General features: G+C 37.9%; 5 protein-coding genes across 6 annotated transcripts; 2 read left to right on the plus strand and 3 right to left on the minus strand.

The window, feature by feature from the left end:
* Positions 1-11,769: 11,769 nt before the first annotated feature.
* On the plus strand, positions 11,770-14,651 carry LOC104089330 (31 kDa ribonucleoprotein, chloroplastic). The gene is made up of 4 exons (XM_009594193.4): positions 11,770-12,422; positions 12,684-12,785; positions 13,303-13,584; positions 14,383-14,651. The coding sequence occupies exons 1-4, from the start codon at positions 11,913-11,915 to the stop codon at positions 14,446-14,448; spliced, it is 960 nt and encodes a 319-aa protein (XP_009592488.1). The 5' UTR covers positions 11,770-11,912; the 3' UTR covers positions 14,449-14,651.
* Positions 14,652-16,430: 1,779 nt separating this feature from the next.
* Positions 16,431-20,464, minus strand: LOC104089331 (protein-L-isoaspartate O-methyltransferase 1-like). Of its 2 annotated transcripts, none has more exons than XM_009594196.4 (4): positions 20,259-20,464; positions 18,653-18,923; positions 17,150-17,314; positions 16,431-16,848 (listed from the first exon to the last, which is right to left on the minus strand). In XM_009594196.4, exons 1-4 carry the CDS (start codon positions 20,262-20,264, stop codon positions 16,598-16,600), a joined length of 693 nt encoding a protein of 230 aa, XP_009592491.1. In that variant the 5' UTR covers positions 20,265-20,464; the 3' UTR covers positions 16,431-16,597. The 2 variants fall into 2 exon arrangements, with proteins under 2 accessions (XP_009592491.1, XP_009592490.1); XM_009594195.4 differs by having other exon boundaries at positions 18,653-18,980; positions 20,259-20,377.
* Positions 20,465-33,219: 12,755 nt separating this feature from the next.
* LOC138899832 (uncharacterized) lies at positions 33,220-33,753 on the plus strand. Its single transcript, XM_070186529.1, has one exon. The coding sequence runs from the start codon at positions 33,220-33,222 to the stop codon at positions 33,751-33,753; it is 534 nt and encodes a 177-aa protein (XP_070042630.1).
* Positions 33,754-47,132: 13,379 nt separating this feature from the next.
* Positions 47,133-47,813, minus strand: LOC138899833 (uncharacterized). Its single transcript, XM_070186530.1, has 2 exons — positions 47,695-47,813; positions 47,133-47,574 (listed from the first exon to the last, which is right to left on the minus strand). The coding sequence occupies exons 1-2, from the start codon at positions 47,811-47,813 to the stop codon at positions 47,133-47,135; spliced, it is 561 nt and encodes a 186-aa protein (XP_070042631.1).
* Positions 47,814-60,676: 12,863 nt separating this feature from the next.
* LOC138899834 (vicilin-like seed storage protein At2g18540) lies at positions 60,677-61,682 on the minus strand. The gene is made up of 3 exons (XM_070186531.1): positions 61,626-61,682; positions 61,348-61,539; positions 60,677-60,919 (listed from the first exon to the last, which is right to left on the minus strand). Exons 1-3 carry the CDS (start codon positions 61,680-61,682, stop codon positions 60,677-60,679), a joined length of 492 nt encoding a protein of 163 aa, XP_070042632.1.
* Positions 61,683-72,089: the final 10,407 nt, after the last annotated feature.

Genomic DNA, 72,089 nt, shown 5'->3' on the forward strand with positions numbered 1-72,089 from the left:
CCGAGAGGCTCGGGTGAGTTTCAGATGTCTTTCAGATCATTTTGTCTCATGTTGGATTGCTGAAGAAAGCTTGGTTCTGGTGTTTCACATCTGCATATGTTGGAGCGCAGATGCGTGTCCACTTCTGTGATGGTGGAGTCACTTCTGCGAGGTCTTGGCATGGTCTGTTATTCCGCTTCTATGGGTGAGGGGACGCAGGTGCGAGGTCGCATCTGCAGAAGAATGATCGCAGATGCGGGATTGAGGCTCCAGGTGGGTGTCCGCTTCTGCTAACGTGTTCGCGCTTCTGCGATGCCGCAAATACAGTTTGTTTCGCGCAGATGCGGTTGATGGTCAGGTAAGTGAAAGTCGCAGATGCGAGCTTTTTCTCGCAAATGTGGATGCGCAGGTGCGTTATTTTGTCCGCAGATACGTAAATCCCTGGGCAGATTTTATATATATCGAGGGTTTGGTTTTCTCATCATATTTTGGGATCTAGAGCTCGGTTTTGGGCGACTTTCGAGAGCATATTCACCACATGGATTGGGGTAAGTATTTTTGACTCAGTTTTGATTATATTTAGAAGAGAAATTGGGAATTTTTGTCTTAACTTTTCTAAAGTGAATATTTGAGTTTTGAAAATCGATTCGGAGTCAGATTTGAGTAAAATTAGTATAGTTGGACTCGTAATTGAATGGGTTGTCATATTTTGTGAGTTTTGTCAGGTTCCAAGGTGCGAGCATGGGGTTGACGTTTTGGTTGACTTTGAGCAATTGATTAAAGATTCGACTTTTATCGTTTGGATTTGTTTCCTTTGACATTATTTGATATATTTGAGTTACTCTTGGCTAGTTTCTAGCGGTTCAGAGGTTGATTCGCGCAGGATGGCATTTTTAGAGTGTTGTTTGGCTTGCTTGGTATTGGATTTGGCCTGTTCGAGCTAAGTAACATTTTAAAACATGGAATTGAGTGTAACTATCCCTGGGAACCATGTTATTTGTGATGTGTTGAGGTGATGCACATGCTAGGTGACAGACATGTGGGCGTGCACCGGGGTAATCATGATTCAAGTTGACTTTTAAACTAGTAGCAGACATGTTCTACTATCATATCATGTCATATCCGTGTTTTTCCCTACTTGTTTGATTACGTGAGCTGTGATTCATGTTAGAAATTATGTTTAGACTATGTGCTTATAAGGTTGAGACCTAATGAGGCTAGTTCTGTTGTTTTGAGTTATCTGGAACAACAGAACTAGCCTCATTAGGTCTCAACCTTATTATTATTATTATTATTATTATTATTATTATTATTATTATTATTATTATTATTATTATTATTATTATTATTATTATTATTATTATTATTATTATTATTATTATTATTATTATTATTATTATTATTATTATTATTATTATTATTATTATTATTATTATTATTATTATTATTATTATTATTATTATTATTATTATTATTATTATTATTATTATTATTATTATTATTATTATTATTATTATTATTATTATTATTATTATTATTATTATTATTATTATTATTATTATTATTATTATTATTATTATTATTATTATTATTATTATTATTATTATTATTATTATTATTATTATTATTATTATTATTATTATTATTATTATTATTATTATTATTATTATTATTATTATTATTATTATTATTATTATTATTATTATTATTATTATTATTATTATTATTATTATTATTATTATTATTATTATTATTATTATTATTATTATTATTATTATTATTATTATTATTATTATTATTATTATTATTATTATTATTATTATTATTATTATTATTATTATTATTATTATTATTATTATTATTATTATTATTATTATTATTATTATTATTATTATTATTATTATTATTATTATTATTATTATTATTATTATTATTATTATTATTATTATTATTATTATTATTATTATTATTATTATTATTATTATTATTATTATTAGGATCGTGTTGCATGCTGCAGCATGCCTTATTAGCTTTATTATTATTGTGGATCGGGCTGCACGCCGCAGCATACCTTATTGACTTTTGATTAGCGTATGGGCATGATCCGCCCTTCCGGAATCTGACATATCAGTAGTGAGCGCGGGCACAATGATATACATATACGTGCTCTGGTAAGGGGCATTGATGTCAGGTACCCGTATAGTGCTGAGTGATTTTGTATGTGTGATAAAGTGGGTATTTGAGACAGACAATTTGAGTAGGTTGAGGGTGAGAGTACCTGGGGATATCACCGTGAGATCATTCATTTGACATTCATACTTGGCATGTAGGCATAGAGATGCATTTTCCTCATGCTAGACGGTAATGTGACATTTATGATTTGACATGTACATTTAACATGTAGGCATAGAGATGTATATTCCTCATGCTAGATGGTATATGATAATTGATGACTTGACATATATATTGACATGTAGGCATAAAGATGTACTTTCCTCGTGCTAATTGGTAAAAGGGAATTCTTATCTCGTGTTGTGAATTGGGAATATAGTTCTTTTGATAAACTCATATTTTGTTTTTTTTCAGTGGTGAGATTTAGAATTGACTGTTTTACTTGAAAAGTATGCCTACTTTCCCGTAACTGTGAACAAGTTGAGCATATATCTCTTGAGTTATTTATCTTTACTGTTCTCTTTATATTATTACGAGTTGTTGATGTTTGGCATATTTCGATATGTGTTGATGTTACTTTACCCATGTTTTAACCACTTCTTGATGTTATTTGATCCTTAAAATTCCCAACATGGTTTAATTATTGGTTTTATGACTAATTAAGTTATGTGTGACGATTTAAGGTGTTTGGAGTGCAAAATATGAAGAAAAGGTGGTCTAGCCAGAGGAAGAAGGGTTGGATGCGTCGCATCCAACCTAGAAAAACTACATCTTTCGTGCACCCTTAGCAGTGAAGTCGGCCCATAGCGTCCGCCATAGCATCCGAGACTGGGAAGTAGAAGAGAAGGGTGGATGCGTCGCGTCCACCCTCACATGCAAAGTTAAGAAATGGAGGAACAAAGGGTGGATGCGAAGCATCCACCGTAGCATCCGAAGCTGAGAAGTGGAGGACGAGGTGGATGCGACGCATCCACCCTAGCATCAATCCCTGAAGCTGATTTGGATTAGAAATAGGAGAACTTTGGCCCACGACTTTGGTACGCAATATATAAGCCAAAAACGCCTCTTTTAGGTCATCTAACATATTGGGAAGGGGAAAAAAAGCCACGACAAAGCTGTGGAGGCCGGAATTCATCAAGTTCCATCTTTCTCCCACCAAACTTAGTAATTTTTATGTTTCTTTATATGATTTGTTGTTTGGCTACCATGTCTATATGGAGCTAAACTTCACGTTCTAGGGTTGTGGTTCTTTCATGACTATTGTTATTCGGATATTGATTTTGACTTCTTGATTTATCATATTAGTTTATTTATTCAATCTTGCACTTAATTATTTAATTGCTTGATCACCAATTGAATATTATCTACGAATCTAGAATTGAACTCGAAAGTGGGAATTCTATATTGCATATAGGATTGAGTAGGGCAAGTTCTTGAACTCGGGCATCGGGGGACGGATTCGTAGTTAGGATAGACATATACCTAATTGCCTTGCTTGGTTGATTTACAGGAATTATAAATGCGTTCTTGTTGATTCTAACTCCATAGACATATAGGCGTTAGGTTAGCTTGAATAGGCGAGTAAGAACTCGACAGATTCTTATGAGCATTAACCCTGTCAACCAATAAGCTAGATAAATTAGTCGGTCAATTCAATTGAAGAATACAATAGGATTGTTAGATAGCCCATAACCCTAGATCGTTTTCATTACATTGATATCATAAAAAATCTGCTCTTTCTCTGTTCAAAGTTTATTATTTATATTTTTTTATTTAATTAGTTTAGAATAAAATATTTTTAGATTTAATTCTTGTTTAGATAATTGGGATAGTCTAATTTAGTTAATAGTTAATCATAAGTCCTCGTGGGTTCGACATCCGACTTTTAGTCACTTTATTACTTGACGACCGCGTATACTTGCGTGAGTGTGTTTGGTCGCAACAAGTTTTTGGCGCCGTTGCCGGGGACTTAGAAATTTGCTATTTTTCTAGATTAGACATTTTTTTTATCTATTCATGTTTTTTTTTATTATTTTATTTTAGTTAGTATTTTTTATTTATTTTAGCATGGCATCTTGGAATAAAAATTATTCGAATGATGGTTATTCTTATTTTGATGATCCTTGTCCATATTGTGGAGGACCCCACTGGTGGAAAAATTGTCAGAATGTTCCCAGGAGCGAGTTGTGCGCACAATCTCAATCCTTTGAGTGGAATATTTGTAATATGTGTGGTGGTCAAGATGGCCATTGGGATGGTTGTCCTAATTTTGTTCATCCTTCTCTGAGCCCTTATTATGATCTTTCTAATGATATTTCTGAGTTTGATAGGGGCAATGAAGTGCAGGATATGGAGCCTGATGCATATATTAGGGATATTCTGAGGCAAGTAGCAGAGCAACAGGATGAACTCAAAAAAGATATGAAAAGAATGAGGGCAGCAATCACAAGAATGAAGGCCAATATGAAAGAATTGAATGAAGAGAGCGAGTACCAGCAAGAGAAAATTTTTGAAAAAGAGGAGATTTTGAGCCAAACTTGGCTGGCAGAACAGGCTGAAAAGTTAGAAATATATGAAGCTCAACATGAGGAACTTACTGATGGGATGAGACACTTTATAGAGGGAAGATCTAAACTGGGACAAGGGATCTATAAATTTGTCACTACTATTCACGACTTGCAAGATAAATTAAATGCAAAGGTTGTTGCGTCTATCGCCCAACAAAATAGTAATGAGTTGTCAGAAGCTGAAAAGGAGCTTATACGCCAAATTGAGGAGCTAAAAGTGGAGAGCCAATCATTCGAGCATATTTCTGTTGATGATGCCCATGTTGAGAAAAGTACACTAGAGCCATGCGAGGTAGCAGATAATGTTATATTTGAAGACTCTAATGTGTGCACATATGAGGATATAAATAGTAATACAATTCTAAAGTTGGGGCGTGTTGGTCCTCATTCTAAACATTTTTCGACATTGTATTTGGATGATGACATGGAAATCGAGTCATCTAAGCCTTTGGAGGAGTCAATGGAAGAGGAACATGATGCCTATATTTTTGAATTTGTCATGCCAAAAAGCAAAAAATACATTCCTCATCTAAAGGCCGAGAAGTGTAGAGTGAAAAATTTATTACTTGGCCTGGTTATCTTTGTAGCCCCACCACTGGAGCATAGCCGCAAACTGGATGCCATGTTAGGGGCTCAATTCATAAGTTCGAGGTGGAGGCAAAAAGTGGTTCACGTCGTGCCGCTACGTTAAATCAGGCGCTTGTTGGGAGGCAACCCAGCGTTACTGCTTTCTTTTATTTTTGTTCACTTTTTATTTTATTTTATTTTTATTATTTTGTAGTATTTATTTTTGTTTTGTAGGATTATGAGCATAGGAAGCAAAGCCATTAGAAGAGTGCAAAAGCGAGCTAGATGGTGAGGACTAAGTGTGGGGTGCCCACACAAAGGACGATGTCTGGGGAAGTCTGAGTACCTCGTGAGCCGCTATTGCTTCGGCCTTTGGCCTACCAGGGAGTCTCGTTTACCCTCTTATTATTTATAATGTGCATTGAGGACATTGCAAAATTTTAAGTGTGGGGTGAGGAGATCGTTTGGATGAGTTTCTGTGCTATTTTAGCTTAGTTGTAGTACTCATTCTTAAGTGTAGTAGCTTTTGTGAAAGAAAAAAGAAAAAGAAAAAAAAAAAAAAACGAAAAAGTAGAAAAATTGGACTTTTCCCGACGATTGATCTCCTAGACAGTTTTCTTGAGGGATTAAAGTCTAAAAAAAAATTCAAAATATGTCTTTTAGCTTTCTTTAGGTAGTAATAATCCCCTGTGGTTTTTCTTTGTGCCTCGGTTCTTTTCCATGGGATGTAGTTTGAACCGGGTAGTTTTTTCTTTCCGAGTAGATTAGGAATTTAGGGAATAAAAGGAGCAAGAATGATGAACCTAGGCGCCCTTGACTTGTTTGATAGTAACATATTTATACTTTCGCATGTGTAGTATCTTCTGTATGATTTGAATTTATTGATGATGCCTTGTTAAATTGGATAGCATGTTTTGTGGCGCCTATGTCTCGTTTACATGACTTATGTTCACCTTGTGTTTAATACTTAATATCTCGTGGCTCCGTGAATACTTGCATTGCTTAAGAGTCGGAATGTGATCGTCCTTAGTGAGTCATGTGCCATGTGTGGTGAGTTTTTTGTGTTGTCCATGTATTGTACTTGTGTCTAGAACTTGCCCGGTATGTGAGTTGAAGCAAAATTTTAGGTGATGTTCGGTTTGAAAAATGATTTTAGGATTTCTGTGATCTTTTTGAGCTTATTGCTTATCACAAATAAAATCTATCCCTAGTTAACCCTTTTGAGCCTGTAGACCTTTTATTTGGTACCCACATTACAAGCCTATACCCTTTTTATTCTTAATTGACATTGTTTTGATCCTTTTACCTCTTAAAGCATTTTAATTGTTAGATGAGCGCTAAAAGAAGTAAGAAGGGACTAAGTGTGTGGTGACTTTTGAGTGGAACCAATGAAAGAAAGAAGGGTGCACTTATTTTGTAAAATAATACACCACTAGCGAAAATTGAAAGAAAAAAAAAAGAGAAAAATCTGGAAAAAAAAAGAAAGAAAAATATAAATGAATAAATTGTTATCTTGTTCTTGCTAGTGGGTATGAACTAAAGTAGTGCTTAAAGAAAAAGGGACTGTTTTGGGGGTGATATTGTTTGTGAAATTGAAGTGGGGTTGAAGAAAAAAAATGCTTAAAGTAATTTTGTGATGTATTAAAGTGCTTAGGAGGGTGAGTCACTATTCCTTAAATATATCCTACCCGTCCCTTAGCCCACATTACAACCATGAAAAAGTCCTAATTGATTTTAGATCGAGCGAGCTTACATTAGTAGAGATTTACATTAAGGGCAAGCCTATGGTACTAATTTCATGCATGTGACTTCTTTGTGAGAGTGAGCGATTTTCTTTGATATATGTGAGTCATTAAAATATATTTGATCATGAGATTCGAATGTGTGGATTGAACTCGCTCTCTTGTTCTTGTTGTGAGGGCACATGGTTTCACGAGGGATAGGTAACGTTATTAGACTTCTCTATGATGTTGGGTGTTCAAGCCATGAGTGCATAGTGACATTGAGTCGGTTTTTGAGGTTAGGATTGTTGTGAGCATGTTGTCTTTGTTCGAATATTTTTAAAGAATGGCATAAGTAAAGGGAAGGGTATGTGATGCATAGCCTAGAGCCTAATTGTTGCAAATAACCACGGTCATAGGTGCAGTGTGCTTTGAATGATAAGAGCTTAATTTTGTTTCGTCTACTATAGGATGGTTTGTTCGAGGACGAACAAAGGTTTAAGTGTGGGGTAGTGATGTTTGGCATATTTCGATATGTGTTGATGTTACTTTACCCATGTTTTAACCACTTCTTGATGTTATTTGATCTTTAAAATTCCCAACATGGTTTAATTATTGGTTTTATGACTAATTAAGTTATGTGTGACGATTTAAGGTGTTTGGAGTGCAAAATATGAAGAAAAGGTGGTCTAGCCAGAGGAAGAAGGGTTGGATGCGTCGCATCCAACCTAGAAAAACTACATCTTTCGTGCACCCTTAGCAGTGAAGTCGGCCCATAGCGTCCGCCATAGCATCCGAGACTGGGAAGTAGAAGAGAAGGGTGGATGCGTCGCGTCCACCCTCACATGCAAAGTTAAGAAATGGAGGAACAAAGGGTGGATGCGAAGCATCCACCGTAGCATGCGAAGCTGAGAAGTGGAGGACGAGGTGGATGCGACGCATCCACCCTAGCATCAATCCCTGAAGCTGATTTGGATTAGAAATAGGAGAACTTTGGCCCACGACTTTGGTACGCAATATATAAGCCAAAAACGCCTCTTTTAGGTCATCTAACATATTGGGAAGGGGAAAAAAGCCACGACAAAGCTGTGGAGGCCGGAATTCATCAAGTTCCATCTTTCTCCCACCAAACTTAGTAATTTTTATGTTTCTTTATATGATTTGTTGTTTGGCTACCATGTCTATATGGAGCTAAACTTCACGTTCTAGGGTTGTGGTTCTTTCATGACTATTGTTATTCGGATATTGATTTTGACTTCTTGATTTATCATATTAGTTTATTTATTCAATCTTGCACTTAATTATTTAATTGCTTGATCACCAATTGAATATTATCTACGAATCTAGAATTGAACTCGAAAGTGGGAATTCTATATTGCATATAGGATTGAGTAGGGCAAGTTCTTGAACTCGGGCATCGGGGAACGGATTCGTAGTTAGGATAGACATATACCTAATTGCCTTGCTTGGTTGATTTACAGGAATTATAAATGCGTTCTTGTTGATTCTAACTCCATAGACATATAGGCGTTAGGTTAGCTTGAATAGGCGAGTAAGAACTCGACAGATTCTTATGAGCATTAACCCTATCAACCAATAAGCTAGATAAATTAGTCGGTCAATTCAATTGAAGAATACAATAGGATTGTTAGATAGCCCATAACCCTAGATCGTTTTCATTACATTGATATCATAAAAAATCTGCTCTTTCTCTGTTCAAAGTTTATTATTTATATTTTTTTATTTAATTAGTTTAGAATAAAATATTTTTAGATTTAATTCTTGTTTAGATAATTGGGATAGTCTAATTTAGTTAATAGTTAATCATAAGTCCTCGTGGGTTCGACATCCGACTTTTAGTCACTTTATTACTTGACGACCGCGTATACTTGCGTGAGTGTGTTTGGTCGCAACAAGTTTTTGGCGCCGTTGCCGGGGACTTAGAAATTAGCTACGTGACTAAGTTAAGCTTTTATTAGATATTTGTTTTCAAGTTTTAATTTTCAGTTTGCCTGGTTTGTGTCAACGCAGGGTTTACTCTCGAATGCAGAGGAGTAGAAGTGCAAACAACCTCATTCCTCTTGATCCAGAAATCGAACGAACATTACATAGAGTGAGAAGGGAACACGTATAATTCGGTTAGATGGTGTATTTATTTCGTATCAGCTTTGTAAATTCTAAGTCTTGAAGCTCATGACTTGTACTACCAATTCTCGGGATTTTGTATAGAAAATTCAGTTATTTTATTTATTGACTCTTGTTATCTTATTTGAGTTGTGTTGACTGTCATTTGGCTTATCTAGCGGGTTGGGTTAGGTACCATCACGACTAGTTAGATTTTGGATCGTGACAACAATATACTAGTATTACTATTGAATCATGGTATACTGTGATTACTGTCGAACAATGATGTATTCAACAAAACACTTAATATATTATGTAGTATATTAAAATACCATTAAATTATGGTATAATGCGATTATTGGTATATTATATAGTATACTATGATTAATGTTGAATCATGATATATTTATTACTGGTATGTTAAATGATATTTAAAATATTTTTGATATATTGTGTACTATATCATGATTACAGTTAAATCATGGTATACTGTGATTATGATATACATTAAATGATATTCATAATATTCTTGATATATTATTGAATCATGATATAGGATAATTATTTTTAAAATGGTATACTATGAAGCGATATCCACAATATTCTTGATATACAATATACCATGATTATAGTTTAATCATTATATATATATAGTATTCACAAATATTCTTGGTACACTGAATCATATACTATGATTATAGTTGATTCATGTTATACTGTGATTACTGTTGAATGATACTATATTGTGATTATTGATATATTAAGCAGTATTCACAATATTCTTGGTATATAGTATACCATAATTACAATTGAATTATGACATACTGTGATTAATGGTATATAAATCGTATTTATTCTATGATTATAGTTGAATGATGGTATATTGTAATTGTTGTTGAATGATGATATATTATAATTATTGGTATGTTAAAGGATATTCACAATATTGCTGAAGATAGATTCATGTAATAATCATATATCTAAGTAAGTCTTACTTATCCTAGTGAACTAGATGAAACCCCCTAAAAAATATCACTTTAATCCGAGCTTCATAGCTCCCAAAATAGTAAAACAAACTCTAAGTATGAAATGTGACTTATTTAACAATAGGGCAAAAAAAAAATGGCTACTAGTGCAAATTGGCAGAAAATGGCCGGTGAACTACAAAAATAATCCTCAAAGTGGATGGTCTTAAATTTTTGTTTCCGCTTGCCCATCGATAGAACTTCAAGTTAACAAGTACTGCACATCGCTTGCCCCATGAGCAATACTTTTAATTTTTGACCTTAAACTTTTGCCCGTGGAGCAAGCAAGGGTCAAAAGTTAAAGACCACCCAAAAAAGTATCATATTTCAGTAAAATTTTTTAAAAATGGTTGCGGGTAATTGGCAGAAAATAGCTGATGGTGCAAATTTAATTGTTGATTTTGCTAGTTTTTGCCTTAAAAATCTTATCCGAACATCCTAAAACTTACCCAAGCCCTCCATAACCACTCCAAATTATCCTAACAAATCTAAATACCTTATATGAATTTATCCAAAGGCTCAAAACATAAAACGAAGTACTATAAATAAAATCAATAACTCAAATCAACCAAAGAATCCTTAAAGTTTTAATTTTTATGCAGTAGTGCCGAAATACACCCGAACCCTCGAGTCTTAGTCTGAACATCCGTATAAGTCCAAAATCATCATACGAACTTGTTAAGCTTCAAACCGAGATCTAAGCACATTAACACAAGTTGTTGACTTTGTTCACCTTCATGAACTTAAGACTTCAAGTTAGAAATCAAGTGTTCCAAAATACCTCCAAATACTTGGGGACCGAACCATTCATACCCGTAAGTCACAAATATTTAACTGAACCTACAAAAAGTCTCATATCACAAAATAATATGCGGAACTCAAAATAATCGGTTGTGTTGTTACATAATTTAACAAATTATATATAATATATATATATATATATATATATATATATATATATACACACACACACATACATACATAAATCCTTTCCCCTATATATGCAGTGTAATCTTCCGAGAAAAAAGATTCAACTGAACTCTCTTCATCCTACATCACTTTGCAATCGATTATAATCTTTGCATTACCAACATCTTTATTATTAATCTCTTAGGGCTCATTTGATACGACAGATAAGAGATAATTAATTGCGAGATTAAATTTGAGACGAGTTTGTCCCATGTTTGATTGGGATAAAATCACAATATAACTGATTTTGCGATTAGTTACCCCAGGTTGTAGTATTATTTTTTTCCCTTATGGAAGGGTGAGATTACTATCAGGATAACTAATCCTGGGATAATAAATCATGGGATAACTTATTTCCTAACCAAACGATCTATTAAAGGATAAAAATAATTATCCCGGAATAGTTATCCCACCCTCTTATAGGGATAAAAATAACAATATAATTTTGGAATAATTAATCTCAGAATTAATTATACCGTGACTTTATCTCAATTAAATATGGGACAAACTCATATAAAATTTAATCTTGAGATTTATTATTCCTTATCACTCGTACCAAACGAATCCTTAATCTTAGCTTGACTGTGCACCAAACGATTCCTAACAAATTTAATATGAGTTTTTTTTAACCTCCAAATCCCCTTTCCTAGTCCTGGAGGGCAAAAAATCTTTAGAAAAATCCCCAACAAAATCTAGGTTTGCCTTTCTCCTCAGTCCTCTTCATCTTATCCTCTGTCCCTCCTCTAAACCCTTCTACTCGAAACCCTTCCTTAGAGAGGCATAGAGAAATGTCCTGTGCAATCAAGCCAATAATAAAGCCTTCATCCATGGCAACTAACAGTTGCCTCATTTCTCTTCCTCCCCTCTTTGCCACCACCACAAAATCCAAATCTTTTTCCTACCCACATCTTTCAAACACATTAAAACCCATTAAACTCCTCCACCTTTCTTGCTCTTATTCTCCTTCATCACTTCCCTTTATCTTATCCCTCAAAAAGAAAACATCAGTTTCTGCACTGCAAGAAGAAGAAAACACCCTTATACTTGACGGCCAAGAACAGGAATCTGGAGACTTGTTTAACTTTGAAGCTAGTGGTGAAGAAACAGAAGAAGAAGGGTTTGTAGAGGCAGTTGAAGATGCTGGGGAGAGTGATGAGGTTGAAGCAGAAGAGGAGGAGGAGGAGTTTCAAGAACCACCTGAAGATGCTAAGTTGTTTGTTGGGAATTTACCTTATGATGTAGACAGTGAAGGGCTGGCTCGGCTTTTTGAGCAGGCTGGTGTTGTTGAGATTGCTGAGGTAACTATTGAGACAATTTCACTGAAAAGTTTGAATTTTATTTATTTATTTCAGAGGTTCTTGTTCCATATGTTGGAAAAACAAAGGGGAAATTGACAGTAGGAGAAAATTATTTATTTTATGAGGAGATACATGTAGAGCTTGAGTCGTGTAGACACTGTCTTAAGAAACTATTCCAACATTCTAAGAGTTTCCTCAGCATTAAAAATTTAAGCAAGCAAACCAGCAAGTCAATATTGAGCTGATGTTTTGTTTTTACAGGTTATTTACAATAGGGACACTGATCAAAGTCGTGGATTTGGGTTTGTGACAATGAGTACGGTGGAAGAAGCTGAGAAAGCTGTGGAAATGTACAATCGTTATGTGAGTTTACGTTATCCCTTTTTTGTACCAAATCTTTGTGTGAGAAGCTTATTCTTGCATGCCGCATGCTAATGTGTTTATTTGGGAAAATAATATGGAGAAAGAAGAATTATACAGAGATAACAGTTAGATGGGATTTGAATATGATGTTTACTGTTTTGTATGGCTTTGAGCTGTTTCTTGTGAAGAGACCTGTATAACAATTCAGTCATTTCGTGGTTACAATAGATGAAACATAAAAACATGGGACGCAAGTCCATTGCTTATTTAATGGTCCTCATGGAAAGAAAGAAATGTGAGGGGTGGTGAATTTAGGAGCTTATTGCTTGCATGATTTGTTCTTCCGGTGTATGCGATAAAATGTGAAGGATTTATACATTCGTGTGTATCTATATATTGCTTAATTAAAAATTTGAATAGATTCTCGTGAAAATTCGATATATGAAGCACAAATACTTTGATATGTTTCCAGACTACTTCAGTAGCTTTTTGATTTTTCATTTTTTGCTATGAGTAGGATGTCAATGGAAGACTCTTGACAGTCAACAAAGCTGCTCGTAGAGGAGAGCGACCTGAGCGTCCGCCTCGGACATTTGAACAGTCTTACAGGATCTACGTCGGCAATATCCCATGGGGCATTGATGATGCACGCCTTGAGCAACTGTTCAGTGAACATGGTAAAGTAGTAAGTGCTCGGGTAGTTTATGACAGAGAAACTGGCCGGTCGCGAGGTTTTGGTTTTGTTACGATGGCAAGTGAAACTGAAATGAGTGATGCAATTGCTAACCTTGATGGACAGGTAATACTTTCTCACACACAATCAAAGTCATGCTCATTTGTTAATTTATATTGTCTTTGAAGAGTTAGCCAGAAGAGGAAGCGTGTCAATTCTCTCAATCGCCTTTCATATTTTCCATTGTCTAAATTTTCACTTTTCTTTTTCGGCAGATCAGTTTTCTAATTAAGCTATTTTATTTGGGTTTCTTTGATAAAATCCAAACTGAATGCTGGAAACTAAAGGCAAAATTACGATAGTGCGAAATTGCAACAGCTATATTATAGAGTATAATTATTCTTTTCACAACGATAAGCAAGTCGACATTAAAGATTGTTGTTTCTTTTACCTATAGTTTGTTCATCATACTTGTTCACTCAAAAAAACCCTTTTTCATCATTACCCGAGTTCTTACTGCACTGATTTAATTATGGCATTAGCAATGCATGTGTGATGTTAAATGTTTTCCAATATAATAGAGTAAGTGCATGAGTTGTTGGAGAGTCAGATAAGCTAATTTTTCGAATAAGGTATTGTTGTTTATTCAACTGTGTTTATACGTTAGAGCCTAGAGGTACATTACAATGATATTTAATTGGTACATAAAAGATGAATTTATTCAGTGGTAAGAAACATGTGAAGCTTAGAATATCCGACACTATGAAATATTATTGTTATTCTGAAGGTCATCTGACATCTACAGCCTAAATCAGATTTAATCCATTACTTCTTTATCTCTTAATACAGTTAAACAGTTGAGATATATTTGTTTGACAGTGTTTCTTGAAGCTAACAATTCTCTCTACTGCTGGTATATTACAGAGTTTGGATGGGAGGACAATCAGGGTAAATGTTGCTGAAGATAGATCCAGGCGCAACATGTTTTGATTTGATCAAAGGTTCATTTGTTCTATAATCATAGCGGTCACAATTCTGCAGCTATGAGTGTTTTTTCCTATTTATTTTTTTTTTCCGGAATTTTGGTTAGGCGTTTCCATTTTAGCACTTGCTTGTAAGCTTTGAATTCCAAGTTTTGAACCCTAAATTGGCAATTGCTTATATATAGATAATGCGTCTACTATTTTTTTTCTTTCTTTGTTTTGCTTTCTGGGAACTTCAAATTGGTGGATAAAGGTTTGTGGGTGGACAATATTCTTGTTCCACTGATATGTTAATTTGCCTTTACTTTTAAGCCGTGGTGTTCTCCAGTTGCTAGATTAAACCAGTAAACATAGACTATATTGGTGCTCTTCTATTCAACTTCACCAGAGCTTTTTCTTTTTTAGTATTCGCTGGCTGCTAAAATATTTTTTTTCGCATAATGGTGGTGTCCATCAGTGTTTTAAAAGGCGGAGCGTTTTACCTAATACAATTACAGGCCGACAGATCTTTACTTTTTGAAATTTATAAATTAATAATAAAGCACTATAACAAAAATAAAATATAAAAGATATATTAAAAGTTCAAGAAAACTAATTTTTTTTTAAAGAAACTCATACAAAATAAAATATCTAGCATGTTTTACAAGTTTAAATAATGCAATATTGTTAAATTTACTATGAAATATAAATTAACTACAACGTCTTAACTTTCAAGCAATTAAAAATTATAATTTCTTAAAAAATATTATCAAATTGCATATTTTACCTCTTTAAAAACTCAATAAATTTTATCAACACTGTAATTTAAAATATTACTCCTTCATGAGTAAATATAAAGTTATTTTTAAATAGTAAAATAATAAATGCATGATAATTTGAAGAGACATAGAACTAAGACATGAAGATATATCAAGTAAATATATAAATTTGGGTTATCTATTTTCAAAAGAAATATTCAAATGATATTCACCCTCTCGATGTTCTCAATTAGTAAATATACAATATTATGGTTCGTTATTTGAGTTGTTCACAATTTTCATATTCCTATAGATAAAAAAATATTTAATAATTTATTTGTTAAAGAATATTGAGAGTCAACAATGCTAATTAGTGAATTTAACACATGATTTGCATAAGAACTGTTACGCGAGTCCCGAGCTTTGAGCGTTAGGCGTGTTTAGGGCGCACAGTCGGGCGCTTGGGGGCGTAAACCTCACAGAACTAAGTCTCACATATGAGTCTCAAGGCGTTTTGATACTGCCCCGCTCCGGGGCGAGCCCCGAGGCGAGTCCCATAAAAGCCTTTTAAAGGGGCGAGTCTCAGAAAAGCCTTTTAAAACACTGGTGTCCCCATTAGCTTGAATACAATTTTGACTATTACACTAAGTACCTACTGTCTTCCACTAGTACATGTACGATACGATAACTCTATTCACCAGAACTTACGCAAATCGAAAGAAATTATCTGGCAATTTTTTTTTGTTTCTGTTGGGATTTGAACTCTAATTCCATTATGGTCTTCATCTCACTTCATTGTCCGACTGTTAAGTAACACCTTTGTGTACCTATGTTGCCCGGATGATAGCATATCCTTCCCTGCATCTTCAAGCGAAGTTACAAAAGTCCCACATTTGCATATATCTTCTGTTAAGCAGTCTCTATCTCATTTCAGTATAATCTTAGAGCACATCTCATCTTCCACAATTTCCAAGGCATGATGAAGATAATCTTGCTGCAGTGCATAGTTTCAGGTTTAGCAACCAACTTTATATCCAAAAGCACTTGAAATCCAGCTCAAGAGATTGAACTCCCAGATCGGCTAATCTCAAATATTTCGCACTTCCATTTTAGGTTCCTTGGGCAGCAACATATTGAAGGGAAGTTCCTGAAATGTTCCCTTGTATTTTTATGTTTTCATTTTCATGCCAAGTAACCAAGGGGCTTTTCGATTCAACATCACCATATGAAATATTGTATGCACAAGACTGTCTTAGTATGAGAAATCTAAATAGAAACTAAAACAGCATCATTTCATACATTGATTCATCATTCTAATTTCTAAGGGTTCGCAGAGCTGTACAAAAGAAAGCAGAAAAAAGAAGAATTAGTTATACACAGTAAACTATGACTATTACCATCACATGCGAACAGCTGAATTTACAGGCCCTCTAACTGTGAATCCCGACTAGTGAGAGGAACATAACGGACAGAAGTCTCACTTCGACTGCTGATCGAACCATCTGAATTCTTGTCTATAACCTGTAGGTGTTGAAAAAAAGTTCCCACTGGAATCACCATCCTTCCTCCAGGCTTCAACTGATCTATGAGATCTTGAGGAATATCACCCGCTGCTGCTCCGATGTGAATAGCATCGTAGGGTGCATGCTCTGACCAACCCTTCCTCCCATCTGTTATAATACACATAAATCCCATCAACTTATCCAGGGAAAATAGTCAAAGTAGAAACTAAGAAATAACGTTAAGAAACATCTAAAATTTCTTAGAACTTATATATGTTTTTTTTTTAATAGTTCGGAATGTCTTTTATGTTTTGTTATGATCAGTACATGTAAGAATAAATATTGACTATTGACAGTTCTTTAGTTGTGATCCATAAAGAGAGACAACATTCTTTAGACTTGGTTTAAGTTGTAGTATATTTCTCAATTCTTACGCTTCCTGCTGGAAATACAAAGCTATAAACCATACCACCAACATGCAGTGAGAGGGAGCCGTCTTTCAGTAAGGGAGCTGCTGCACTTTGTTCAACAATCTTGATTGACCATGCAAGTAACTCCGGGATATGTTCAACACCAACAGCTCGACCTTTTGGTCCAACCATTAGTGCAAAACATGCTGTGAGATACCCAGTTCCTACAGGAAACAAGCTATTCAGAAGCCAGTCTAAGTGCCATGTAAAATCAGCATCCACACAGTCATAATAACCACATCAACATAGATTTACTGGCACTTAACGAACGCCAAAAAGAATAAAAATAAGGAATGAGAAATAGACATCACCACCAAAGAGGATATGAGGAAGAGAAATTTTAAGATGCACACCGGCTGTGAAACAGTTCAATCAAGGTACAAAGTTCAGCACTCTAAACCATTGCTTGATTGATGAAAAACAAGGTAATTTCACCCTTAGCTAAGCTAACCTAAAGTACACCAACCTATCCTTTTAGCAGGCAAAACTAGCTTAAAGCTTTTAAATAATAGCTTAAGACTTCATAAACTGGATGGTCCATAGATTCAAAAATCTAGTTGGTCAGGATGTTTAAATATATTATTCAACAAGCTTTCTACTGATACTTCCTACAATCAAACATCCTCAGATCTTCCCTGAGTTCCCTCCAAGAGGTCTATACAACAAACTACAAAAAACTCCCTCCACTCCATTTTATGTGCACTGTTTTCTTCTTAATCTGTTCCAAAAAAGAAATGTCACCTATCTATACTTCGAAAGAATTTTAACTTTAAACTTTCCATTTTATCCTTAATAACATGCTTTAATAGCTACAGAAAGCTCATGGCATTTTAAGATCATAGGTTCTATATGTCTTTCTTTCTTAATTAAACTCCATGCCAGTCAAACTATGCCACATAAATTGAAAGAGGGGGAGTAGCAATTATCAACCCCTTATCATTGCAGTGAGGGCAATTACAATTCACGAGAGACATTTACATTGTCTGAAATATATGTTCAACATCAACATAGAATTTATTTTCAAATTAAAAGAGCCAATGGAGCTGGTATAAGTGTCAAATTGTTATCCTATATCTGCATGACATGCAAACAAAACATAGATAATTTGGGGAAATAAGAGGAAAAAGTTTGAAGATGGTTCATTCTCAATCCAACTACGGCTGGATCTCCCGGAATCATGGAATCAACCAAGTCTAGAAAACTCAGAATCAATAAGCAGCGACTATTTTCCGTATCAACTGCATCCGATGGTGTCACTTCTGTCACCCACCATGTAAAAAAAATGCTACTTATGGTAATAAACCCCATGCTTCTAGAGCTTGTAAATAGCGATTTCTTATTCCTCGTAAAGCCAATTACAATAATGACTTAGCAGTTGAATATGAAAGACACACATTTAGCCACATACTCAGAGACATCCCTCTTAATACCTTCCCACCAATAGTGAAAGAAACAGTAACAATTTGCTAAGAGATTGCAGGAATAGTGATGTCGAAAATCACCTGAACCGACATCAAGAGCATGCATGCCCGGCTGCAACTTGTCCTCCAATAATTGAAGACACATAGCATGCATATGAGGTGCTGAAATAGTGGCATTGTAACCTATACTCGCGGGGCTATCAACATAAGCTGGGGTTCCCTCGGGTACAAATAAAGCCCTGTCGATAGTTTTCATTACTTCCACTACTCTCTCAAATCTGATCACTCCATATCTCTCCAACTGCTCAATCATTCCCTTGTTTCTGCTAATTGCAGTTCCACTCCAATATTGCTGTTGACAGACACAAAACAAGATTGTGATGAGAGATACATTGGCCAATCTCCTGACCTGTTCAAGGTTGAACGGGAAGGAGAAAGAATACACAGTAAATAAGACATCATAACTACAGTGTCAAGATATAATAACATTGGATGTATGATTAAGTGGGTAGGACGATGCATTGAGTAGATCCAACTTCCCTTTGGCTGAACGGAATAAATACATAGCCACAGTTTATTACTATTCAAGTACATCCTACACAAATTATCAGCCATATTATCATCATATCTTCTCTCTTTTTCATATTAGGAAAAAAATTCAAAAAGAACCTAAAAAGGTGGCAATAACAGCTTATGACTTACGGCGAGGTGCTTTAGTAGGAATTTAAGAAAATTATCAGGTCACATAGTCAGAGAAGAAGAAGTCTGCTTTAATTAACCTTATTTGCTAATACCACTTGGCCCTTGCTAATCAAGGACTTGGGTTGCAAGTGGTACATTGATTGAAATGAGCTACCATCCAGTTACTGAATTAGAACTACTGAAGTTTAGGAAATAATTTCAAGGGAAGAACCCTTAAACCATACAAGCAAAAGTGAGTATAAAGCCATACAAATAACTCATTACTCTTAGTGGCATACTTAGGCAAGAAGGTATGGCCAGAGACTTGAGGTAAAACTGTGATGGCAGCTCATAGCAACGCAGATCAGGCAACATCAAGCATGACAAGCGAATTTTGTCCGGTACTCTATTTATCATTTCATAAAGCAGCCTCAAGACAAGCTCTCGTCTAAAGCTACTTGTTTTGGCGTTATAGGAAAAAAATATGCAAATTATAAATGTTAAACTTCATTGGATTTTAAAACTGAAATAAGTTAAAGTTCTAATCAGTTTAATATGCATGAACTCTCAATACATTAATAATCTAGAAATAATTCTAATTAAACTCTAATGACTTTTTAGAGTTCTTCAGTAACTAAGAACTGAACAACTGATTAACAACCCAAGAATTAAACAAACAATTCTTTAGTAAACACAAATATTACATACATCAACTCTAACAGCTAAAACTACAAATCCACAACTAAGAACTAAACAAAAGAGTAAATACTTCAAGATTTACTAATTATTTCAATACTAAAGGGCAAAAAATCAAACTAACCAATAAGGTAAGTTGGAAAAGATGGTTTATCACAATATCAATATTGACACCGAGATAACCTCAATATACTAAATATGAATTTTTGTAACATTATCAAAGATACTTTCAAGTAAAGCAAGCAACTATTATAATAATTTAAATTTATTATTAAGACATGAAAAGAGGAGAGAGAGGGAATGTGTGTACCTCCATCCAGGAGAAGAGAGGGAAGATTTTAGGATTACGGAGACGAGAGAAGGAAGAGGAAGTGGGGAGGAGAAGACTGAAGAGGAGATGGTAGTTGATGGCTATAGAGGTGGCGACTGAAGGTTATGGGAATACACTTTAGAGGCGCACGATAGAGGAAACCACATGCAATTGCTGGTAGAGATTGCAACAACACTAAACACGGCATCTTCACTCTCTGTTGTGTCTCACCTTAATTAATTTAGCTTTTTCGCACCAACACCTGTTGGATACCTATCAACTCAACTCAATTTATTTAACTATAAAATATGACTCATCGGATACCTATCAGATAGGAATTCAAGGCAATTCAATAAATACGAAAAGTCATGGGTAACTATTGTTCGTGAACGAATAAGTATTGCCTATGTTATAAATATATTATATTATGGATATTCATTTAGTACTTCATTGTAAATAAGCTTTCTGAAAAAACTTATCCATATAAGATTCTGCGGTAAATATATTTATCTATTTAGTACTCTATTAGAAATAAGCCTCCTGAAGAAACTTGTCCTTTCGGTACTCCGTTATAGATAAATATTATCCATGGTAGAAGATTATCTATATCTGGCACAACAACTTAGAGTAGCAGCTTACAAGCAGCTTACACAGCAGCTTCCTTTCTTCTATAAATAGAGGAGAATTCAGTTCATTATGTACATAAGTTTGAAGTTTGAATAATATATCAGTTTCTCTCTATACTTGTCTTTACTTTACAGTTTTTATTTTATAACACGTTATCAACACGAGACTCTGCCATCTCGAGAAAATACTTTGAAAGTATCAGAGGTACGGACTTTCTTTTTCTAAATAATGTCAAATCTTTCTAAACTTGAGTTTGTAACCCTGGATATATCGGGAAAAAGCTACATGTCTTGGGTGCTTGATGCCGAAATTCATCTTGATGCGATGGGTGTAGCAGACACCATCAAAGATAAAAATCAGGCATCAAACCAAGACCGTGCCAAAGCAATAATATTCCTACGCCATCACCTTGATGAGGGCCTGAAAATGGAATATCTTACTGTTAAAGATCCAGTCATACTGTGGAATAATTTGAAAGATAGATATGACCACCTGAAGATGGTCGTTCTTCCACGGGCATGTTATGATTGGACTCATCTAAGGCTACAAGATTTTAAATCTATCAGTGAGTATAATTCTGTTATGTTCAGAATTATTTCCCAATTGAAACTATGTGGTGACAATATTACTAATCATGATATGTTGGAGAAAACTTTCACCATTTTTCATGCCTCGAATATGCTCCTGCAGCAGCAATATCGAGAGATGGGATTCAAAAAGTATTCTGAACTTATCTCACATCTTCTTGTAGCCGAGCAACATAATGGGCTATTAATGAAAAACCATGAAAGCCGACCTACTGGTTCTTGTCCATTCCCTGAAGTAAATGAGACGAACTTCCACCAAGCTAAGCGTGGAAGAGGACGTGGCCCCAGTCGTGGTCATGGCCGTGGTCGGGGAGGAAACTCTAATCGTGGTAATAACAATGCACCAAAGAACCCTCCTCACCACCAGCAGTGGAAAAGGAAGGAACAAAAGCATGAAGCGGTGCAAGCAGCAAAGCCAGAAAATGCATGCTATAGATGTGGAGGAAAAGGGCACTGGTCACGTACATGTCGTACGCCAAAGCATCTGGTTGAGCTGTATCAAGCCTCCCTAAAGAAGACAGAGAAAAATGCTGAAGCAAAATTTATTTCTGAATATAATTTAGACTTCATACATTTGGATGTAGCTGATTATTTTGTACTCCCAGAAGGAGAAACAAGTCATGTGATCAGTAGTGAATCTGTAGAAATATAAATATTTTAATTTTTGTTATTTGTAGTAGATAGTATGGTTATGTAATTGTTGTACATAAATAAAAGTTATGCTTTGAAAATGATGTTTACTATCATATTTATTTGGTTTATGTCATTTTGAAGAATATGGATAATCCTCAAATTATGTTTGGATCAAAGACCAATCATGAAGATATTTATGTAATTGATAGTGGAACAACTCATGCCATATTCAAAGATCAGAAATACTTTTCTTATTTGCATAAGGAAAAAATAAATATTTCAACAATTTCTGGTAATATAAGTTTGATTGAAGGCTCCGGAAGAGCTATTGTATTTCTGTCTAAGGAAACAAAGCTTATTATCGACAATGCATTGTTCTCCTTCAAGTCCCGAAGAAACTTGTTGAGTTTTATAGATATCTGCCGAAATGGGTATCATGTTGAGACAATAGATAAAATGAACATGGAATATCTTTGTATTACAAAGAATATTTCTGGCCAGAAATGCATTATAGAAAAGTTACCAACTTTATCTTCTGGCTTATACTATTCAAAGATTAGTACAGTTGAAGCACGCTCTATCGTAAATCAGAAGTTTACTGATTCAAATAATTTTGTGCTTTGGCATGGCCGTTTGGGCCATCGTGGATCAATAATGATGAGACGAATTATTGAAAATTCGAGTGGGCATCCATTAAAGAACCTGAAGATTCTTACAAATGATGAATTTTCTTGTGATGCTTGTTATCAAGGCAAAATGATCACTAGACCATCACAAATGAAGGTTGGCATTGAGTCCCCTGCCTTTTTAGAACGTATACATAGAGATATATGTGGACCTATTCACCCACCAAGTGGGCTGTTTAGATATTTTATGGTCCTAATAGATGCATCTTCAAGATGGTCTCATGTGTCCCTACTATCATCTCGCAACCTGGAGTTTGCAAAGTTATTAGCCCAAATAATTCGATTAAGGGCACAATTCCCAGATTATCTTATAAAGGCTATTCGCCTTGATAATGTTGGAAAATTCTCATCTCAAGCTTTTGATAATTACTGTCTATCAGTTGGAATAAAAGTTGAATATCCTGTGGCTTATGTTCATACTCAAAATGCCCTTGCAGAGTCATTTATTAAACAACTGCAATTGATAGCAAGACCACTACTTATGAAAATAAAATTACCCACTACTGTTTGGGGCCATGCTATCTTGCAAGCAGCATCACTTATCCGTCTTAGACCAACACATTATAATAAATATTCTCCGTCACAATTAGTTTTTGGTCATGAACCAAATATTGCCATCTATGAATTTTTAGATGTGCTGTATATGTGCCAGTAGCACCACCACAGCGCAGTAAGATGGGCCCCCAAAGAAGGTTAGGAATATATATTGGGTTTGAATCACCCTCTATTATTCGCTATCTTGAACCATTGACAGGAGATTTATTTACTGCTCGATTTGCAGATTTTCGATTTGATAAAACAAATTTTTCACAATTAGGGGGAGAGAAAAAGGAAATCAAAAGAGAAATTGTGTGAAAAGTTTCATTATTATCTCACTTTGATCCACGTACCACTATATGTAATCAGGAGGTCCGGAAGATCATTCATTTACAGAATATAGCAAATCAAATGCCAGACGCATTTACTGATTTGAAAAGGATAACTAAGTCGCATATCCATGCAGAGAATGTGCCTATCCGAATTGATATCCCAGTAGGACCATCTATAAGCATGAGATCTAGTGAACCTAAAGCACGCCTGAAGTGTGATAGACCTTTGTGTTCTAAGGATCGAAATCCTAGAAAAAGAAAATCGACAAATGATCAAAATGATATTATGAAGGGATCTCCTGAAGAGACCCAAGATCTGATTAGTTCTGAGATTCCTGAAGAAATCAATGAACCCGAGACTCAAGTGAGTGAGGAACTTTTAATAAGTTCTACTGGCGATGGGATTAATTTAAATCGATCTGAAATAGTGGTGGATAATATTTTTTGCATATAATGTTGCACTTAACATTATGCAAGATAGTGAGAATCTTGAACTCCAATCTGTCGAAGAATGTCGACAAAAATCTAATTGGCCAAAATGGCAAGAGTCAATTGATTCAGAATTGAAGTCACTTGCTAAAAGAGAGGTCTTTAGACCAGTAGTCCAAACACCTGGTGGTATAAAGCCAGTTGGTCATAAATGGTTTTTTGTGCGAAAAAGGAATAATAAAAATGAAGTTGAAAGATACAAGGCTCGCCTTGTTGCACAAGGATTCCCACAACGACCTGGAGTCGATTATGAAGAAACATATTCACCAGTTATGGATTCCATAACATTTCGATATCTCATCAGTTTAGCCTTACGTGAAAGGCTTGAAATACATCTAATGGATGTGGTTACAGCTTATCTGTACAGGTCACTTGATAATGAAATTTACATGAAAATCCATGAAGGATTTAAAATGCCTGAAGCATATTCAAAATCTCGGGAAATGTACTCAATCAGATTACAAAGATCTTTATACGGTCTAAAGCAATATGGGCGCATGTGGTATAATCGCCTCGGTGAATATTTGCTGAAAGAGGGTTACATAAATGATATTATTTGTCCATGTATTTTTATAAAGAAACTGGCTTCAAAATTTGTTATACTTGCTGTTTATGTTGATGACATAAATCTTGTTGGAACTTCAGAAGAGCTCCAAAAGGCAATTGAATATCTTAAGAAAGAATTTGAGATGAAAGATCTTGGAAAGACAAAACTTTGTCTTGGTCTGCAAATTGAACATTTAGCAGACGAGATCTTTATCCATCAATCTGCCTATACAGAAAGGGTCTTAAAACGCTTTTACATGGACAAAGCGCACCCATTGAGTACACCAATGGTTGTTCGATCACTTGAAGTGAATAAAGATTTGTTCCGACCTCCATAAGAGGATGAGGAACTCCTTGGTCCTGAAGTACCCTATCTCAGTGCAATTGGTATACTAATGTATCTTGCTAATGCTACAAGGCCTGACATAGCATTTTCTGTTAATTTAGTAGCAAGATATAGTTCTTCTCCTACACGGAGACATTGGAACGGGATTAAGCATATATTGCGATATTTAAAGGGAACTCTTGATATGAGTTTGTTTTATGCTAACAAAGATAGTGCAGATCTTGTTGGTTATGCAGATACAGGTTATTTATCTGATCCCCATAAAGCTAGATCTCAAATCGGGTACGTTTTTACATGTGGAGGTACTATCATATCATGGCGCTCCACAAAGCAATCTATTGTTGCTACTTCTTCAAATCATGCTGAAATAATAGCTATTTATGAAACAAGTAGGGAATGCGTATGGTTGAGATCAATAATTCATTTTATTCGAGAAAAATATGGTTTGGAATGTGAGAAAAGACCCACAATTTTATACGAAGACAATACTGGATGCATAGCCCAATTGAAGGGAGGATTTATAAAAGGAGATAGAACGAAGCACATTTCACTAAAATTATTCTACACACACGATCTTCAGAAAAATGGTGACATTGATGTGCAATAAATTTGTTCAAGTGACAATCCGACAGATTTATTCACTAAATCTTTACCAACTTCAACTTTTGAGAAGATGGTATACAATATTGGAATGCAGAGACTTAAATATTTAAAATAAAGTTTTAATCAGGGGGAGTAAAATACGCGATGTACTCTTTTTTCCTTACTAAGGTTTTTTCCCACAGGGTTTTCCTTATAAGGTTTTTAATGAGCCAGCTAGCAATGCGTATTACTAAATATGTGTACTCTTTTTCCTTCACTAGGATTTTTCCCCACGGGATTTTTTCCTAGTAAGATTTTAATGAGGCATATTATCTTTTAATGAATATCCAAGGGGGAGTGTTATAAATATATATATTATGGATGTTCATTTAGCACTCCATTGTAAATAAGCTTCCTGAAGAAGCTTATCCATATGAGACTTCATTGTAAATATGTTTATCTATTTAGTACTCTATTGGAAATAAGCCTCCTGAAGAAGCTTATCCTTTCGGTACTCCGTTATGGATAAATATTACCCATGGTAGAAGATTATCTATATCTGGCACAACAACTTAGAGTAGCAGCTTACAAGCAACTTATACAGCAGCTTACAAGCAGCTTACACAGCAGCTTACACAGCAACTTCCTTTCTTCTATAAATAGAGGAGAATTCAGTTTATTATGTACATAAGTTTGAAGTTTGAATAATATATCAGTTTCTCTCTATACTTGTCTTTACTTTACAGTCTTTATTTTATAACAGCCTCTTCCTTATAATTTAAGCTCTAGGAGCCTTAGTTCAACACAATCGAAAATAAGATGAGCATACAATTGGTTGGGATTTTTAAAACATGGGTCTACCACTAAAACAAAGGGAAAAAAATGTTAACAGCTTGTTTTCATGATTGTTACTTATTATGTTGTATCGTATTGTTACTTTAAATACAATGTTTGTTTTGATTGTTACTTCAATTTTATTTTATTGTATCGTTAAATCCGCCCTTACGTAATGGCAAAAAGTGCCACTTTATAAAACGACCGATTTGGTGTGATCGCATCGTTACCCTTTTTATTTTCTCTCATCTTGCCCTTTTATATTATTAAATAAATAATCTTAGTTTATCCTTTACCCTATCTTTTTATATAATAATATTACCTTGTATATTACTTTTTCTTTATAATATTGCAAGTTTATTCTTCATATTATTAGTGCATGACATCATGAAAATGTTTACCCGTAAAACGATACAGTTGAATTTATATGTGATTTATATATAAGTGAATTAATTTGATCCAGAAATAACACATGAATTAGACAGAAATATAAGACTTAGCCTTAAAATTGAAATAAACGGCAGATATCTTGGTTCCGGGCGTAGAGCTACCGGGAGCAGAGCTACCAGGAGCAATAAGAACAGTGCAAATAAGCAAGAAAGTAAAATGTTATTTGAGCTTTTGATGAAGTATAGTATATGCTTGTCAGAAAATTCATGTCCCTATAATGATGATAGAGCTCACTATTTATAGTTATACGTAGGGAACAAGGTCCTAGGATTAAGCTCCTCTTTAATGACAATTATGAGGGCCATTGAAAAATGTGTAATGGTGGGCAGTGAGTGCCATATTCTCTATAACAGATTATGCACTTAATACTGTAGAATATTCTTCATTGAATGCTACCAGATGGTGGCATTTATTTTGTCTTTATGAGTATCATTCTCTCCGATGACAAGCGAGATTATTGCCTTCGGGTTTGGATATCTTCTATCTTCGGTTCCACATGTCGTTTTCTCATGCGATCATTAAGTATGAACATATTTTATCCCATACAGATAGTCCCCCTGCTTTTCGGTGGCATAACTTTGTGTCACCAGAAAGTTGGTAGAGGTACCTTTCTTGGCGGGAAATTCTCTGACACAGTCTGAAAAGTTTCTGACGGTTGATTAGACGCATGTCTCTCCACATTTAATGCCCAGAACACGCGTCATCCTATGATTCAGCATCACTTTTCCCGGTTATCAAGGTAATTAAGGCCAAGATTTTAGCCGCCTATTCCTTTACTTATACGCATCAACCTTCTTCATTTACACTTCATAATTCTTCAAACTTTCTCCAACTCTCTTTAATCAACTCGTACTTTGTCTTCAAGCTTTCTTTAACCTTTTTCCTGAGAGAAATCTTTCCTCCTTTTTTGATAAAAAATGGCCTCTTCTTCCAGAAACCCCAGTTCCTTAAAGAACAAAGGTAAAGCTGATGACGCTCCTCCTCCTACGGTGAGCTTTATCATCCCAAAGAGTCTTATCACAACTAAAGACTTTGAAGAGAAGTATCCTTCCGCTCACCCTCGTACGTGGGCCGTTAGCGTATATCCTTCTTCCATCCGTCCTTCTAATATTCATGCTGTGAAGGAAGACTGCCATTGTCAAGATTTAGACATTATCACCCCTGACCTGGCGGAGTGGATAACCTTACCCAAGAAGGATTTTACGTATTTTTATACGTATCCCTTCACTTTGGGGTCGTTCTCTTTGAGTGGAGAGCTTGACTCCGTCATCGTGGAGTTCTACATCCGCTACCAGGTATGCTTGGCATAAGTAAGTCCTTCTGTGTGGAGAATAGTCGCTTGTCTCGGCGTCTGTGCCAGGAGACGGGCGAGGAGCTAACCCTAGCTCGATTGATGAACCTTTATTCCCCCAAGATCTTCTGCGGGGAATGATAAATTTCAGCAAGCGTGGCCATCATGCTCTTCTATCCAGCGTGGATGATGACTACGACCGTGGGTGGATAAAACGGTTCGTTGTAGTCACCACCAGTGACATCATTCTGTCCACGGCTTCATCCTTTCTGGAATTATGGAACCGCACTCGTAAGTTCTCCATTTGTCTTTCCTTCTATTAAATATCATTCCATATTGTTATTGACCCTTCTTCTTTCGCTTATTTTAGTGACTCTGTGGGTACCACCTAGGGTTGAAGGCTTGGACCAGTGTGTCCAGAAAATTTTGGACGTTACTACGCCGAGATCCCCACGTGAAAGAGCTGGCCCTTAAATATGGGTGGAAGGCCAAATATCATGGTAAGTCGAACTCATCTTGTTTTTACCTTTCACATAAGGAAGTTGTTTAACCTTTCTCTCCTGTTGAATTCAGGTCTACCCCAAGGCTCAATTGTCGTCCCCAGGGAGGACGTTTTGGCTAATCATGCTGATGCGGTGAGGCTGCTGCAGGAGGCTTTTACACAAATAGGTTTCTCCAGGCCTGCTTCTAATGCAAGTGCTTCTTCTCGGAGTCCCCGGCCGGAGAATAAATAACCAAAAAGAAGACGTTCCTCCGTGGCCGGGGGAAAAAAATAAAAAGGCAAAGAGTGCCGCTCCCAAGTCGTCTCCGAAAGTTGTGGTGATGAACCCCCCCTCCCCCCTCCCCCGCCCGAGCCGGCTATAGACACCGTGATGATTGGCGATGATGGAGAAGCCAGCAAGGAGGGGCTTCTCTACATAGAAGATGACAACCTTCCTCAGCTCAACAAACTGCTCAATTTGTTGAGTTAGTTACACCAACCGAGGACGATGCCTTGACACTTTAGGGGGAGTATGATATGGTGGAAAATACCAACTCCTGCTTCCGAATCCCAGTCGCGGTGCCCGGTATCATGAGGCTGAGTACCGGGTCCCTGCCGTCTTCTATTGACGAGCAACCAATAACCAGCACTGCGATTGCTGCATCCACTTCTCATCCTTCAATGCCATCAGCTTCATCTCCTTCTTCACCAACTCTTCCTTCGCCACCAGCAACTGCTACATCATCTCCACCGGCCGTGGTTTCCCGAGAGAAGAACGTCTCCCTCCCCTAGTCCCCAGTTCACGGGAATTTCGGGCGAAATCATGCTTCCCCCTCTAAGGATCCACAAAGGAGGAGGAGTGTCACCCTCTCGATTTCCACCGGATGTCATCTGTTGTCCCGGCCGGTGGAGCTTGCTAGATATCTGAAGCCCTTGGCTTCAGAGAAAGATTTGGAGAAAATACAAACTCTCTCGGGAGAGTGTTTGTTGAACAATGCTATGCACAATGCAGCTGCGGTATAGTTTTTATTTTCACTGTTGTTTCTTCTATCTATGTTATATCAGGGTTTTAATTTTGCATTCTTGTCTTGTGATAAGTGTCGATTTTGACCACTTATTAGTACCTTTTTACTTTTGTTTTAGTCCGAAAGTATTGATTTATGTCCCCAAAACTAATAAAAATGTGCAAATTACAGGAATGTTGGAAATTTGGGCTCTTTTGAACAAATCCGACTCAAAAAGGAGTGTTCCGACTCACAAGGCAAGAAGGGATGCAGCATACAAAAAGTGCAGTCCGCAGAATTCCCTCTGCGACCGCAGAACTGATGAAGCAGCCCTGAAGTACTTGAAGAAGAAGTGCGGACCACACACAATTTGTGCGGCCGCAGAACATGGTCAGCACTGACAAGAAATCAAAAAGTTCAGAGAGTGTGTAAATGACCAAGACTGAAGCCTTGCCTGAAGTGCGGACCACACAAGAATTGTGCGGCCGCATACCAAATTGTGCTGCTGCAGAATCCAGTTCCCTGCAAATTCAAGCATGTACGGACCGCACATGGAATTGTGCGGCCGCATAACCTCCGGAGGGGTATTTTTGTCAGCGAATTTTGGACAACTATAAATAGACGGGAATTACATTTTTAGGTCAAGTTTTGAAGTTCTAGCAGCTGTAGCCGTTGTAGTTTTCCATTTCAGGAAATTTGTGGTCATTTTGGGATAAAAACATCATAGTTTATCATTTTAATCTTATATTATGGGTTTAATTTGTATTTCTTCTTTGCTTTCTTCATTTTCTACTATGAGTAGTTAGATATTTACTAGGGTTGTGACCCAATCCTAGTGCGTGAACCTTATGGGTATTTAATTTAATGCTTGTTTATGATTGGGTGTTTTTTATTTATCCTTGTTCATGCTTTAATTTTAAAATTAATGGTTGCAAACATTGATTCATGCCTTTTTGACTTTGTCTTTACTTGAGAAAGAGGGACCTAGTCTAGAAAAGCTTGGCTAACAACAAATTGAGCTAGTTGGGGATTTGACTAGCCTAATTAAAGGGTTTGAACTAGAGATAGTAAAAATCCAACTTGAGCTCATATCAATTATTTAGCTTGATACCCATTTGGGCATGAGAAAGCCAAATTGGGCAAAATCACTCTGTGACCGAGAGGTATTGAGTGGGTAACTTAGAGTTGAGAGCTATAATATACCCCGATCAATAAAACAAGTGTTAAGGTACTTAACATATTAGGCGAACATCTAGGTGAAGAAGGTCACATCCCTAAGCCTTTTACTCATTTGATAAAATAACAAAAACAATTACTTGCTTTCTAGTTTCTTCTCATTAGTTTACAATTGTTAGTATTAATTTAGAAATAGAAAACAAAATCCTTATTTAGAAGCGCAATTAAGTTATTTCATTTACTCTCATCAAGTGTACACCCTAACACCCATATTAAACTCCCTGTGGAAATCGACCCCGACTCTTATTGGGTACTATTCTTCCAACGACCGTTTCCACTCACTATTGAGTGTGGATCAATTTTTGGCACCGTTGTCGGGGATTTAAAATGGTGTTAGCTATATATTTGAGTTTGGAATATCTTCTTTCCCTTCTGTATTACTAATGTATTTAAGAAATTATAGGTACAAACATGGCGAACAATGATCTCAGAAATTTGCCTTTGGGGGAATAGGACAGCGAGAAGGAACAAGTAGAGGAGGTACCTCTTGAGCCTCAAGACAATCGGAGAGTTCGGGTACCACATGACAATGTGCCCGTTCCACCCCCACCTCTACCACGAGCGGCTCCACATCGGATATTGCCCAACGAAGGTTATGATAGTACAATAGTCCTTCCCCGTATTAGGGCGGGCAACTTCCAAATCACCAATGTGATGCTCACTTTGCTTGAGTAATGGGGTTTCTTTACGAGTGCTCCTACTCAAAATGCTTATAAACATTTGAAGGGTTTTATGGATACATGTTGGGGGAGCAAGCAAACTAATATTTCCGAGGATGCATTGAGGCTAAGGCTTTTTTACTTCTCTATACGGTGGAAAATATTAGATTGGTTGGAACGATTGCTGAACCATTCAATTCACACTTGAGATGAGTTGGCGGAAAAGTTCATTGCTAAATTTTTCTCTCCCAGGCACATGGCTATACTTCGAGATGAGATCTTGGCATTCAAGCAAGAGCCGAATGAACCACTACACGAAATATGAGAGCACTATAGAACAATGATTAAGGAATGTCCCAACAATGATATGACAAAAAATATGATACAACAAACCTTTTATCATGGGATTAACACAACCAACCAATATGTAGTGAATCAACTAGCCGGTGGGAACTTTATGATTACGCCTTATGCGGAGGTATGTGAAATTTGGATGAGATGGCGGAAACGTCATCGGCTTGGCAACCCCGGGCCAATGTCCCACAAGGCGATCCGAATATGATCCACCTTCACAAAGAATTGCAAAATCATGGGCAAGCCATTGCCGAATTGACCACTACCATGACTCAACTAGCAAAGGCCCAACTAAATCAAGTGCAAGCTCCTAAGCAAGTTAATGCTATGGAGGGAATGAATGTTTTGGTGAACTAGAGGAGGACTAAGGGTCCACAAGTGCTAACTCGACTGGAGAACTATGTGCAAGATGATGGTGGTTTTGAGCAAGATGATTCTTATAATGAGCAAGAGGAGGAAGTGCAATATGTGAATAATTTTCAAGGGCAAAGAAGCAACTTCCAATACCCAAACCAACAACAATGGCGACCACAAAACAATCATGGCAATTGGAATTCTAACAATCAAGAGAATTGGCATAACAACAACAATCAAGGAAATTTGAGTGGAAACAACCAAGGAAATTGGTAAGGAAAAATTCAAGGTGGTTGGAGTAACAATCAAGGCAACCAGGGGTCGGGTTTTCAAAGGCCCCCAATGTATCAACAACTGAGCAACCCACCTCCTTATCCTTCCCATGGTTCAAGCTCTTCAAACAATGAGATGGGACATATTTAATGTATGTTCAAGCCGATGATGGAAAAGAATGTCGATTCAGATGCCTAACTTGATACACACAACACATCAATCCGCAACCTAGAAGTTCAAATGGGGCAAATCTCTCAAACTTTAAATTCTCATCCTAAGGAAGCACTACCAAGTGACACGGTGGTAAACCCAAAGGGTGGTAACATTACGGGGCATGCTATGGTGGTTATCACAAAAAGTGAAAGAGGCGGGAATGCACCCACCTCAAGTGGAAGTCGACTTGTTGATGATGATCAAGTGATGCAAGAAGAAGAAATCCCGAACAATGTTTCTCAACCTAATGAGGAAGTTCAGATTGATATTGATGATAGTGTGGAAGAAACTTAAGAGGATGTGAACCCGTCTAGGGAACACATTATAGACATACCGGAACTGGTAGTGCAAAAGGCAAAGGCACCATTGCCTAAGCCTCCATCTCCATACACTCAAAGACTTGCCAAGCAAAATGATCAGAAATAATTTAAGAAGTTCATTCAAATGATGAAGAGTCTTTCAATCAATGTACCATTGGTCGAAACTTTGGAACAAATGCCCGGTTATGCAAAATTTATGAAAGTTCTGGTGACAAAGAAGCGGTTAATAAATTTTGAGACCATCAAAGTCACTCATCAAGTGAGTGCAATTGTTCATTCAATGGCTCCTAAGTTGGAGGATCCCAGTGCTTTCATGGTTCCCTGTACAATTGGAAGTGCCGAGTTTGCTAAAGCTCTTTATGATCTTGGGGCAAGTATAAATTTGATGCCCTATTCGGTTTTTAAGACTTTGGAGATTGGGAAACCAAGAACCACTTCTATGAGATTGCAAATGGCCGATCGTACCATGAAAAGGCCGTTGGGTGTGATTGGGGATGTTTTGGTCCGGGTTGATAAATTCACGCTTCGAGGAGATTATTTTATTATAGATTATGAGGTTGATTGCCAATTATTCTTGGGAGACCTTTCCTTTCTACGGGTAAGGCTCTTTGTGATGTTGAAGCCTAAGAACTCACTTTCCCAGTTGGTGATGAAAAAGTGATATTCTATGTGTGTAAGTCTATGCGAAAACCAAATAGCAATGAGGTGTGTTCTTTTGTGGATTTGGTGACCGATGTCATAGTTGATGATACAAGTACTACAATTAATGTTGGTGATATGTTGGAGGCCGTCTGCTCAACTTTTATGACTACGAGATGGATGGCTTCATGGAATGTATGAACTCTTTGTGAGGAATGGGGTCGTATAAGTATGCACCCCGGAAATTGTCCTTGGATCTTGAAAATAGGAAGACTCCTCCTACAAAGCCTTCTATTGAAGAGCCACATACCTTGGAGTTGAAGCCATTGCCTCCATATCTTCGGTATGAATTTCTTGGCCCTTTTTCTACTTTACCGGTTATTCTTTCCTCTTGTTTGACTAACGTGCAGGTAGATTCCACATTGGCGGTGCTACAAAAGATGAAGAAGGCTATTGGGTGGACCTTGGCGGATATTCGAGGTATAAGCCCCGCCTTTTGCATGCATCAAAGAAGACTCAATAAGGCTATGCAAGAAGTTGTTAAGAAGGAGATTATCAAGTGGTTGGATACCGGGGTTGTTGTTATGCTCCAACCTCGGGAAGCACGACCGGCGCTCAACCGAGTGAACCCGGTCGAGCAATCCTGTTAGATACTTTCTACCCAACTCACCCATGATCAAGAGAAGACATGATTTCATTAATTAGACAGTTGGAAGATCATATATACAATACTAAATCGTCTCATTGGTTACATTATTTTTTTTAAGTTTCAAGATAAACACATTCTTATGATTTGAGTGGGACAAGAGATCAAAACACAACACAGTCTGTTTGACTTTTCTAGCACCCATGTATAACCCACATAGTGTCGACGGGGCCTCTAAAAGATACAAAAGAGTGTTATGATAGTGCCGGCGACAAGGCCCCAACTATACCTCAAAACGTTATAATAATATGAACAAAATATACAACACATGACCCCAGGATGAAATGGGGCTCACCAAGTCTATTGGGAAAATGATGTACCACTATCACTGATCAACACTACCTGCTATGGAACCACCTGCATCCATTTAAAGATACAGCGCCCCCGGCAAAAGGGATGTTAGTACTGTCGAATAGTACTAGTATGTAAAACTAAACACCATCTTAATAGAATGAATAATAATACAAGGGAGAATAGTCAAGAATTCAATAATAACTTCAAACAATATTAAAACATCAAGTAAGGATCACATAAGTTCTCAAGTTAATTTCCATGTTATTAGGTTGGGTGATCTTTAGTGCCGATATACCACAATTCATAATACCACTATATTCTTACATGGAGTCCTATCACGATCTGATCGGCTAGGTTGTCTCATTTGGGACATCAACCATAACCACAATTTTATTATAATTTCCAGTACAGTCACCATCATGTGTGCGGCATGGCGTCCGATCACGGCCCGATCGACTAGGCCGTCTCACCCAAGACATTACCTTTTTCAGTCAATCATCTTACATCATACTTCTTTCATATCCTTTCAATTCATTGGCACTAGTGGCCACAATTATAAAGTCATTCTTGGCAGTTGACCGTATTTCATAATTCTAGTTCCCCTTTCCACATTCAAACATCATTATCATTAGCAACAACAATAGGGCTTCCCATTCAAGACATTAAATTCACATATGATCAATTTGGGAATCTTAGGCACATAGAGGCTCTTCATAAAATTTGGCATAACAACCTTTATTCGATCTTGACATGAAGTCTTAATACTTTTAACACATATTCCACAATTTGAACACATCCTCAAATGGCAAGATGACATGATGAAGCATTTAGAATAAATATTGAACATACATCCTTCAACACAAACACATTATGGATAGCCAATTCTATAATAATCAATTTGGGACTTACACCAATTACATGAACACCGTGGAATTCGATTCTAAGAAGAAGGGGGTTTAGCCAACATACCTCAATTGAGCTTCCTTAAACTCTAAAATGATCCAGAATTCTTAGTAACTTCAATCTATTTTAGAAATATAACAAATTGAACCAAAAATTAGGAGGAAGATCATGGTTCTAGCTCATTTGAGCATTTTATCAAACACTAGGTATGCATTAAGGTTTCAAGGTCCTTTTATGGAGGATTCCACCATCCCACAACCCACTCTTTACTATTTTTAGCTCACAACCTTCCCACATTATTTGATAACACATACATGCAAGATAACAACCCCCATACCTAATAATTATCTTTCTAATTATCCCTTTTTTAGTAAATTTTTGAAATTAAGAGCTGGGGCATAGATTCTTACCTTTAGGGTGAAGACTTATTTGTAAATCTTCAATAATTGAGAAAGAATTGATGGATAATAGGTTGAAAGTTACTCCCCCACTCTAAGAACTCTTTCTCACTCTAAGAATATCAGAAATATGCTCAAAATGGACTATGGCATATGTTTTAACGAAATAGAGTCGGGTTTAAAAACCACAAAAATGAAGCTCCGGAATAGGGTATGCGGTCGCATATGCGACCGCATAATGCATATGCGGTCCGCAGAATAGGCCGCATAATTGCCCTCCAGAACTGGGCAAATCTGACTCGGTTTGCAGTTATTATACGGCCCGTAGACCTGTTCTGCGGTCGCATAATACACTGCAGAACCTCCCTCCAAAAAATCTCAAAGTTGGATATGCGATCAGAGTGTGGACCGCGAAATGATTTTGCGGTTTCATAATGGGCCGAAAAAATGACATCAAAAATGGCCCAAAAGACTGTCTCACTTTGCGACCATTATGCAGTCTGCAAAGTGATTCTGCGATCGCATAGTGGGCCGCAGAAGTGCATTTATTCTGCCCAAAATTTTTATTTACTTTCCAGTGCATTGTTCAACCCAAAAATTCGAGCCGCGAAGAATTTATACAATCCTCAAACACGTAAGCCCAGTTCGGCACCACGGAATATTATTTTTCCTTTGCCAAATCTTACGGGGCCTTACAGTTGTCTACCTCATCTCCGATAGTTCATGGACTTCTCCGATTCAATGTGTCCCAAAGAAATGAGGCATGATGGTGGTCACCAATGAAAATAATGAATTGATTCCTACAAGAACGGTAACCGGTTGAAGGGTGTGTATGGATTATCACAAGCTCAACAAAGTCATAAGGAAGGATCACTTTCCACTTCCTTTCTTAGATCAAATGCTCGATAGATTGGCCGATCGTGCTTTCTATTATTTTCTTTATGGGTACTCGGGCCACAACCAAATTCTCATTGCCCCAGAAGATCAAGAGAAAATAACCTTTACATGTCCCTATGATACTTTTGCTTTCAAGCGGATGCCATTTGGTTTGTGCAATGCACCGACAACTTTTCAAAGGTGTATGATGGCTATTTTCACAGACATGGTAGAGGACTACCTTGAATTTTTCATGGATGACTTCTCGTTGGTTGGGGATTCCTTTGATGATTGTCTCACAAATTTGGACAAAGTGTTGGCTAGATGTGAAGAAACCAATTTGGTACTCAATTGGGAGAAGTGTCATTTCATAGTTGAGGAAAGTATTGTTCTTGGCCATAAAATCTCAAGGAATGGAATTGAAGTTAACAAGGCAAAGATTAAGGTGATTTCTAATCTTTTACCCCCAACTTCGGTGAAGGGTGTACGGAGTTTCTTAGGTCATGTGGGTTTTTACCGTCGTTTTATCAATGATTTCTCTAAAGCGGTGAACCCGTTGTGAAAGCTTATTGAGAAGGATGCCAAGTTTAATTTCAATGGTGATTGCAAGAGAGCTTTTGAATTGTTGAAGCTCAAGTTGACAACTACTCCCATCATCACCGCTCCAAATTGGAGTGTGCCTTTTGAACTCATGTGTGATGCAAGTGACGTAGCGGTTGGGGCTGTTTTGGGGCAACGTATCAACAAGATTTTTCATCCGGTCTACTATGCTAATAAGACCATGAATAGTTCCCAAGTCAACTATACCATTATGGAGAAAGAGCTCCTTGCTATTGTGTTTGCAATTGAGAAGTTCCCCCCGTACTTGATAGGTGCAAAGGTTATTATCCACACGAATCATGCAACGCTTTGTTATCTTGATATTCAAGATGGGAAAGGTAGTGAAAACCAAGTGGCGTACCACTTGTCTCATTTAGAGGAGGAGGGGAGGCCGCATTATGGCCTTGAAATCAATGAATCCTTCCCAGATGAGCGACTTTTGGAAATTTCAATGAAAGAGGTGCGATGGTTCGCGGACTTAGCAAATTTTCTTGTGTGTGGAATTATTCCGGATGAGTTCTATTCAAGCCAAAGGAAGAAGCTCAAAACAGATTGTCAAGATTATTATTGGGATGAACCATACCTTTTCAGAATTTGCACAGATGGGATGATTAGGAGGTATGTACCGGAAGAAGAGCAAGGTGATAATCTTGGGGCTTGTCATTCTTCGCCATATGGTGGTCATCATGGTGGAGCAATAACAGCGGCCAAAGTGCTAAGTTATGGTTTTTATTGGCCTACTCTTTACAAGGAGGCTAGCGAGTTGGTGAAAAGATGTGATGAATGTCAACGGGCCAGTAGAATCTCAAAGAAAAATGAAATGCCTCTCATAACCATCTTGGAGATTGATATTTTCGATGTTTGGGGCACTAACTTCATGGGCCCTTTTGTGAGTTCTTGTGGAAACACCTACATCTTCGTCGCGGTGGATTATGTGTCCAAATAGGTTGAGGTCGTCGCTTTACCAAACAATGAGTCGAGAAGTGTAGTGGCCTTATTGAAGAAGAATATTTTCACAAGGTTTGGTACTCCACGTGCAATCATAAGTGATAGAGGGTCACACTTTTGTAACAAAGTTTTTGACACTTTACTTAGCAAGTATGGTGTTACTCACAAAGTCACGACTCCCTATCACCCACAAGCTAGTGGGCAAGTGGAAGTCTCCAACTAGGAGATAAAGAGTATATTGTCTAAAACGGTGAATGCTAATTGGACGGATTGGTCCAAGAAGCTTGATGATGCATTATGGGCCTATCAGACGGCTTACAAAACACCTATCGAAATGTCGCCATACCGGTTAGTGTTCATAAAAGCTTGTCATCTTCCGGTGAAACTAGAGCACAAGGCAATGTGGGCTCTAAAGAAGTTGAATCTTGATTGGGATGTAGCCGCTAACTTGAGGGTTGCACATTTGAATGAATTGGATGAGTTTCGACAACATGCATATGTGAGTTCGTCCTTATACAAAACAAAAAGATGAAATATCTTCATGATAAATACATTTGGAACAAAGAGTTCAAGGTGGGCGATATTGTATTGTTGTTTAACTCAAGATTGAGAATGTTTTCCGGGAAGCTAAAATCCAAGCGGAATAGTCCATTTGAAATTGTTGGTGTGACACCTTTTGGTGCATTAGACTTGAAGAACAAAAACAATGAAGTATTATGAGTCAATGGTCACTAGGTGAAGCACTACTTAGTCATGGTTGGAGATAGACACATGGTGGCGGTCATTCACTTCACTTGAGGGTATTTTGCGTCATGCCACAATGTTAAATCATGCGCTTCTTTGGAGGCAACCCATGTTCTTTTCCTTTTTCTTTTGTAGTTAGGTGTTATTTGTGTTCTAACTTGATTTGAAGTGTGCTACAGGTATGAGTGTGACTTGCAAGCAAGGTGGACAAAAATATGGCTAAGTGTTCAACTTTTTGCGGACCGCACTTTATTTGTGCGGGCCGCATATTTCTGTGTGCCACAACAGGAGAGCATTGCGGCCGCACATTCTTTGCGCGGACCGCGCAATTGGAATATTGAAAAATTGTCAAAATGTTAACTCTCTGAAGTTTGAGCTTGTCAGTGCGGAGGCTGATCTGCGACAGCATGGGAAATCTGCGGCTGCATCTGAAAATGTGCAGATCGCACATTGAGATCAGAGACATTCGTCCCAGGTGAAAGAGTGCGGACCTCACATGAAAATGTGCGGCCGCACTCGACTCTTTTCCCTTTTCAATCGCTTGGTATAAATAGGAGAATAAATATCATTTTACACTTTTCACTCTCTTAACAAACAATGTTGCTCTATTGATTTTTTGGAGAGATTTTCACTGTCCCAACACACAACCACCTGTGATTATTCACCCATTGTAATCACTCTATTTGGTACGCTTCAATTCCTGTTAAATTTTTGTGTTAGTTTAATTTCTTTTTAAAATTTTAGTTTCTTTTTAGGCCATCTGTTATTAGAGTTCATCTATGTGTCCATATGGGGTAGATATGAATCGGGTAATCATAATACATGCTCTAATGGGATTGGGTTAGTGAAATTTCATGTTTATACCATGTTTCCATGTCTATTTGTGCAAGAAATAAAAAAATCTAAGTAGAAAAAATGTGATTGTACGTAAACTTTGATATCTGCGGCCACACTTGAATTTGTGCGGTACACAGATTAGGAGATCTGGGAAAATCAGTGAAGCAAGCGACCTACGGCCGCAATTTAAAATGTGCGGACCGCAGATTTCTCTTGTTGCCACAGATTAGCCATCGCACTATCTTCAGAGCCTCTGAACTTTGAGAGTCTGAAGTGTGGCCGCACTTGTAATTATGCGGATCACACTTCCTTCTTGCGGCCGCACATCCAAATTTTACGGACCGCTGTTCCTTTCTGCGCCGCACATCAAAAATGTGCTGACCGATTAACCCATTACCTGCAACCCTGTGTTTTAATCATAACCCCATTATGTCCCCATGTGCCTCCCTTGCCTACATAAGTCCTGAACGTGCTGAATGATGACTTGAAACTAACAATCTTCTTTGCTTTGACACAGACAATGGTTCGATCGTAAGGCCTAGGCGACACTACAAAGGGAAGAGGTGAATCTTCTAGAGGTCGAGGTAGAGGTACCTTGCCCCTTGGCCAGCCTAAGACCATCAAAAAGAAAGCCACAACAGGAAGAGGGAGAGGTGCAGACCCCTCTGAGTTTAGTTCCTATGTCCTATCTAGGGAAGTGTCAGAGAGCAACTCAGCCTCTGTTCAGGAGGAGTAGACAACCACTCAGTCTAGGCCACAGGGGCGATACCAGCTCAGGGATGAGCCCTCTTCATATCACAGCACCTCTGAGGGGGGTGCTAGCCAGACCTCTGAGCCAGCAGCTACACCAGACACAAAGGCACAAACTGTGTAAGAGATCCCTGATGATGGTAGAGGGGGAGATGGTACATCCACGGGTGTTGAGAGATCAAAGAAGAAGCAGATATGGGAGGATAGGTTTGTCAGCTTGGCCGCCTTCACTGATTTTTGTATGTGGTGGCCAGTGAGGTATTTGACACTTGAGAGGCAGTTCCTATTAAAGGATTCAGAGAAATACAACCGACGATCTTGAGGCAGTTTCGAGCAAGAAAGTGTTGGATGTGGTTTACTGAGAGAGTTGAGGATGCCAAGGAATACCTCATCCGAGAGTTCTACGCTAATGTTGCTCAAATCAAGAAGGGGACGAAGGTGACCAAAGTACTCAACCTCAAGGTGAGGTTTGATCAGCATACGCTAAACGTGTACTTGGGATTTGAGTATGTGGAGCCAAAGGAGTACATGGAGAAATGTGCAATGAAGGAAGAAGTCTGACCTTCACTAGTTGAGATCTTAGCACTACCAGGCCCACCACCACCATGGATTACCGCTGGAGTTCCCATTCAGTGGAACACATTGAGCTTCGAGGCGAAAGGATGGCAGACCTTTGTTTGCAACAGACTGGATCCATGCCATAATGAGACTCATCTACCTATTCCTCGGGCTTTTATTGTGGCTTCCATCATGGCCGGGTACCTAATTAATGTGGGTGCCGTGATGTCAACCAATATTTCATTGATAGCATAACATGCTAGCTCGGCCTATCCTTATCCCAACACTATCACAGAGTACCTCACTGATGCAAAGGTAGAGTTGAGATCATTTGACACCAAGGTGAAGCCGAAGAAGCCATTTGACTGGTATTCACTGATGGATGAGACCAACCTAAAGATGAAAGCCCAGCCTTCTACCACCACAGGCATGTCTGATGAGCCGGCAGTGGTAGTTACTGAGACAGTTAACCTTCCATCCACCTCTGTTGAGCCCTCTTCCAGTGCTGCTGCTATGCCTCCACCATCATCCTCAGCTCCTACCACAACCCCCAGGGCAGTCCCTGCTTCATCTCTGAGGCCAGTGCCTATGCCTACAGCTCCATTATCTGCTCTACAAGTCTCCCAGATATTGGCGAGTCTCAACAACTGGATGTAGACAGCTACTTCAAAGTTGTCTGACTTATCTAGTACTGTTGCAGCGCAATCATCTACACATGCACCACAAGTCTCCTCTAATCTTGATGAGAAATTGAAGAAGATTCTGGACAACCAGAAGATAATCATGAACACTCTAGTACAACACGAGTCGGTTATTGAGGAGTTGGGCAAAGAATTAAAAAAATCAGAAAGTCCCAAGCAAGCAAGAAATCAGTGGACAAGCTCCAGAGGGAGGTGACCAGACTTGCGACAGTGGGGGATCTACCTTTCGACATGCTACTTGACCCGCACCAGTACGCCCCAGATCCATCAGCACCATCTACACCAGTTTTACCAGCTGGCTAGTCTGAGGAGCCAGACCTTGCTGTTGACACTGCAGAGGCAGTGTGTGTGATGTTCACCACTCCCACCACGCCTAGATTTGATGATGATGAGATACAGTTGGCTGACCCTACGGAAGATGATATTGCTGGGGACACTGAGATGTCCAAGGATACTTAGGGAGTTTTCTTTACCATATATTCTTTCACTCTTATTTTGCTAATCATTGGGAACAATACTTACTTTTATTCGGGGGGTGAGGGGTGGGGTGGTGGAGTTTATTTGATACATTGACACATTTTGGATACATTTGACTGTAATAATTTGATGATTCTCTTTCTTTTCTTATTTGTAGTTATCTCTCTTTAGTAGTTATTGTTCATTAGCTTCTTTATTTTTCCACTTTAGTTCTTGTTTTGTTAGTAGCTTCCTTTTATGCTTTCGTAGATAATAAGCCTTTGGTTTTCTTAACGCCACGGTTCTCTCCAAAGGTAGTTTTTGTGTGAACCGGGTGACTCATCCCAATGATGGATGGCGTGACAATATTCTTAAGGGAATGAGTCCATTTTTATTTTTAGATAATAATAATAGTAGTAGTAATGAATAAAAGGCTTAATCAAGTCATTCTCAAAAAAGAATTATTCATGCTTCATTTGGTACCAACACACTTAACTATGTGCTTATGGTTTGAAACAAGTTTTTTAGAAGAAAATAGCTCTAGTTAGTGACTTTGAGACTCTTGAGTTGACTTTGAGACTCTAGTTGCTTATGGTCTAGTTGTGTGAGGGGTGAGATGATTTGTTGCTAGTCCATTGGAAGGTAGAGGAGGAAGAGTTTAGAGTCCACCATGATCTACATGATAGAACAAGAGTCCTTGATGAGTAAAGTCAATTCTTGAAGCTCAAATATCATATTAGAGCTATATGTGCATGAATATTTGACTTGTCACCTTGTTGATAATGCATCAGTAGTGTGGATAATTGTTGGTCCCAACTAAGTATGAGTGGCTCACCATTGACTTGCTGAAATGATCTTTCACTTTGAGGAGGTGGGAACTAATCTATTTGCTTGAGGATAAGCAAAGACTTAAGTTTGGGGGAGTTGATAAGTGTGGATTTTGACAACTTATTAGTACCTTTTTACTTTTGTTTTAGTCTGAAAGTATTGATTTATGTTCCCAAAACTAATGAAAATTTGCAAATTGCGGTCCGCAAAAGGTGGGCTCTTTTGAAAAAATCCGACTAAAAAAGGAGTGGTCCGACTCACAAGGCAAGAAGGGATGTAACATACAAGAAGTGCGGTTCGCAAAAGTATTTCTGCGGCCGCAGAAGCAAGTGCGGACCATAGAATTCTCTCTGCGGCCGCAGAACTGATGAAGCAGCCCTGAAGTACTTGAAGTAGAAGTGCGGACCGCACACAATTTTTGCGGTCGCAGAACATGATCCGCACTGACAAGAAATCAAAAAGTTTAGAGAGTGTGAAAATGACCAAGACTAAAGCCTTGCCTGAAGTGCAGACCACACAAGAATTGTGCAGCCGCAGACCAAATTATGCGGCTGTAGAATCCAGTTCCATGCAGATTCAAGCATGTGCGGACGGCACATGGAATTGTGCGGCCGTAGAACCTCCTGAGGGGCATTATTGTTAGCGAATTTTGGGCCACTATAAATACACGAGAATCATATTTTTAGGTCAAGTTTTGAAGTTCTAGCAGGTGTAGCCATTGTAGTTTTCCATTTTAGGAAATTTGTGGTCATTTTGGGATTAAAACATCATAGTTTATCATTTTAATCTTATATTATGGGTTTAATTAGTATTTCTTCTTTGCTTTCTTCATTTTCTACTATGAGTAGCTAGATATTTACTAGGGTTGTGACCCAACCCTAGTGTGTGAACGTTATGTGTATTTAATTTAATGCTTGTTTATGATTGGGTGTTTGTTATTTAGCCTTGTTCATGCTTTAATTTTAGAATTAATGGTTGCAAATATTGATTCATGCCTTTTTGACTTGGTCTTTACTTGAGAAAGAGGGACCTAGTCTAGGAAAGCTTGGCTAACAAGAAATTGGGCTAGTTGAGGATTTGACTAGCCTAATTAAAGGGTTGGAACTAGAGACAGGAAAAATCCCACTTGATCTCATATCAACTATTTAGCTTGATACCCATTTGGGCATGAGAAAGCCAAATTGGGCAAAATCACTTTATGGCCGAAAGGTATTGAGTAGGTAACTTAGAGTTGAGAGCTATAATACATCCCGATCAATAAAATAAGTGTTAAGGTACTTGACCCATTAGGCGAACACCTAGGTGAAGGTCACATCCCTAGGCCTTTTACCCATTTGATAAAAATAACAAAAACAATTACTTGCTTTCTAGTTTCTTCTCATTAGTTTACAATTGTTAGTATTAATTTAGAAGTAGAAAACAAAATCCCTTGTTTGGAAGTACAATTGAGTTATTTCATTTACTCTCATCAAGTGTACACCCTAACACCCATATTAAACTCCATATGGAAATCGACCCCGACTCTTGTTGGGTACAATTCTTCCAACGACCGTTTCCACTCACTATTGAGTACAGATTGGATGTGGATCATCTTGCAGGCCAACTTACTTGCTTCTGAGGGCCTTCAAAGGCTGATTCGTGATAAGAAGGAGCTTACCTTCGAGCGGGATCAAATTTTGGTCGAGCAAAATCAAACTGTTGCTCGCCTCTTAGAGCTGGAAGCACGAGCTGTTGAAGCTGCTGAATTGGAGGCTCGGTTGCAGCAGAGTGACCCTTATCCAAGAGGTTGTCCCATTAAGTGCATAATTTGAAGAAACAATGTCCAAATGGGTTGAAGTCCATAATGTCGTCCTTGCTGCATCCGATCGTGATGCTGCCTCTATTGAAAGGTTGAATAATTTGGAGGTAGCCTTAAACTCCAAGGCTGAAGAACTTAATGCTGCCGAGGAAAAGCATGCCCGGTTGGAGGAGAAACATAAGAAAAACTTAGATCATAATAAAATTTATAGCTCCATTGTCCGTGATTTTGATGCCAGCCTCTGATCCATGAGATTCGCGCAAGACAACCTCTCTGCTAAGGTCGACCAGCTTAAAAGAGAACTTCAGTGCCGAACGGCTTCCCTCATTGTTGAAAAAACATATTCTATGTATAGCATGAGGAGAAAAACCTTGGAAAAGTCCAAAGCGGGTGTCATTGACTTTGATGCCTAAATCACTAAGGCTCGTGAGCTGGAGTTAGCTGCAAAATGAGGTCTTTTGGCCCGTCCTGATGCTACTGATTCTTCGGGTTCTGTTTCTGAGTTCTCGAGAACTGAAGTGGAATCGAAATGCTGAAGGTCAAAATGACGAAGGTCAAAATATCAAACCGGTAGCGGATCCACCTGTTTCTCCTAGGGGCGTAGATATTTTTCTTCCTTCGGGTTTCGGAGATACATCAGCTTAGTTTTTGCTTTCTTTTTCGAAATTTTGTACTTGTGTTGTTTGGTACATTTATTGTAAATAAAAACACTTTCTCGTTCAAGTATCATATAAGTTTCCCTTTCTGTATACTTTCGTTTAAATATTTTTGCAAGTTAGCTCTTTGCGTCTTTTTTTGTTTAAGTATTTGCGCAGGGTTTACTGCTTGCATCTAATTGTTCAAGGCTTTGGGTGTATTTTCCCTCGAAAGCGTTTGGATTTCGGGCACAGGTTCTTCCAAAAATCAACGTTTTATCGTGAGGGTTTTCATAAGAGAAGGCCTTCTTATGTTTACAATTCTCTTGAAGAGAATGTCTCCTGTTCATTACGACACTAGAATTTGAAGTACTTGTTTAACTTTCAAATGATAAAATCAATTCATCGTTCAGACAAGAAACAAGATAGAAACAAAAGAACTTTACTTTATTCCTTCCATTTTCAAAAGTACATAAGCATTCTTTGGGCTAAAATGAAATTGCCATTTCTTATGGCCAACTTGTACAACTTGCTTCTACGGGACTGGCCTCGTAGTCCCCGGTCCCGATGATACAATTATGTTTCGGGGTTTTGTATTTCGGTCGAAATGGCAGTCATTGTTGCTGTATCCTCATATCATTCCCCCAGTGTTCGAATGCGAAGAATGCGAATTTGAACACTGGAAGTTTTACACCTTCGAGGATTCCACTAGTGAATTGCTAGATAGTCTTCAGTTTGATAACAAACTTCGCTTCCCCTTAGGAATTTATGCTATCGAACCAAAGATTATCTAACAATCCCCCAGTGTCTTGCACTTATGAACAGTCAGGTAATCTCTGTTTGACAGCAAACTTAACTTCCAGGTAGGAACTTTGCTATCGAGCAAAAGACTATCTAACCACTACGGGTAAGAGTTTTGCTATCGAGCAAAAGACTATCTAACTGCTCCGTAGTGGTTCTTTGCTTGTGTGCCTTGTAATTTAAAGGCCTTATTGCTGAAGTTTCCTTCGTAGTATACTTTCCGTTGCTGCCTCGCTAAAAACCTTGCCAGAAAAATCTAATTGGGATAAAAACTAGACGAAGGGAAAAAGAGCGCAGCACATACTTTCAGTACAGGTGATGTTCATCGGCAATAGTATCTTTTGAGGTGTGCCACGTTCCAGTTGCTTGGCAACTTTTCTTCATCTTGATTCTCTAACTCGTATGACCTTTTTCCGATAACAGCTGAAACCCGGTAGGGGTCTTCCCATGTTGGACCTAGCTTCCCCGCATTCAGTTCCCGGGTGTTCTGAGTTACTTTCCTTAAAACCAAGTCTCCTACTTTGAAATATCAGAGGTTGGCCTTTCGATTGTAATATCTCTCTATTCACTACTTTTGAGCTGCCATCCTTATATGCGCCAAGTCCCTGCGTTCATCGAGCAGCTCCAAATTGACAAACATTGCTTTATTGTTTGCTTCTTCATTTGCCTGTAAGTACCTCAGGGGTGGTTCCCCTACTTCTACCGGACTCAGGGCTTCTGCCACGTACACAAGATAGAAAGGAGTCTCCCCCGTGCTCGATTTGGCTGTTGTTTGGTATGCCCATAGTGCCCCTGGCAGCTCTTCGGGCCATTTTCCTTTAGCTGCTTCTAATCTCTTTTTGAGATTTTGTATAATCACCTTGCTCGTTGATTGTGCTTGGTCGTTTGTGCTCAGATGATAAGGTGGTGATATGATCCTCTTGATTTTCAAATCTTCAAGGAATTTTGTGACCTTTGCGCCTATAAATTGCGGTCTATTGTTGAAAGCTATCTCTTTTGGTATCCCAAATCTGCAAATTATGTTCTCCCACAAGAAATCTACCACTTCACGTTCGCCGATCTTCTGATATGGACCTATTTCAACCCACTCAAAAAATATTTAGTTAAAATCAAAAGAAATCTTACCTTACCGGGGGCCGGTGGCAGTGGTCCGACGATATCCATTCCCCGCTTCATGAACGACCATGGTGATAGAATTGTCTGCAATGGCTATGCTAGTTGATGTACCAATGGTGCGTAGCATTGACATTTATCACATTTTTTAACATACGTTTTGGCATATTGTTCTATCTGGGGCCAATAGTATCCTGCCCTTATTAATTTTAGTACTAAGGAATCTTTGCCCGAGTGATTTCCGCAAATCCCTTCATGGACTTTTCGCATAACATAATTAGCTTCGGAGGCTCTCAAATATCGGGCCAACGGTCTTAGAAAGATTTTGTATATAGTTGACCCCCCTTGAAGCTATATCGAGTTAATTTAGAGTGCAACGCCCGAGATGCCTTAGGATCTTCAAGGAGTTTCCCGTGTTCGAGGTAGTAAATAATTTCATTTCTCCAGTCCCAGACCAAATTAGTCGTGTTTACCTCGTAATAGCTATCTGCGTCCAGTACCGAGTGCATAAGCTGTACGACCGTACCGGAATCCGATCCTTTCATTTTTGTAGACGAGCCAAGGTTAGCTAGTGTGTCTGCTTCTGCATTCTCTTCCCTCGGGATATGCGTGATTGACCACTCCCTGAATCGAGCGAGCAGAGCCTGAACCTTCATTACATATTGTTGCATGCGTTCCTTCTTGGCTTCGAAGATCCCATAGACCTGATTTGCAACCAACTGGAAGTCACATTTGATTTCTATGACCTCGGAGTCCAGTCCCCGGCCAATTCGAGCCCTTCGTCCTCACAGACTAAAACAACACGTACCGCAACCTCCGAGACCGCTAAGTATATCAGTAGTGTTTTGCCTTCCTCTGGTTTTGTTAATAACAGAGGACCTGACAAATACCTTTTTAGATCCTTCAAAGCCTACTGGCATTCCGGTGTCCACTCAAAGTTACTCTTTTTTTTGAGAAGTGCAAAGAAATGATGGCATTTTTCCAAAGATCAGGAAATGAATCTGCTTAAAGCGGCCAATCTCCCCGTTAGCCTTTGAACCTCTTTTACGTTTGATAGCTGGTCCGGGATGTCTTCGACGACTTTGATTTTATAAGGGTTAACCTTGATCCCCCTCTGTGACACCAAGAACCCCAGGAACTTACCGGAACTGACCCCGAACGCACACTTCTCGGGGTTAAGTTTTATGTTATGCTTCCTTAGGATGTCAAAAGTTTCTTGGAAGTGTTTAAGATGATCACATGCATTCAAAGACTTAACAAGAATATCATCTATGTAAACTTCCATGGTTTTCCCTAATTTCTTTTCAAACATCTTGTTCACGAGCCGTTGATAAGTGGCTCCGACATTCTTTAGCCCGAAGGGCATCACATTGTAACAATATGTGCTGAAATTCATGATAAATGAAGTATTTTTCGGATCCTATGGGTTCATTTTGATTTGGTTGTACCTGGAGTAAGCATCAAGGAAACTCATTAACTCGTGCCCAGCCGTTGCAACAATCATTTTATCAATGTTTGGCAATGGGAACGAGTCTTTTGGGCACGCCTTATTTAAGTCCTTATAGTCTACGCACATGCGAAATTTATTATTCTTCTTTGGAACTACTACTACGTTAGCTAGCCAATCAAGATACTTTACCTCTTGGATTGAACTGATATCAAACAAGCGAGTTACCTCTTCTTTGACAAATTTTTTTCTGATCTCGGTAATAGGATATTTTTTCTGTCTTACCAGAGGGATGATGGGATCCAAGTTTAGTTTGTGTATGGCCACTTTTGACGGGACACCTGTCATATCCGCATGCGACCATAAAAAACAATCGATATTAAATTTAAGGAATTTAATAAATTCAGAAAGAGTTCGGGGTGCAGTCCTGTCCCCAAGTGGAACTTCCTCTCCAAGAACTTTTCGAATAATGCGACTTGCTCGAGTTCTTCCGCTGTGGACTTTGTTGCTTTCGTCTCTTCTGGTACCTGGAAATACCTTGGCACTTGATAGGGTTTCGGTGACTCTTCCCCCTGGTTGACTTTGCTCGGCTCGGGAACATGCGTCGGTTCCTGTAATTGCTATGCCGCATGATCCTTTCCTTTGCTACTGGAAACTGAGATTGCATTCATTTCTCTCGTTGCTGGTTGGTCGCCTCTTATTTGCTTAATCCCTTTGGAAGTTGGAAATTTCAGCAACTGATGATATGTTGATGGCACAACCTTCATCTCGTGCAACCATGATCTCCCCAGGATGATGTTGTAACCCATATCGCCATCCACCACCTCGAAAAGGATTGTCTTCATCACCCCTTCGGCATTCATGGGCAGCAGGATCTCTCTTCGGGTTGTCACACTTGCAAGGTTGAACCCGGCGAGAAGCTTTGTGGCCAAAATGATGCTTCCGATAAGCTTGGCTTGTTCCAATACCCTCCATTGTATAATATTGGCCGAACTTCCCGGGTCTACCAAAACACGTTTAATTTTAAAATCTAAAATAGTGAAAGAAATTGCCAACACATCGTTGTGCGGTAGCAGCAATCCATCCGCGTCTTCCTCCGTGAAAGTAATATCGTCTTCAGCAACTTCCCAGAGTCTCTTGTGGTGGGTCACTGACACCTTCGTCTTTTTTGCTACCGAGAATGTAACTCCGTTAATCTCGTTCCCCCGAAAATCATGTTGATCGTCAGGCTCGATGGATCTTCCGTTGCTTTCGAAGGCTCCGTGTTATCACGATTGTGAACGTAGTTGTTTTTAGCCCAGTCACTTAAAAATTCCCTGAGATGGCCATTTTTTAGCAATGTCGCCACCTCTTCATGCAGATGCCGGCAGTCTCAAGTTTGGTGACCGTTTGTCCCGTGGTATTCGCACCATAAATTAGGATCCCTCTGGCGAGGATCAGATCTCATTGGCTTCGGGAACCGTACTTCTTTAATATTCCTCATAGCCGATACCAGCTCCACTACGTTGACATTGAAGTTGTATTCGGAAAGCCTGGGGTAGGAAGAATCTCGAGAACCTGACGTTTCCTTGTCCTGTAATGACCTGTTGTTTCGGCAGCGATCAGCTCTCCTATCGGTAGCAAATCTATCCGTCGATCGAAAACCTCTGTCACGTCCTTCGGCCGGTTCATAGGGCAAAAACTGACTCCTCGAAGACCGTCGATCTATGTCGAAATTGTCTTTTGATTTCTCCTTATTCTTCTCTTAGTACCAACCCTTGACTGACGCCGGAAAACCGAGATGGTCATCCTCAATCCTTATCTTTGACTCATACCGGTTGTGAACATCCATCCAAGGTATTGCCTGGAACTCGAGCAAACTTTCTTTCAATTTTTGAGAAGTGTCGGAGCTTCTCGGATTCAGACCTTTGGTGAATGCTTAAGCCGCCCATTCGTTCGGTACGACCGGTAGCAACATCCTTTCCTTCTGGAATCTGGTTACAAACTCCCGCAACAACTCAGACTCTCCTTGCGCAATCCTGAATATATCGACCTTTCGGGCATGTACCTTTCTGGCCCCGGTATGGGCCTTGATGAAAGAGTCCGTGAGCATCTCAAAGGAGTCTATGGAATGCTCAGGCAAAAGCGAATACCACATCAGGGATCCCTTCGTTATAGTCTCCCAAAATTTCTTCAGCAAAACTGACTCAATCTCATGAGGAGCTAAATCGTTCCCCTTTACCGCTGTTGTATAGGTGGTGATATTCTCTTGAGGATCTGAAGTCCCATCATACTTCAGCACGTCTGGTATTTTAAATTGTTTTTGGATTAATTCTGGTGTCGCGCTTGGTTTGTACGGTAATTGCATGTACTTCTTTGAGTTCGGCCCTTTCAGCACTGGTGGTGCGTCTGAAATTTGATCCATTTGGGTGTTTACTTCCCGCATAAACCACATGAGTTTGATTTTAAAGAGATCACTCTCGTTGTTATAACCGGATCTGCTCCCCTGGCCCCATCGAAGCCGACCTCGCCCCTCAGGGTGTTGTTGTCGACCCTCTGTCATGACCTTATCCTGTCCTGTGAGATGGCATGTAATGGCCTCCTGTTGCTCCTGCAAGACCCTGACTTCTTCGACGACGTGCTCTTCTTCATCATCATCAGGAGTCACCTCCCGAACATGTCGCGGATATTGGCTGCCGTGGACCAGCCTCATTCCCCTCATTGCGGGTATAGCTGATAGAATCTTCGTGCTGAGGCTGATTTCCTTGGGCCTCAACGTTGTGTGCGTTATTAACATCATTATATGCCATTTTTAATGATTTTTGCTAAGGACAAAGAATCAAATATATTAGTAATAGATGCACGAATCAATTCAATTACATAATTATTTATGCCCCACGGTGGGCGCCAAACTATTTACCCGTAAAACAGTATTGTTGAATTTATACGTGGTTTATAGAAAAGTAAATTAATTTAATCCAAAAATAACAGATTAATTAGACATAAATATAAGACTTAGCGTTAAAATTAGAATAAACGGCAAATATCTTGGTTCCGGGCGCAGAGCTACCGGGGGCAATAAGAATAGTGCAAATAAGCAAGAAAGTAAAATGTTATTTGAGCTTTTAATAAAGTATAGTATATACTTGTCAGAAAATTCATGTCCCTACAATGATGATAGAGCTCACTATTTATAGTTACCCCTAGGGAACGAAGGTCCTAGGATTAAGCTCCACTTTAATGACAATTATGAGGGCCATTGAAGAATGTGTAACGGTGGGCAGTGAATGCCATATTCTCTGTAACGAATTATCACTTAATATTGTAGAATATTATTCATTGAATGCTATTGGATGGCGGCATTTATTTTGTCTTTATGAATATCATTCTCTCTGATGACAAGCGAGATCATTGTCTTCGGGTTTGGCTATCTTCTGTCTTCAGTTCCACGTGTCTTTTCTCATGCGATCATTAAATATGAACATATTTTACCCCATACATAAACCACAACAAACAATATAATATATCCAAATATTGTATACATCAAAACAATACAGTACAATACAATACAATACTATACGATACATTATGAAACGATACATAACAACCATCCAAACAAGCTGTAAGTGGGAATTGATCCTTGATTCTTTGAGTAAATAATTAAGTATTGAGCTAAGTGCACCATTCAACATTTATGTAGCATGAGTGCCAATATATAATATTGGACCAATTTTAGAAAATATATACATAAAATACCTAATTTAATGGGGAACCATGGATTCACGTGCCCCATAATTTAGGCTATAAATACGCCTTTTTTACTACAATCTTAGGATACACATTCTTTCTCATGTCAATGAGTAAACAATTTTAAAAAAATTGCAAAACATGCACTACATTGTTAGTGGCGGATGTATATTTTTTTTTAAAAAAACAATTCAAAATTGACGCATATACAATAGTTTATATATATTTAATCTATCTATCTAAATTTATATCTATACTATATTAGCAGCACGAATCCCCTAAATAAAATATTATTTTCTTTTTTGCCCTTTAAAAATTAGTTTCACACTAGATAAAATAGTCAATTAATTATTTCTCTAATTTTTGAGAATAAATATTTAATTATTTTCCTAATATTTAAGATTTCAAAATAAACTAAATTTTGTGTATTAAAACCTTCTTTATTTAAACTATGTAATGAAACTAAATTATAAAAATAAAATAACTCAAAAAATCACATTATTTTTGGTAAAATCTTTGCCCACTTTCAATTCATTTTAGGTTTACACGTATTTTTTTTTCCCTATCTCATTTAGCATGCTTATATTTTGAGCACTTTCCATTTCTTTAGGTGTAGGTGTCCTTCTTTTCCTGTTAGCTCCCAAAAACTTTTTCCTATCAACTACGGAATTTGACCAATTGAGATATGATTGTAACTATAAATTTATTTTGTCAAAATTAAGTATTTATTTAAAATAAAGGTCAACCAAAAAACAATGAGTTTTAAGACTCTTTATTATGCATTTATTTGAAGAATGATTAACGTAAATATAAATAAAATAAAGGAGCTTAAAAAAGATAAATAGTAGTTAAAGTATACTTTGAAGTGCATTGTAACATTTGTAATATATTTGAAAGTTATAACTAAAGTCAATAAAGTCGGTATTTCTTTGATTTTTCTTATTCATAAATAGATTTATAGCCGTTCATAAAATTAAGATCAATTAATTTATATAATTTAATTATCTTAATAAAAATCAAAAAGAAAAATAAATAAAGATATTTTGTGAAAATTTATGTTTGATTCTCTAAGTATACAATAGTATGTCCATTACCCTTTACCTAAACACTCCTTCCATAAAGTTTATGTACTAAAATGAAATTCACATTCTAATAAATACTATAACTAAATATAATTTGTATACGGCAAAAATCGATCTCAGAAGTTTTGTGAATTAGGAAACAACACGTGTCAAAGGATGACCAGTCAGTAGTAATTCAACCATGGGTAACACCAGACACTAACCTGTGGACGGGTAAGAAGTAATTCGATATATGACCTGTAACGACCCGGTCGATCATTTTGAGAGTTGTAGCCCTGTTTTCTTATTTACTGCTCATTTTATACATTATAGCTGTCATGTAACTTGTCGGGATAGTCGGTTCGGGTTCGGTAAGATTTCAGGATGAAACGAGACACTTAATCTCACGGTTGAAAACTTAAGTTGAAATGATTGACCGGATGTTGATCTTTGAGTAAACGACTCCGAAACAGAGTTTTGATGGTTTCGTTTACTCCGTTAGGTGATTTTGGACTTAGGAACGTGTCCAAATTGTGATTTAGAGGTCCGTAGTGAAATTAGGCTTGAAATGGCAAAAGTTGAATTTTTGGAAAGTTTGACCGGGAGTGGACTTTTTGATATCGGGGTCGGATTCCGATTCCGGAAGTTGGAGTAGGTCCGTAATGTCATTTGTGACTTGTGTACAAAATTTGGGATCAATCGAATGTGATTTGATAGGTTTCGGCATCGTTTGTATGAATTAGAAGTTTAAAGTTCATTAGGCTTGAATCTATGTGCGATTCGTGTTTTTGATGTAGTTCGAGGTGGTTTGAAGGATCGACTAAGTTCGTATCGTGTTTTAGGATCCGTTGGTATGTTTGGTTGAGGTCCCGGGGGCCTCGGGTTGATTTCGAATAGTTAACGGATCGAATTGAAGTTTGAGGGAAGTGCTGAAGCTCACAGCTTCTGGTGTAATCGCACCTGCGGAGTGGGGATCGCAGGTGCGATCTCGCAGAAGCGAGAGGTGAACCGTAGAAGCGGCCAGGGAAGAGGCGAGCACAGGTCGCAGGTGCGAGGTCATTTCCGCACCTGCGATGCCGCAGATGCGGTTGGGTTTACGCAAAAGCGGATTTGGGTTGGGCTAGGCTGGGCTGGGCATAGGTGCGAGGGAGTTACCGCATCTGTGAGCCCGCAGGTGCGAGCAAGGCTCCGCAGATGCAGAATTGAGAGTGAGGCTTGTTTTCGCAGAAGTGGGTGGAAGGCCGCAGAAGCGCCTCCGTAGGTGCGGAACCTGGAGCACAGATTCGGGCTTAGGGGACTCAAGTGATTCCGTAGAAGCGGAGGAATTGACCGCAAAAGCGCATCCGCAGGTGCGAAAAGCCTGGGCAAATATTAAAATAAGGGTTTGCGATTTTGGCTTCATTTCAAGCACGGTTTAGGTGATTTTTTGAGAGGGTTTTCGAGGGGATTCTTGAGGTAAGTCCCTTGTGCTTATTTTCTCAATAATATTGCTTCCCCATTGATTTTTTCACCTAGTTGGTGTGTATTTAAGGTGCAAATTGGGAGTTTAGGAGTAGGGAATTAGAGAGTTTGATTTGGGGATTTGGGGGACGATTTGGTGTCGGTTTTTGATAAATTTGGTATAGGTAGACTCGTGGTTGAGTGTGCTTTCGGGTTTTGTGACTTTTAGACGTGGGCCCAGGGCCAACTTTTGAGCCGATGTTTGATTTTGATTAATAACTTAGCATTTTCTTATGAAGTTGATTCCTTTAGTCCGTATTAATTATATCGCATTGTTTATGCCTAGATTCGAGGCATTCAGAGGCCGTTTCGCGAGGCAAGAGTGTGTTGGAGTAGAGATTAGCTCGGATTGAGGTAAGTAACAGTTCTAAATTCTATTTTGAGGGTACGAAACCCCGTATTACGTGTTATGTATTTGGTTTTGAGGTGACGCGCATGCTAGGTGATGGGCGTGCGGGCGTGCACCGTAGGAATTGTGACTTGATCAAATTTCGTGGAACCGTGTAGTTGTATAATATGTTGTTATCTATACATTATCCATGTATTAGAGAAATTACTCCACAAATCATGTTTAGACCACGTGCTGGCATTGTAGGGACCTACAAAGGTCATATACATGTTGAATTATCTGCTAAATTATTATTTTGTACTCAAGCATAGTTGATTTGTATTTTACATCTCGGTCTCTAGTGTTCATGTTTGATGCATCATATCATTGTTGTCTGGACTGCTTATTATGAGTTCTGAGAGCTCGAGAGACTGGAAGGGTTGATGACTGAGTGAGGCCAAGAGCCTGATTGTGAGGTATTATACTATAGCATATGAGTTGACCGTGCGGATTCAGATATTATACTATAGCACGTGAGTTGTCCGTGCGGATCCAGATAGGCTGCACTCCGAATGAGGTGGAGTCTTACCGATCCTTTGCTGAATGCTAACCTCGTCTACCAGTTAATCAGGTGGGGGTGCGTATATAATGCCATAACCTTTTTCTATATCCCATATACATATAATATATGTGTATATAACGCCATACGGTCATGGGTCAATATACATGTATAAATGCATAAGAAATATGTTAATAAGATTTCTCGAAATGCCATAAACAACAATATGCCTTTCGGATAAACTATATAAAATACGTATTTTTCTGATACCCATGAATAGAAGATATAATAATAATTCACATGGGGAATCAAGAATGTAGGCATCTCTAATACTTCTATGAATAGAGTTATTTATGAAAATTGTGCGTTTATTTATTTCGTTTGTATCGTATTGATCATGCCAAAGAAAAGAAGGGATAGCCTTTGTTACATCCCACATTTTTGTATATGAAAACACGCCATAAATAAATTGATGAGAGCTTGGAAATGAGATGTTACATCCCGTATTTGTTTTGTACGCTAATATTTCGTCGTAAGTTAATCGACGTAAGCTCGGGAACGAGATTATTTTGGGATTATAAGTATTATGCTATTCCAAATAAGTGATGAGAATATTCATGAAGGAGAGAGGGTAAGCAAATCGAAGAAAATAAAATTCTTCGAAGTTTGACAATTTGGGATAAAATACGGTCCGAGCTATAATACCCGGTATTTATGCATTAGTGCCATACAAGGTACCATATGGACATGATAATATGATGTATAAAGTGTATTAAAAAGGAGTAGTATTTTAGGTAATTTGAGATAATTCTTAATTATAATAGCACGTGAGTTGTCCATGAAACACGTGAGTTATCCGTGCAGCACGTGAGTTGTCCATGCGGATTATAGCACTTGGGCTGAAGGAGCCCCTCCGGAGTCTGCACACACCTCCAGTGAGCATAGGTACCTACTGAGTGCGAGTGCCGAGTGTCGAGTGTCGAGTGTTGAGTGAATGGGAGGGATGAGTGACTGTGGCCCTGAGAGGATGCATTTGATTTCATATTTGCTGCACTTAGCTGCCATGTATCATTGTCTTTATAATTTCTGAAAGATATTACACTCTGTTTCAGTTGAACTTGACATGAAATTACTATTTTGACCTTAATTGTTGAACTTGAAAGCATGCCTACTTTCTTATGTTGAAATCACTGTAATTGAACTATAATTGTGAAGCTCGTCACTACTTTTAGTTCTTTATTTAGTATTATTACTTTCTGAGTTGGTTGTACTCATACTACACCCTGCATTTCGTGTGTAGATTCAGGTATTCTCGGACACAGTGGGTGTTGATTTTCGCGCACAGTTGATCTTCTGGAGATTTCGAGGTAGCTGTCGGTGTTTCGCAGACCTTGTTTCTCCTTCCCTATCTTTCCACTTATTTTATTTGGTTTCAGATTCTCAGGCATCGTATTAAAGCCACTAACATGCAATGTAGTTAGACAATCTATTAGGACTGTGAAATTGACTAACAATGAGGCCGAGTATGAGGCCATGATTGCAGGTCTCAAACTAGCCAAAAGTTTGGGGGCAGAGGTAATTGAAGCTAAGTGCGACTTCCTCCTTGTAGTAAACTAAGTTAATGGGATGTTCGAGGTCAAAGAAGAACGAATGCAAAGGTACCTGAATAAATTGCAGGTAACATTACATCGATTCAAAGAATGGACTTTGCAACACGTACCGCGGTATCAAAATAGTGAGGCCGATGCCCTCGCTAACCTAGGGTCATCGGTCGAGGATGACGAGTTCAACTCGGGGGAAATAGTACAACTTATGAGATCGGTAGTGGAAGAAGGTCATGCCGAGATTAACTCAATGAGCCTAACTTGGGAATGGAGAAATAAATATATAGAATACCTGAAGACTGGAAAACTGCCGTCGGATCCAAAGAAATCGAGGGCCCTACGCACAAAGGCAGCCCAGTTTAGCCTGTTCGAAGATGGAACCCTATTCAGAAGAGCATTTGATGGCCCACTCGCAACATGTCTAGGACCAGGGGACACCGAGTAGTTTTAAGGGAAATCCACGAAGGCACCTTTGGAAATTATTCAGGCGCCGAATCATTGGTTCGAAAAGTGATCAGAGTCGGCTACTATTGGATCGATATGGAAAAGGACGCAAAGGAGTTCGTACGAATTTGTGATGAATGTCAAAGACACGCTCCGATGATTCATCAGCTCGGGGAGCTTTTGCATTCGGTTTTGTCACCATGGCCGTTCATGAAGTGGGGAATGGATATCGTTGGCCCCCTTCCGTGGGCACCCGGTAAGGCTCAATTTATATTGTTTATGACTGACTATTTTTTGAAGTGGATAGAAGCACAGGCATACGAAAAGCAGGGAGAAGGAAATCATCGATTTCATTTGGGACCACATCATATACCGATTCAGAATGCCGCCCAGATCATGTGCGACAACGGGAAACAATTCATCGGCAACAAAGTTAGGAAGTTTCTCAAAAATAATAAGATCAAAAGGATCCTATCAACACCTTACCACCCTAGTGGGAACGGACAAGCAGAATCAACCAATAAAACCATACTCCAAAACCTCAAGAAGAGGTTGACCGACGGCAAAGGAAATCCTACCCAAAATCTTATGGGCATACGGTATGACCTCAAAGTCCAGTATCGGGGCCACCCCATTCTCACTGGTTTACGGCGCCGAAGCTCTAATACCAGTCGAAGTTAGAGAACCAAGTCTCAGGTTCTTATATGCAACCAGTTAATCGAACGACGAGGCTATGAACGCGAGCCTAGATCTATTAGATGAAAGGCGCGAAGCGGCCCTTGTCCGGTTGGCTGCCCAAAAACAGCGGATCGAGAGATATTACAATCGAAGGGAAAACCTTCGACACTTCAATGTCGGGGACTTAGTGTTAAGTAAGGTCACATTAAACACCTAGAATCCAAATGAAGGAAAGTTGGGGCCGAACTGGGAAGGACCTTATCAAATTATCGAGATCACCGGTAAAGGATCGTACAAGTTCGGAACAATGAACGGTGAGCAACTACCGAATAACTGGAACATAACACTTGACACGATACTACTGTTAAGGTACGATCCCATTCATTTCCTTTTATTTATTTACATTACGAACTAACACTTGCAGGCAATCATCAAAGAACGATACGATCGTTAGGCCCGAAAGCATGCGCTGCACTCTTTTTCCCTTGAACCTATTTTTTCTCAAATGGGTTTTCCGGCAAGGTTTTTAACGAGGCAATAGTAAATCTTACTAACTTAGAATTAAAGGCCGGTTACGAATCGGTAACGAAAGTCACGACAACAGTATTCGAGGCCTCTCTACGCTCGACCCCAAACAGGGGGGGAGGAGGGGGGCATCACCCTCGGATAATGACTTTAAAAAGAAAGGAAACTTTATGGTTGAATGGCCTCGGCTCGGGCGATAGGATGTACTGTAAGGGACAAACGGTCAAATAAACTGTGCCCGTATAAACTGCTCGAGCCCTGACACAAAACTTGTACACATGTGTAACTATTACGCACAAGAATAAAAAGAAGTGTCTACCTTGCGGATAAATATCTTGTCCCTTAAGAATTTCTCTTTTTTCTTTTTTCTCTTAAGGAATTTCCTATATTCGATCCCTTAAAGGTATCGAGCCCAAGGGTCGTCTTTACCCGGGTTCAAACAATCACTCCCAATCGGGGACTGCCGCCCAAAAAGAAACTCGGACTGCTCGGGCTGAGAAAGCCCGAGGGTACAAGACCTATTAGGCAACGCCCGAACCTTAAAGGCTACGGCCATCCCCATTCGAAAACTGTTATCTTAGGCAAGCCCGGATAACTCGGGGTAACAAGCCTACTAGGCAACACCCGAACTAAAGGCTACGTCCATACTAAAATGGCTCGAAGACGTCCGAGACCCGTAACAAAAAACAAGGCCTTCAAAATTTTATAACCGGTTCTAAAGGCTACCTTCGGCAAACTATAATCTAAAAAATCATAAGTATTTTGGGAAAAAGGTTTCTGGTCATACCGAACCCCTACGATGACTTAAACAAAATAATGTCTAAGGCAAGGCCTGTTAGAACCTCTGAACATGACTTAACTATTTATGCTAAGGCATTTCGATCTTTTCAAATATAAAGAATAAAGCAAAGGAAAATAGAATTCGTAAAATATCGAAGGGGAAAAACGAGCCTTATATTATATACAGTCTTTACAAAGGCCAAGTAGCCTTGACACAATATATATATATATATACACACACACACACACACAAAAGTACACAAAGTACTAAAAATAAAAAAGCATAAAATATTTACAAAGACATCTAAACAGCCTGGTCTTCTTTGCCCCCGGTTCTATCGGAACCCTCAGAATCTTCTTCTTCTTCTTCTTCTTCTTCTTCTTCTTCTTCTTCTTCTTCTTAATTCATTTTCTCTTCTCTCTTCTTCTTCTTCTTCTTCTTCTTCTTCTTCTTCTTCTTCTTCTTCTTCTTCTTCTTCTTCAGGGTAGGCCAACTTCTTGGTCTCGGCCTCAAGCCCCTTAGCGGTCTCGATCTCGGCCGATAGATCGAAACCCCGAGCATGAATCTCCTCGAGGGCTTCTCTTTGTGACTGCCGATTCTCATATTCAACAATATATTTCAAGTGGTATCGGCCATATATTGGGCCACCATATCGTCGGCGTCGGCTTTAACTACCACCGCCACTGACTTGGCCGTTTCAAGCTCCTTGGCCATAATTTTCCGATCAGAGGCAGCCAAACTTAGCCGATACTGGAGCTTTTCGACATTTTTGACCTACATCTCAGCCTTTTACTTTGATGCTCGAAGCTGGACCTCAGCCGAAGTCAGTTGTGCCTGAGCAGCCTCCTTTTTCGAGGCTAGATGATCCATCCTGCCCCTCCATTTGTCGGTCTCGGCCTTGACAACGTCCATCTCAACTCGAAGTTGGGCAACCTAGTCGATTTTCTGTTGGACCTGCGGATTCTGATCATTAGTTACCAAGCCTAGCTCGTCATCGCTAACCTCAATTATCTTTACCTGCTCGGCCAGATTGTCATGCTCCTTCCGAGCCACCTCGAGCTCAGCTCGGAGGCTCTTGGCCTCCCATTCACGCTGCTCACTGAGAATTTTGTAGGAATCCCTCTTCTTAGTGAGCCCCCGGACCTTGGCCTCAAACTGTTTTAGCTCATCCCGGTGTCGGAGAAAAGTCTCGTGGTGAAGCACCGAGGCCTACAAACATAAAGAGAAAATATTAGAGTTATCTGCAAAATAGCCTAAGTACAAATTGAGAACCATTGAGGAATATCTAAAGTTACCCGGTTTAACACCTGTTGTACTTCATTGAATAGACAGGGTGCATCCACCTCATTCATCTTGGCCAGATCATCCTCGATCACTAGATACCGAAGATAGCTAGCCACCCCTATGGGGGCAGAGAGGACCCGGGAGTCTTCCGGAAGGGAGAAAGTGATGAATCACTTTCGATAAGGATCCACACTCGGGGCAGGGAATCGATTGGCCATTCTGGGACTCGAGGAATGTCCGCATGCTCCTGAAGATGGGCTTTTTCTCGGTATCTCTAAATCACCCAACCCGGTGACACCCTTCGTGTCCGTAAAATCCACTCTATCAAAGAAGCCGCAGAAGGGATTGTCCGCTCCGAGGACTCCCTCATCGGGATGTTCTTTCATAGTTCGAGCCTCATTGTACATGGACTCAGTGAACGAAGGTGACTCGGTGATCTCTATTACACCGAGAGCTTCCTTTGGCGCACTGCCTACGTCCTAGGAAGCTTCGGTCTCGACCTCCTCATCGACCTCCCTAGCTTGATGAAGATCGGCATCGTCTCCCTCTAGTTCGGATGCCCCCTGCCCTTCGAGTAGTGTCAACACCTGGGCCACCAGATTGAAGGTTTCTTCCTTTTGTTCTTCTTCGGGTACATCCCTCACCTGATAGAGAGAACCCGAAGGTGGTGCTCGAGCGCTGGTGCTTTCTTTGGACTTGCGCATTAGCCTTCTCTTTGGCTTTTTCTTCTTCGAGCTCAGAGAACTCGGGCCCCTTTTTCTTTTCTTCTCTTAACCCTGTCTCGGAGCAGGGGACTCGGTGGGGACGTCATCGTTACGAGATGGGGGCCTCATTTGGACATCCTTGGATAAACCTGCAAAAAAGAATAAAGCAAGTGAGAATTTTGCATAAGGAAAACCAAATATTACCTATGAAAAAGATCTCACCATGAGAACGGGCCTCCCATTGGCCCTTTAAAAGCTCGCGCCACGAGCGCTCGGAATAGGGCCTTTGTGATACGATGCCCTTGACTCACTCCTTGAGTCGAGGAACTGCATTTGGGACCCGAGCAACAGCTGCACCACCATAGAACACCGGTAAGAATGAAGGCAGAAAGGCGATAAATTAAAATTTTGGAAGCTAAATTATACTTACGTGACATGTCCCACTTCTCGGGGAACGTCATGTGCTCGGTTTGGATCAAGTATGAGATCCTTACTCAGACGAAATGGCCTAGCCAACCTCAATCCTTGTCCTCGTCGATACTCGAGAACAGGGCCTTACAGGCCCGACGGGCGAGCTTGATCAGCCCCCTCAGTAGAGTCGGGGACTGTACAAATACATGAAGTGGTTGATGGTGAAAGGGCACCCTTCGATCTTGCTTACAAAGAAGTGGAGGAGGATTACGATCCTCTAGAAAGAATGGTGGATTTGACCGAGGGTTATCTCATATCTTTTGCAAAAGTCGATTATAACCGGGTCCAAGGGGCCCAACGTGAAGGGATAAGTGTAAACACTTAAAAACCCCTCAACGTGGGTGGTGATGGCTTTGTCAGGTTCGGGAACCACCACATATTTGTCAACCCAGTTACAATCCTTCTTGACTTTGGAGAGAATATCCTCGGTAATCGATCAAATGTTCCTCGAAACCTCTTCACACCGGCCTGGTACGGAGGAGGGCTTCTCGACTTTAAAATCAACCGGGCACCCCCTCCCCCGGGATGAACATTTTTAGAGGTTCTGGTGTTGGTTCCTCGACAGCAGTGCGTGAAGCGGTCTCTTCTGTAGCCGGCCGCGAGGTAGAAGGAGTTTCTTTTTGGGGAACGATTTTGGAAATTTTTGCCATTTCTTTATAGAGAAGAAATAAGGAAAAAGAAAGAGTACACTTGGTGGTTTGAGAAAAAGATGAATAAGAGTTCTCATCAAATAGCTCAAAGTAACCAGAATATAAGTGCTTGGAAGTATTGAAATTTCTTAGGTACGAGGACAGAAGGTTTGAATGTAAAGTTTGAATGAACAAGTGAGGAGGTATTTATAGTTTTTCAGCGACGGTTCGCATCTAGGAGTGGCCGACCAACAACTGACGAGCATTTAATGCCATTAAGACTTGACTAACAAGACGTTTCGACTGTTTTATCATTTCTACCGTGAAAAGAATCAAAAGGTCATTTCATTTCTCGTCGTCTACTCTCCGAAAAATGAGGGGACTATCTGTATACGGTCGGAGTCGAGCTCGACTACGACATGGCAGGTTAGGCTCGGAATATGACAATCAAAGACTGAAGATCGACCCCGAGTCCCACCGAGCTAGAACTCCGGTCCAGAACGCCTGTCTTCGAGAACATTAAGTCAGTAATCTCGGAGTCGACCTTAGCCCCGATCGAGCTCGAAGAAACATTGTTAGCATAACTAACAGAAGAGCGAAATATTTGTGACCGGTCGGATATTAAGGCAGGAATCTCGGCACGAATCAATAAGGAACCAGCAGTCAATGAATCAAGAGATCTTTTACCTTTTATAGAATTATACCTAAAGTAGGACTTCTCTACTATATAAATAGAGGTCTAATTATTCATTGGACACATTGTAACACGCACTCCAAAGCAATACATTATAATTCTCTTTAAGTTCTTACTACTCTCTTTAAAGCTCTCATTGTTTTGTCTTGATATCGATCGAAGTACCTGGTTCGAGGGTGATTAATTCTCCAGGGCTAAGACTGTTCAATTCGTGTGGTTTGCGTTTACTTTTCCATTACTTATTTTAATTGCAATCTAATTTGTCGTTTTGTATCGAATTAAATCATGTATCCTTAAAACTACTTACAAATTCAATTGTTATCCAATTTTGAGGGTAACAAAGTTTGATTTGACTTCAAAGTCCTAAATCTTATAAGGAAGATAATTAAATGACTATTTTGTCTAGTGTAAAATCTATCTTAATAGAATAAAAAAGCCGAATAATATTTTGCTAAGGGATTTCGTGCTTTTTATATAATATAGATAAATTGTGAGATAAATTTATGGACTACTCGGATATATTTGGAAAAAATACAAAAGGTCGGTCGACTGAAACTAATTGCATAGCCAAAAAAGTATATATAATATGTACTCCCTCCGTTTCAATTTAGATGATATAGTTTAACTCGGCACGAAATTTAAGAAGAAAAAAAGACTTTTGAAACTTGTGATCTTAAAATCTTAAGGGGTAAAAACTTTGTGGGACTATGATATTTGTGTGGTTATAAAAGCTTCTCATTAAGGGTAAAATGGGTAAAATGAAGAGTTTGAAATTGAATTATTTTCAAATTTGGAAATGTGTCATTTATTTTGGAACAAACTAAAAAGGAAAGTACCTCATCTAATTTGAAACGGAGGGAGTATATTATAATATACACATATATACAAAAAATTTATATATTTTATCGGCTATTTTTTTTGGAGCGGCTAAAAATATACACTTTTCTATATTTATACCCGAACAACTAACTTCGTAAAAATTCTTTTATCAATATTGGGCTCAACCAATACTATTGATAGTTAATGGGCCTTCACCATGTTGGGCTAAATATGCTTGCAAATGATCAACCCAATTATCTTTCAGTCCTTGCGAATGGTCCAGCATAATCCAATTGAGTCGACTCAAAACTCACTTTTTTTTCTTTAAAAAATGTATATTTTCAGCCACTTCAAAAAATATCAGCCGATAAAATATATATTTATTTTTTTGCCTTCAAATAGAATTAGTTTCAGTCGATCGGTAATTCAATAAGAAAGGTAGGAAGTGCTGCCTATTCACTGGAGTTTAAGGAAATTCGATAAGAAAGGTAGGAAGTGTCATCAGTAAATGTTGTTCATTGGGAAACTAAGTTGTCTTTAAAGTCTATAAGATAAACATTGCCTATGAGGCTAGAGTTATAGAATATCTCATAAGTTGACCTATTAAGATAATATAAAGTGTTCTCTCAGTCATAAGGTTATTATTTTGTGTGAATTGACTATGACTGCTAATTGAGCAAGTGTTTCGTCTTCGTCATAACAACAGGGCAATTCTAAGACAATTTTCTATGTTGTAGGACAGTAGGAGTAAGTGTTGCGTGTGCGGCATTACTAGTTCAAAACAATCGAAATAAGACAAGCATAAAATCGACTGTCATATATATAAGTTGTGAGATCAATATGTGGGCCACTCGAATGTATTAAGTTAAGTTATACCCCCAACGGACTAGGGCATATAGATAAAGCTCAGTCCATCTATTGGCAAAAAATAGCCCAACCCTAAATTATTGGCCCAATTTGAATTTTTAATAAACAAGTTGGCAAAATATATCATATTTCTTAAACCCTAGTTTCTCATCTATTATCTATCCATGTAATATCTCTCCACCTCTCTCTACCGTCTCCCTCTCTCTTTTCCCGTATCTTTTCTATAATAATCTTTCCTCTCTTTCATCTTTGAGAAGATGAATTAAGACAAACAATATCCTTTTGTGAATTTATAAAGCAAAGCAGCAATGTTTCTTAGCAAGATTAACAAAACAAAGAGTCTATAAAGTTGGATATATGAAAAGTTCATAAATATTTAACTTTAACCTAAGCAGTTGAGCAGACATTTAGAGTAAGTATGTTAAAGAAACAGCTATAATTTGATATTCATGATGACAATAAACGGCCCTAACAAATGGAAGCTCTTTAAATTACGAGAAATTTTCAGAAACCACTATTATTTAGTGATTATTAACTTTCTATAACTATCATATACATAATTACTAACTATAGTAACTATTTAGTTATTACGCGGCTATATTCATTGTATTCGCGCTACTGTATTCATGAATACAGTAGTGGAATTCAGGTGGAATTCGTTATAGGGGAGTCCAGCTGCGCGGCTGTATTCGCGCTACTATATTCATGAATTTGCCTAAAAAAATAGGGGAGTCCAGTGGGAAGAGGATCAATTAGCGTGTATCACTCTTAATTTAACTCAACAAAATTAATTTTACATAAATTTTGCTACTACTGTGATGTATTCCATGTATTCGCGCGTCTGTATTTATATAAAAAATAGGGATTGCAGTTGTTTAATTCTATATTTCATGTATTCGCGCGACTGTATTTATAAATTAAGTGAGGTAATCACTGTATTTACGAGTGTTTACGGGTGTTTAATAACGGAAAGTGCAATATTGAATTGTATTCAATTTTATTATATTGAATTCAGTTGTATTCAAACAATAAAAAATCAAGAAATATGGTGTATACCGTTCTATTCAATTCGACTGTATACATTGTATTCAATTCACAAATATTCATTATTCATTATTATACATTGTATTCAATTCACCGTATTCAATTCGACTATATTCAAACAGCAAAAAATCACAAAACATAGTGATATTTGGTTGTATTCAAAAAATAATAATACAGACCTTCCGAATACATAAATACAAGCAAAAAAATACTATATTTATATAAAAAATACAATATATTTGAGTGTATTTGTACAAAATACAACGTATTTGTATCATTGTATGTGACTAAATAGCAAAGAAGAGAAGAAAGTTTGCCGGAGATGACATTTTCCGGCCAAGCAAAATACTGTATACATTGTATTAAAACTAAAAATAGAGACGAACAAAATCTCAGCCCTCAAATCTTCTCCGGCGTAGCCAAGGCCAGATCTGGAATTTTTGACGTTGATACACGACAGCAATATCTGGTTCCAGAATTTGATTTGGAGGGACAATCAAATTGGTGTTTTTCGGCAGCTAGGAGTACTGCCCACAAATCAGCTGCGTTTCAAATTCCACCATGTTAGTACTACCCTACGCATCTGAATCGAGATGGAAAATTAATCTGAGGATGGAAGAGTTTTTTCCCACTCGAGAAGTCATGGTTTTGCTCGAAGAGAGAGAAGGAAGAGAGAGAGAAAGAACATAATTGACATATTTCATGCATCAATGGTAGGTATAAATAAATACCTATTTTGCTATAAAATAGACAAGGTAAGTATAAGTAATAATATTTTAAAATTATTTTGGTTTATAATAAATAAGGTGTAATAGTTTACTATGGGAGGTAAAATTTCCTTAAATTAATTCATAGTTTAATCAAACTGTAATGGTACGGACTTCCAAATGGTAGTGAGAGGCATACTTCAATTTTATTTTCTTCCCTTTCTTTGGATTAGAATAGTATTATGTTATTATGATAGAATGATTGGTAGTTATGATATTTTTGTGCTGGTAATACGGCGATGATGTGTTAAAATACATTAAATAGGTATTGTGGTATATATATATATATATATATATATATATATATATATATATATATATATATATATCAAAATGTATATCTGTGTGTATATCATGTTGTGTGTATTAAGATAGATATTATACACGATATATCTGTGTGTATATAATATATGAAAAAAGACAAACAAAGTTATAGGCGTTATTATTGCCAATGTTTTTGGGCTATAAGTGCCAATATCAATTGTGGGCTTGATGACTTCCAATTGATCTTTAGAATGAGATTTTTACCTTTTTATACAATATTTGAAATTTTATTACCCTCCCTAATCAAGTTTTAACTTAATTACATGACCATATATAATTTAACAATTATATACAAATTAGTTTTAAATGAGTATCCATTTATATTAGGAATTGAATAAGCAATCAATTATTTCACATCTTTGTTCTCTCCCTCCAGCGCTCTCTCTCTCTCTCCGTCTCTCTCTCATGCGCTCTCTCTCTCTCTCTCTCTCTCTCTCTCTCTCTCTCTCTCTCTCTCTCTCTCTCTCCGTCTCTCAATCTCTCGTTCTCTGTTCTTTCCTCAATTTTTCTTCCTCTAATGTTCTCTATTTTTTATCCTTTCATGTTGTATATATTTTTAATGGATTCCAATCGTTTTACTATAGAGTTTTAACTTAGCAATTTCCGTTCACGTTGCACAATTGGTATTCAAATTGAAATTGTCAATCAATAAATTTTGAAGGTGTTAGACTCTCCACCATTGACAACCATTAAAAAGCTTTGAAGCTTTGAATTCGAATTTGGATTTTCAAAAATCATTATTTTGTTTAGATTGGGTGTTGTTGCAAATAATTTGAAATATTTTTTGGAGTTTATATCTCAATTTTGAGGGTGTTTAGTGAAGATTAGACTTGATTTTGGATGAATTTAAGATTGAAACTCGAAGAAGACGAAGAAGAACACGACTTACAATATACTTACGAAATTGTAGTATAATTGTATATAAATTGTATTATGTTATAGTTATATATATATTTTTTTATTTGAATGTTGTATGAAAGTTGAAAAATAGTTGTATAATGTATGAATCATTGTATGAAATTTGTATTTAAGTTAAAAATACTATCTTTTTACATAAAGTTGTTGATATGTATCAAAATTATATTAAGAGAGGAAGTTTTGATTGAAATTTCAGGGAGGAAGAAGAACACACCACTTACAAAATATATACAAATCATATGCAAAAAATATACAAAAGACATATTGTATAAAAATTGTATTTAAGTTATATGATACTGTAGTTATATTTAACTGTGTAGAAATAATGTATGAAAATTATAGATAAGTTATAAATAAGTTGTATACTATATAATTTGTTGTATGAAATTTTATTTTTACTATGTATGTTGTTGTAGCTAAATGTTCAAATTTACATTAAATTTGTATCAAATTTATTTTTAATCTGTATGTTGATGTACCATACATTGTTCTTTTCTCAATTGATTTATTAAGGAAAGAAATGTAGAGAATGAATTCCAAATTGGCTCATGTGCACTAATTCATATTTGTTTGAACTGAAAAACTTAAATATTGATGGGAACTGAATGATTTGGTGGAAAAATTTTGAGTTTCACATTAAAAGTACCATCGCCGTACTTCGGAGAAACTGAGTTTACTAAAAGTCCAAAAAGAGAATATTCCCATTCAGACCTTGTTTGGTTACTGAGCAACCTCTAAGTCCACATACAAATCATCAAAAAAACTCAAAGCTTATAGGGTGCTCAATGAGAAACTACACGTGTCTGTTCTCCGTCTTTGGATGGTTGTGGTGGAAATAGATTAAACATTTCTTGAACAAAAAAAAAATAGAATGTACAAATCAGCTGACTTGATTAGGCAAAAGTAAATCTATTTCGTTCTTGGTGCAACTTTTAATGAGTTGACCGAGAAAATATCGGGTTTATTTAAACCATCTACTCCCAAGAGAAATAAGAAGAAAATCATGAGAAACTTGTTGTGTTATGCGAGAACCAAATGATCAGATTCAAGAGAAGTAGAATGAGATCTCTAATTTCATCATGTTATTATGGTGTATATGTATTGTTCAATGCACTAATCCGACACCCCTCCAACCCCTCCCCAAAACTAAAAGAAAATTGACCCCAACATTTAATCCCTTTTTCTCATTAAATTGGGATTCAACAGAAATTTAAAAGAAAGACCGAAGCGGTTCTCCACTGCGAGCGCCGATGTGCAACACCGGGAAGGGACGTAACATGAAGGAGTCTTATTAAGAGAGGAGTGAAGATAAAAAAGTAAAATGATGTAACTAAATCCCCTAATTTAAGAGATTAATAATGGATTTTATATAATTTGTAAGTAATCCTTGTTTAGGGGGGTAATATACAAAATTAGTACAATTTTAATAAATAAATTTCAAATATTTTATAGAAAAAAAAAAATCCCCTTTAGAATTATATATAGTGTCAATGTCCCCCTTGTAAAAATCCTTTTTTATTGGGCTCAACCAATACTACTGAAGGTTAATGTGCCTTAACCACGTCGCGGTTTGCAAATGATCAGCTCAATTATTGTCCAGTCCTTAGGAACAGTCTAGCACGATCCAATTGAGTCGACTCGAAACTCTCAGAAAATATTTAGGGAAAACTACCCTATATACCTAAAAAATTTAAAATAATTACTCATTTTTACATATTTTAAAAATATTCAAATATATAACCTAATACTTAATTAGCTTTCTTCTTCATCATACTATCAATTCTCCATGCCACCACCCATTCCTCACGGAGAAGCAGATATATAGCGAAAAACACTTTAAAGAAGATTTCATCAACCCACAGGCTGATTTTTTTATTTATTTTTACTTTATCAAAAATCTCAACTTTCAAATCCGAATTTCAATTACAAAAGCGATAGCATTTATATTATTAGTGTTGCACCTTTTATTTTACTGCTGTCACGCTATTTAAACTCCATAATCCCTTTTATCTCCCAAAAATAAAACAAGAAACAATATGTACTCTTCAAATTACAATATGTACTCTCCATATAATATCTGAATTTTTGTGCGTGTTTGAAGTATTTTGCTGTTGGAATTCATTGAGTATTCTCTTTGATGTGTAGATTATGGTGTTAATGCTGATTTTTGAAGATTTTATTGCGAGAAAAATCAAATCCGCTATTGAAGGACTTTGGAGCTTGAACTCATATATTTGGTTTGTTGAGTTTGTAGTTGTCTTGATCCTATTATGACCGGGGCATGTTCGAAATGTTGATTGAAAGTTGTGGCTAAATTTTGAGTCGATTTGATGGAGATTTTGAAGAAGCATTGTGAAATTTAGGTCGAAATTGAATTGAACTAATGAAGCAGACGAATTGTATATCGTATATAAATGATATACCATATATCAAAATGGTATACAATGAATTTTAGTATCTTTGAGAAGTTTATGCTGAAATTTTGTCACGACCCAAAAATTCCACCACAGGCGTCGTGATGGCACCTAGTCTCTAAGACTAGGTAAGCCGATTTAAATTATATTTTTGGAGCTATTTTTTTTAAAATTAAATAAGTAACCAAAACTAACAATGGAACAAATATGAATGTACAACCTCCCAAGACTGGTAGTACTGAGTCATGAACTCTAACTGAATACACGGAATGATCACGAGTACCGAATATACAATACTGTTTGATTAAAAGTAACAGTACAATGAAATGAAAAGACTCCAAGGGACTGCGACGACCAAGCAGTTCTACCTTGAATCCTTACGTTCCCGCTTTAACTCTTCTCAAGTCCGATGTCTCCAATACCTGGCTCTGCACAAAAATGTGTAAAAGTGTAGTATGAGTACACCACGTTCGGTACCCAGTAAGTATCAAGACTAACCTCAATGGAGTAGAGACGAGGTACAGTCAAGACACTCACTAGTCTAATAACCTGTGCAATATATATTATACAAAATAATAGGAAACAAATAACAATAAGGGCATGATAAAACAACCATTGATATACACAACAGACAACAAGAATACCATTAATATTACTCAACAATTAATAAACACAATTACACCCAATTAAATCAAGTCCTTCAAATAAATATCTTTCACATATAATTCTTCAAGATAACTCTCTTTCAAATATAATTTTCTCAAATAAATATTTTGAATATAATTCTTTCAATTAAAAAGTCACCATGTGACACCTCATTTCAT

This window comes from Nicotiana tomentosiformis, chromosome 10, assembly GCF_000390325.3.
Source record: "Nicotiana tomentosiformis chromosome 10, ASM39032v3, whole genome shotgun sequence".
Lineage (NCBI taxonomy): Eukaryota > Viridiplantae > Streptophyta > Magnoliopsida > Solanales > Solanaceae > Nicotiana > Nicotiana tomentosiformis.

What these genes read in the sequence shown, in the direction of transcription:
- LOC104089331 (XM_009594195.4), bottom strand. An exon ending in TGCTCTTGATGTCGGTTCAG is followed by an intron (nt 17,315 to 18,652) that starts GTGATTTTCGAC and finishes TGTTTCCTGTAG; the next exon opens with GAACTGGGTATCTCACAGCA. An exon ending in CCTCTCACTGCATGTTGGTG is followed by an intron (nt 16,849 to 17,149) that starts GTATGGTTTATA and finishes GTATTATAACAG; the next exon opens with ATGGGAGGAAGGGTTGGTCA.
- LOC104089330 (XM_009594193.4), top strand. Translation starts at nt 11,913, where the DNA reads ATGTCCTGTGCAATCAAGCCAATAATAAAGCCTTCATCCATGGCAACT. An exon ending in TGGAAATGTACAATCGTTAT is followed by an intron (nt 12,786 to 13,302) that starts GTGAGTTTACGT and finishes TGCTATGAGTAG; the next exon opens with GATGTCAATGGAAGACTCTT. An exon ending in TTGCTAACCTTGATGGACAG is followed by an intron (nt 13,585 to 14,382) that starts GTAATACTTTCT and finishes GGTATATTACAG; the next exon opens with AGTTTGGATGGGAGGACAAT.
- LOC138899833 (XM_070186530.1), bottom strand. Translation starts at nt 47,813, where the DNA reads ATGTCAATGCTACGCACCATTGGTACATCAACTAGCATAGCCATTGCA. An exon ending in ACCACTGCCACCGGCCCCCG is followed by an intron (nt 47,575 to 47,694) that starts GTAAGGTAAGAT and finishes CATAATTTGCAG; the next exon opens with ATTTGGGATACCAAAAGAGA.
- LOC138899834 (XM_070186531.1), bottom strand. Translation starts at nt 61,682, where the DNA reads ATGAATGAGGTGGATGCACCCTGTCTATTCAATGAAGTACAACAGGTG. An exon ending in TACAACAGGTGTTAAACCGG is followed by an intron (nt 61,540 to 61,625) that starts GTAACTTTAGAT and finishes TTATGTTTGTAG; the next exon opens with GCCTCGGTGCTTCACCACGA. An exon ending in ATGACAATCTGGCCGAGCAG is followed by an intron (nt 60,920 to 61,347) that starts GTAAAGATAATT and finishes GAGAATCGGCAG; the next exon opens with TCACAAAGAGAAGCCCTCGA.
- LOC138899832 (XM_070186529.1), top strand. Translation starts at nt 33,220, where the DNA reads ATGAAGAGTCTTTCAATCAATGTACCATTGGTCGAAACTTTGGAACAA.